At 42.5% G+C, this 72,089-nt stretch overlaps 1 protein-coding gene across 2 annotated transcripts; it reads left to right on the forward strand.

The window, feature by feature from the left end:
• The first annotated feature begins 32,099 nt into the window (after positions 1 to 32,099).
• On the forward strand, positions 32,100 to 38,485 carry LOC147438996 (ABC transporter B family member 10-like). Of its 2 annotated transcripts, XR_015184539.1 has the most exons (12): positions 32,100 to 32,628; positions 32,720 to 32,774; positions 32,908 to 33,083; positions 33,392 to 33,592; positions 33,705 to 33,964; positions 34,593 to 34,906; positions 34,994 to 35,217; positions 35,335 to 35,705; positions 35,851 to 36,266; positions 36,492 to 36,733; positions 36,814 to 38,256; positions 38,338 to 38,485. XR_015184539.1 is itself a non-coding variant. In XM_086484939.1 (11 exons), exons 1-11 carry the CDS (start codon positions 32,341 to 32,343, stop codon positions 38,083 to 38,085), a joined length of 3,819 nt encoding a protein of 1,272 aa, XP_086341065.1. In that variant the 5' UTR covers positions 32,100 to 32,340; the 3' UTR covers positions 38,086 to 38,485. The 2 variants fall into 2 exon arrangements, 1 of the variants encoding a protein (XP_086341065.1); XM_086484939.1 differs by having other exon boundaries at positions 36,814 to 38,485.
• Positions 38,486 to 72,089: the final 33,604 nt, after the last annotated feature.

Below are 72,089 nucleotides of genomic sequence, written 5' to 3' on the forward strand. Positions count from 1 at the left end.
GTGATTTGGATCACTTTAGGTCAAGCAAAAGTCAATCCCTAGGTATGTTTTAGGGTTTTCACCTTGAACTATTTATGGCACTTTTCACCCACTTTTTGGACTTTTTTGACAATGCTTCTTTGACAGGCTAGTAAAGTTTTTGTCCAAAAATTCCTCAGGGGCTCATGGATCGCGATTCATGTTCCACCACTTTTGGACTCGATCTTTGATGTGTTGATAGCTTATGATTTTTGTAGCCTGCTCATCCACAAATTTTTGAATTTGGATCAGTTTTGCCCAACTAAAAGTGAATCCTACAGTCTGCTGTGACAGTTTTGAGAATGTTCTGTTTTTTTGGCTCTTTTGACCACTTTTTTTTTAACTTTTTTGCAAATGGTTCTTTCGGAAAAAGTGTTTGTCTATGTCTCAGCTACCTACTGCTCAAATCTCTGTTCTAATTAGGGTTGCAGAGAAACACACACAGCTTGGAGAAGACAAAGGAAGCTCAAGGCACACAATAGAGAGTGTGTTACTTAGTGTGCAATGGAAAGATAGATAGCCCAAAAGTGATGGGCGTATATACAATGCACGGGGAAAAAACCTCCTAAAGAGGGAAAAAATGCCCTGGCAATCCTAGTGTGTTCACACATATCACTACCACACGTATATGGTAACAAATCTCCCCTGGAGTGATGCGGTGAACGAGAGCTGGCACATGAGTAAAGGGAAGTGCCATGCCCTAAGGACATGATCAGTCCACAAAGGGGAGTAAGCCCAAAGCTTTGTTGAAAGCTTCGAGCTTCTCACGAGACAATGCCTTTGTGAAAAGATCTGCAAGGTTGTCCTCTGTTGGCACATAAGCCAAGCCGATCTCTCCTGCTAGGAGCCTCTCCCTGACATAGTGGTAGTGCACCTCAATGTGCTTTGTGCGAGCATGAAAAAATGGTTCCTCGCAATTGCCAATGCGCTCTGACTGTCAGTGTAGATAGTGTTGGGGCAGTGTCCTGTCCAACACTCAAATCATCCATAAGGCGTCTGAGCCATACACACTGAACCGTAGTTGTGAAGACTGTCTTGTACTCAGTCTCACAACTTGAAGTGGCCACAGTAGGTTGCTTCTTGCTCAACCATGATATACATGAACTGCCAATCATGAAACAAAAACCACTTGTGGACACTTGCGTGTCAAAACAACCATCCCAATCTGAGTCCGAAAAAGCATGTAAGTATGGCGGCAATGATCCCCCCTTGGGATAAAACAAGCCAAGATGTAAAGTGCCACTAAGGTAGCGAAACATCCTCTTGACAGCCTACCAATGCTTAGACCCTGGGCTATGCATAAATCTGCTGACCTGTGAGATTGCAAACTGAATATATGGCCTCATCTTGCATATATAAATGAGGCAGCCAACAGCAGTTTGGTAAAGAGTGACATCAACAGGATCGTCAGCATCATGTAGACTCAACTTCAAACCTGTTTCCATGGGAGTGGCAATAGGTTTACAATCCTCAAGTCCAAACTTACATAGCAATGTCTCTATGTAACTTTTCTGACACAAGGCAATACCACCATCACACTGCTTAAACTATATGCCCAAACAATGATGCAATAGCCCCAAATCTTTCATCTTGAAAGTAGCATTCAAATCAGCCTTAAATTCAGCAATATGTCTCTCATTTGGTCCAGTGATCAGCAAATCATCTACATAAAGTACCACAATGAGAAGTACATCACCCTCACGCTTTACATACAATGCGCTTTCTGTTGGATTGTTACGAAAGCCTTGTTTGACCAAATGAGTGTCAGCTTTCTCATACCAAGCATGAGGAGATTTCTTCAACCCATACAAAGCCTTCTTACATTTGCACACTTTGTATTCTTGTCCTTTCTTGAAAAAATCACGAGGCTGCGTTACATAAACTTCCTCAAATATGTCACCATTCAAGAAAGCAGTAACAAATGTCTGATTGATGTACATCCCAACCAAAATGAGATGCCAATGCAAATAGAAAATGCACAATAGTTATACGACAAGTGGGCGCAAAGGTCTCTTCATAATCTATGCCTTTTGCGTGTGCATACCCCTTTTGCAACAAGTCGAGCCTTATGGTGATCGATCTCACCATCCGGCTTGCGTTTAACTTGTAAACCCACTTTGTATCAATGGCCTTTTTGCCAGGAGGCAAATCACATAATGTCCATGTGTCATTTTCTATAAGTGCATCATATTTTGATTGCACGGAAGCGATCCAATTTTCTGAATTCTGTGTTTCATCAAAATATAGAGGCTCCTCAACATCATATAAGCTAGACACAGCCAAAGCATAACAATCTGATGCATAAGATGCATGGCGAGATCCTGAACGAGTACGACTAGACAAAGGTGCATCCAATTTACTGTCACGCAAAGTGTGCACCAGCCATTTTGGCATACCTCTAGCCTGCTCATTTTCAGCCCTTTCCTCATCAAGTACATCATGTACATCTGCATCAGTAATAGGCTGATCTGTAACATTTTCAGAAACCCCCATAGACTGTTACATTTGCCTCATTGGAACTTACATTCGTATTTCAGCCACTGAAAAGAGGCAACAAAGTGTCATAAAAAATGTCTTGTGAGCTTACATTATTGTCTCTAGTACATGACAGCAAGGGCTGAACAGAATCTTCCACAAACACATCCTGTGAAACCAGAATACGCTTTGTTTGTAGATGATACAACCTGTAACCTTTGCTTTTAGCACTATAACCAACAAAAACATTTGACAGCCTTATCATCCAATTTTCTATGCTGTGTTTGTGGCACCAAAGCATATGCCAAACAGCCAAAAGCACGCATGTGCTCAATAGAAGGCTTTCTATCATGCCATGCTTCATATGGAGTAATAGATTGCAAAGCTTTCGTAGGACACCTATTTAGTACATAAGCGGCACACATGATGGCCTCGAGCCAAAAAGAATGCGGCAAAGCTTGACTTTTGACCTTACATCGTTCCATTTCCGTAAGTGACTTGTTTTTCCTCTCAGCAACACCATTTTGCTGAGGTGTATAAGGCACTGTACATTGGTGTTTTATCCCACGGCCAGTGAGAAATGCATTGAATTCATGAGACATATACTCCCCCCCTCGATCGGAACGGAGGGTGCCCATAGTACATTTCGAAACATTTTAAGCCATATCCAGAAATTGTTTGAAGCACATAAAAACTTCGGACTTCGCTTTGAGCGGAAATACCCATGCATGCCTAGAGTAATCATCAATGAACATCACGAAGTAAAGGTAATTGCCCAAGGGCAGAGTTTGCATGGGCCACAAACATCACTATGCACAAGCTGCAACCTGCATGTGGCCTGAACTGAACCATTCTTTGGAAACTTAGAACGCCGCATCTTACCCAAAATACAGCCTTCACAAACATGTTTGACAGGTGCTTCAAGAGGCGGCAAAGAAGCAACCATATCATATTTCGACAAACGCAGCAAACTGATAAAATTCAGATGACCAAAACGTGCATGCCAAAGTTTTGCATCTGAAATAGCCCTTGAATTTGCAAAATTTTGTCCACACTTGTCATACAAAGTGAGCTTATACAGCCCACGGCACAAAAGCCCAGATGCAACGATTTCATCACCAAAACTGAGATCATGAATTGTACATCTGTCATCCACAAATTTGACTACAAGTCCAAGTCTAGCAAGTGCAGATACAGACAAAACATTCTTCTTGATCCCACGTACATAAAGTGCATCAACAAGTGTGAAAGAATTGCCATTTGCCCTTTCTTCGAGAAGCAATAAAAGCCTCTTTAACTGCACGTTGTCGAGTCCCTTTTTTTTTTTTTTAAAGTGACTCTTGCAACAACAATGTGCATAATGCATCAAACTTGACAACTTCTGGATTTCCTTCGGTCATAAGTCTCCAAGTACTAGCAAAATTATGGTAAGAATCTGGTAAGGCATCAAGAACAGTCTGCACAAGGGAACTGTCTGAAATGAATTCGCCTGCAGAAATAAGTTGCTCATTGATATCCTTGACACTAGCAAGGAAAGTGTCCATATCATCTTCCTCATGCATAATCTTCGACTCCAGCTCTTTACGCAGCAAAGCAATTTTAGCCTCATTGCGACTTGCATAAAGACCAACCAAGCCTGTTTTGCAGATTTTGTTGAACGAATGTGAGGAACAATGGTGTGCTTCACAGACAACGCAATCAATGCATGAACCTGCACATCCTTTACATCCCAAGGAGCTTGTTCTGCCGCAGCAGGCAAAACAACTCTAATAGCAACAATCCTTGCAGCAAGACCTGCAACATCCTCGACATCGCCTACATCCTCAGAATCAGGACGTACATCAATGCCTTGCACAATATTCCAAATGCCCTTTGACATAAGAACATGTTGCATCATGTAAGCCCACATAGGGTAATTGTCCCCATCCAACCTGTCCTCAACAGCAAACATCTTGAAGACATCCGTGTTGTTGTCAGCCATGGTAAATGTTGCACCTGATGTGAAAAATGCCGGAAAATAGGAGAAATGGTGCGGGAACAACGTGCTATATAGAATAAACCGTAGAAGATTGTAAGGCACTTGCTATGCAAAAACGACGTTGACAGAAACTCTGCACAAAATGACAAAATAGCTTGTGCAGCACTGCCTGTAGTGGAAACGGAGGCCGAAATGAGCTCATCACTATAACCTCACTGAATCGGAAAAAGTGAACAGGCGTGTGCTGGAGCAGCTGGCGACTAAGCTCGGGAGGACATAACCTGCTCTGATACCAATTGTTGGAATTAGGGTTGTAGAGAAACACACACAGCTTGGAGAAGACGAAGGAAGCTCAAGGCACACAATAGAGAGTGTGTTACTTAGTGTGCAATGGAAAGATAGATAGCCCTAGAGTGATGGGCATATATACAATGCACGGGGAAAAGAACCTCCTAAAGAGGAAAAAAGTGTCCACCATCAATGACTCGATTATAAACTTTTTCCCATTATTCTTGCTACTTTGTTTACCCCCTACTATTTTTCCAAATGACATACTCATTAAAATGACAATACAGAGTGACCTTAGGTACATAAAGACTTGAACTACTCAATGGAAATGAAAACCTAGCCTTTATTACCATAACCAACTTGTTTCTATAGTTGTAAATCTAAATTTGGTCTTATGATTAACTGTAGTGTCAATAGTCTACTCCACCACTTCTTTTTGTATTTGGACAACTTTCTCAATCAAAAGTGAGTTTTTCTGTCTGCCCTGAAATTTTTGACTATTTACTGTGTTTGGCTATTTTGACTCATTTTTCTCAGTTTTTTGATATGGTACCTTTTGGGAAAGTTGTTCCACTAGTTATCAAGGATATACTCACTACAACACAACACCCAGATTTCAACGCCTGTACCTTTCCATGCGTTTTTCTACGGACATGCTACCCGTTGATACACACGTCGACAAGGGCGTCGAAATATGCGTGGAAAGGTAAATATTACCACGCATATTTCCAGTGGTATTCCCACGCGTCTTTCGACGCGATTTCGACGAAAAAAATCGGGGGGGGGGGGGGGGGGGGGGGGGGGGGGGGGAAGGAAATCCGCGCGCAGGCGATCATTTTTGCTTGCGAGCGCGCTCAGATCTGCATGTATTACCCTCTCTCTCTCTCTACATCGTGTGTGTGTGTGTGTGTGTGTGTGTGTAGGAAAGAGAGAGAGAGAGAGAGAGAGAGAGAGAGAGAGAGAGAGAGAGAGAGAGAGAGAAATGTGTGTGTGTGTGTGTGTGTAGGAAATCAAAGAGAGAGAGAGAGAGAGAGAGAAGTGTGTGTGTGTGTGTAGGAAAGAGAGAGAGAGAGAGAGAGAGAGAGAGAAATGTGTGTGTGTGTGTAGGAAATCAAAGAGAGAGAGAGAAACGTGTGTGTGTGTGTAAGAAATTAAAGAGAGAGAGAGAGAGAGAGAGAGATGTGTGTGTGTAGGAAATGAAAGAGAGAGAGAGAGAGAGAGAGAGAAATGTATGCATAGGAAATTAAAATTAAAGAGAGAGAAAGGGAGAGAGAGAGAGAGAGAGAGACAGAGAAATGTATGCATAGGAAATTAAAATTAAAGAGAGAGACAGAAAGAGAGATGTGCGTAGAAATTAAAGAGAGAGAGAGAGAGAGATATATAAAGAATGATATAGAGAGAGAAGGGGAATTAGAGAGAGAGAGAGAAAAAAAGAGAGAAACAGATAGGAATATCTATATATATATATATATATATATATATATATATATATATATATATATATATATATATATATATATATATATATATAGAGAGAGAGAGAGAGAGAGAGAGAGAGATAGATAGATTTTATTATCGTCCTCGGAGGTCAAATATGACCTATGGGACCAAAGTTACATGTGATGTAGTATGTGTATGGCTGATGAGTGACTCTCGATGCTCCAAAATTGTAGTGATGAGAGTCGCAATGGAGAGCCCACACTTTGGCTGGGAGAGGAAAGTGTGTAGGTCTAAGTTATGGCTGAAAATGTGAGAGAAGCAAGTTCGGATGTGATCAAAAGCTGAGCACTCTAGTAGCGTGTGGTACTCAGACTCTCGAACTTGCAGTGAGCATAATGTGCACAATCGATTTGACTCTTCTCCATTGCCCCAACGCCCTATCTCGCATCGAAGGAAATGGGAGCTAAGCCGAATTGTTGCGATAGTGCGTATCGCGGACAAGGGAATAGGCTCAAGCATGTAAGTGTGAGTACGGTTTCCTCTCTCAGCGAAGAACATGGTTTTGTAGTTGGGGGCAATATAGGTGGTGTAATGTATGAAGCGTGACCCACCGGATTTCTCCCAAGCCGTAATACATTGGCGTTGTAGAAAAGCTTCATTCACTTGAGAGTCAATTGAAGCATCATGTAGCAAGTGTAATGCATCCCATCTCCCAAACCACTTCTTTATGTCTTGCGTCCATCCCGTGCTCAAGATCTTGCTTTTATGCGTCTTTTGAACTTTTTTGCTTGCTTCCCATGCAATTGTAGGAAGTCGATGTGAGGGGTTTTGACGCATCTTTATCATGTACTCCACAACCCTTTCCATGCCCATAACCTCAATTGGAAGAGATCCCACTCAAGAAGTAGGAGCATATATGGTGTTTGTGTCTTAACTTGGAGAAAGTTTGTAAGAAAACGCTTTTGGACATTCTCAAACTCTTTCCAAGTAGACTTTGAGATGCTCCCGCCCCACACTTCAACTCCATAAAGAAGAACCGGTGTCACCAATGCATCAAAAAGATACTTCTTGAGAACCCAACACTTGATGTTTCCCGCATTACACATGTTCTCAAATGCATAATATGCTCTCTTTCCCGCTTCCAAACGACGCATAGCACATTCATGCCACTTGTGATTGGATGGAACCTCAAGGCCAAGGTACTTAAAGCTCTCAACAACTTCAAGTGTCTCGTTGTTGTACACAATGCATGGCTTCTCCTTATGGTTGGTTTTCACAAGCATAACCTTTGTTTTGGATTCATTTACAATCAGCCCACTATGCAAGCAAAAGTTCTCAAGGACAACCATAAGCTTTTGTGCATCTTCTAAAGTGTGTGCTAGAAGCACTACATCATCCACATACAACAAAAGCATGATTACCGCATTGCAAATAGTGACCTCTTCAATGCCTTCTTCTTGCATAAAGTCAAGTACCATTTGTTCCAATTGATCGATGCATAGACCAAAGAGAGTTGGTGACAATGGACATCCTTGTTTAACCCCAATAGTGCTTACAAAAATTTCTGAAATTTCTCTTCCCATGCGCAATTGACAAATCACCTTCTCATAGATTCGAGAAACCGCAAGCATAAACTCACTTGGCACTTGGAGTTCTTCCATCCTTCTGCACAAATAGTTACGTGGAATCATATCAAAGGCTTTCTTAAAGTCCACAAAACAACAATACAATCGCTTGCCTTTCAACCGACTTTCCTCCATGAGAACACGAAGAGTGACAAGATGATCAATGGTGCTATGGCATCGACGAAAACCCGCTTGTCCCTTTGCACGCTTGTCATTCTCTTCAGCCCAATCACTCAATTTCATCTCCATTATGCACCCAAACAACTTTGCCATAAGAGACCCAATCATTATAGTCCGGTAGTTGCTTACATTCTTTACATCCCCTCCTTTATGCAAAGGCTTAACCCAATTAGTACTCCAATCATAAGGCATACCATGTTGAAGTGCAAGATTGAACATATCACACATCCACTCATGGGTAAAATCTCCCGTCCATTTGATCATCTCCGGCTTGATACCTTGAAGATCTCCCGCTTTGCGAGTGGCCAACTTTTCAAGCCCACCGCATACATCCTCAATAGTAAAAAAAGACGGCATACATGGGAGTGAACCATAAAATGACATTTTTTCAGTATTTTCTTGCTCATATAATTGCCTACAATGTGTGTACATATCCACTAGACTCAAGTTACCAAAATTCTCAACCCGCTTGCCTCTCAAGTTTCTCCAAAATCTTCCACATGCATGTGCCTTTTCTTGGACTTGAAATTCTTGTTGCTTTACTTCCCATCTTCTTCTCTTCTTTTGAATCAATGCCTTGTATGTATGCAAATGACTTTGATAGTTGTCTTTGTCCATAGTTGCATCAAGCTTTATCAAGGACTTTCGAGCATCTTGACATTCTTTATCAAACCACCTTTTGCGTTATCTATCTTTGTTGATACCATGGAGATGCTTTATGGCAAAGCATTCTTCCGCACAAGAACAAATAGCTTTCTTGAAAGCTTCCCATTTAGTTTCCAATGGTGCATCACATTGAAGCTTTGTCATCCATAATTTTTGCTCAACCATTTCAATGTACATTGGTGCCCGTTTGAAATCCATACATAGTGATAACTTCTCTTTCCTTTGGCTGAGATTATCATGCTTAGTTGCTTCTCCACATGAAAGGTCAATACATAAGGTGCGATGGTCGGATTCCGGGGTCCATTGACCAAACATAAAACTCTTTATGCGATACATGATGGCTTCAGAGAGTAGCATATAGTCAATCACACTATCCCCATTATGTCTCCTACATGTAAATCCATTGGTTCCACTCCACAAAGATACACCATTGGCAATGAGCATACCCGTGCTATTACACATGTGTAAAAGTAACTTTCCATAGTGATCCGGCTCTTTCTCATCCATTGAAGTACGATCATACAAGTGAACTTCCTCCAAATCCCTTGAAATGTATGGCATATCAAATTGTTGAGTATCATGTTGCAATGTTTTTGTGCGAGCATTCATATCCCCAAATACAATAACATCACCTTCACCTTTGAAATAAGCAATGTCCTCTTCCAAATCAGAAAATGGTTGATCTCTATCCATGCAAGCATAAAAGGGAGAATCATGATGAGGAATGTAGCAACCGGCTACAAAAATGGGTGCTCTTTTTGGTGTCATAATTTTCAGCCATACATAACGTTTGTACTTGTCATCTTTCACAATTGATACAAAATCTTCCAATCCTTTCTTAACCATACATGCTAACCCTCCTTGTCCTCTTCGTTGCTTGAGATTCTTTGACCACATCAATGAATGTACATTGTAATCCTCCAAGCCGTTAATCCTTTGTGTATCATGCTCCCAAGTTTCAATAAGAAGTACAACATCGGCTTTGCTTGTTAGTTCATCAATGCCAACCCCCGCATTCCATGGGTATCCATTACAATTCCAAAAGCATATTTTCAATTGTAACTCGGTCTCATAGGTCACGCATCCCTATTTGCTTGAGAGACTTGCCTCCTCCTTGGACACATTTTCTTCATGAGAGATCTCCTTGTTTTTATTATTCTTTTTCTCATATGCCTTGCGACGCATATTTTGTTGCTTAATAGTGCGATCTTCACATACAAAACATTTTGTATCCCTCAAATAGATCCAACTATTATCAAGGATAATCTTTCGCTTGGTCTCATCTGGCATGGTGCATACAATTGGCCGTTCTCCCGAGCGAGGAGCTCCTTGCTTCGCCACTCTATGTGCTCCATAGACCATAACTCCGGACATGCCAAAGTGGGTTTTGAAGAAATCTTCAATAACAATGGCAAGAGAAGGAGGTGTCTCTAACTTCTCTTCGGGAATTCCACGAATAACAATGTTCTTGGAACGTCGCTCCTGTTCCTTCAACTCCTCCACATCCACATTCTCAACATTCTTTGTTTGAACCATAGCTTGCATGAGTGAGGAATTAGAAACCACATTGCTACCACATACATCAGCCCAAGACTTGTTTGTGCACACATTTTTCATGTCGCATACATCCCGGCTCATAGTGTCAAATTTCTCCTCTTTCAATACATGGTCATGCTCTACTTTGCTCATCCGCTCCTTCAAAGCATTCAAGTCCACAAGAGAGCGTTTACATTCCTTGACTTCCTCTTCAAGTTGCATCAAACGTGTTGTTTGCATCTCAAGTGTCCTCTTGAGATTCTCATTCTCAACCACAAGTACTCTTAGTGTGCCACTTTCCATTGCAAGTGCTCGTAAGTCTTCGCCTTGTTTGTTTACGGTCTCTTGAAATGATACCAAGTACGCCATGATCATGGTTTCCGATGTCGTTGGTTGGGTGGTTGTGTTGCTATCTCCACACTTAGGAGATTTTGAATCATTTTCCACAATGGTTGTGGACCTTGTTGAAGAAGAAGAACCCTTGCGAGTGTCGGAAGACATTGTATGTAAAATAGGAGATGAGAATCAATTTTGTTGAACCTATTCACTTCGAAAATGCTGCTACAAAAATGCCTTCCATAACTCTGAAAATTTCTGTCTTTACATCAATGCGTAGAGGACTTTGTGCTCTTCGATTGAGGCTATAGATCACCCAAATCGGAGTTCGGATGAAGAAGTTATGATCAAAAGAGTGGACTGCTGTCTACTAGGTCAAAAAACGGCACAGAGAGAGAGAGAGAGAGAGAGAGAGAGAGAGAGAGAGAGAGAGAGAGAGAGAGAGAGAGAGAGAGAGAGAGTGATATATAGAGAGAGAAAGGAAAATAGAGAAATAGAGAGAGAGAGAGAGAGAGAGAGAGAGAGATAGGAAAATAGAGAGAGAGAAAGAGATAGAGAGAGAGAGAGAGAAAAAGAGAGATAGCGAGAGAGAGAGATAGTAGTAGATAGAGAAATTCGGCGAGAAAGAGTTAGCTTGGCTGATCAATTGTGTGAAAAGGACAGAAACTCTCTATGTCTCTCTCTCTCCCTCTAGAAGAAACTATGAAACTAAAAGAGGCAAAGGGGTTTTGCCCGCTACATGCATTATCATGTACACCTGGGAGAGCACATATGTGTCTACCCAAATAGGATTTGACCAATAAAGACGAGATTTTGAACCGGTGGTCCTGATCTTTGTACACCTCTGGACCGAGGTGTATGGAGATCGGGCAAGGCTAGAGAATACGAGGTAGTTTACATTGTGAGGAGTATATATATTAAAACAACATTCATAATCATTGTAGATGGCAACGTCATCAACTAACATGGAGGAAAAGATTGCATGCTCGTGAACGCTCTGCAAGTATCAAATCCTACGCAAGCGTAGGATATGTAATGAGCATGTGCACAAGTACGGAGAGTTTGCTAAAGAAATCGTACAGAATCTACGATACGACTCCTACGGAACGGCCATTGATTTTCGCGACATAACACCTACATCTGAGAGAGAGAAAAAAAGGATCATGCATGAAGATCCGACCAATATAGAGCCAAGGATGGAAGTAGAAAAGGGCTTACAAACAGAAGGCGACGGCATGGAGGAGATGTTGGATGTCTTCTTCCAGACAAGCTAGGAGAACGCTAACGAAGCAGCACCAGAAGCCGTGCGCCTATCTCCTGAAGACATGTTAATAAAGTTGGCACGTCAACCAATCTATGAAGGCGCCAAAATATATGTGCTTCGTACTTGTCTGACATTTTTGAATTTGCAGTAAGTGTACGGGTGGTCAGATGCAAGCGTCACTGCTTTGTTTAGGTATGTAACTTACAAAATAGATTTTCCGATTGCAACGGTGACATGCTTGGGGAGCTTTTAATTTAATGTGGCTTAAACAGGTTGTTGCAGGAGCAACTTCTCCCGACTGGCAATGAAATGCCCCCCTCTAGGCCAGACGCAAAGCAATTATTGACCTCAGTTGGCTTGGACTACAACAAGATTCATGCATGTCCAAATGATTGCATTCTATTTCGCAATGAATTCACAGATTGTCTGTCGTGTCCTAAGTGTGGAGCAATGCGCTACAAACAAGATACGGTTGGCGAGACAGTGCCAGCTAAAGTGTTGCGGCATTTCCCTATTATTCCGATGATAAAAAGCATGTTTCATTGTGGTTCCATTGCAAAGTTGATGCGGTGGCATTCTACGAATAGATCCACTGATGCAACATTTAGGGTGCCCGCTGATTCAAAGGCTTGGAGGCACATTGAAGATACCTGGCCACATTTTAAGAGTGAACCACGCAATTTGCGTTTAGACATGGCAATGGATGGAGTCAATCCATTTGGCTTGAGAAGCTCGTCATCATGGAGCACTTGGCCTGTGTGCCTTATCAATTACAACCTCCCGACGTGGCTTGCTATCAAGAAGGGTCATTTGATATTAGGCTTGATTATACTTGGTAAGTTCAAGGCAAAAAACATGGATGTTTATCTAGCTCCACTAGTTGACGAGCTCGAAGAGTTATGGCATGGGATCGACATAGCAGATGCGGTTGAACCAGCAGGACAACAACATGCAACGATCCATGGACTTCTTATGTGGATTATGCATGATTGGCCAGGATACGGTGAAGCTTCTGGTAATGGTTCTTGATTTACAAAATTCTCGCTATTCACAAGCACTTTGCCTGGGCCTGAATCATGCTTTAATATATGCAAGGCTTACAACTTCGAGATACAATGCATGTCCAATTTGCGAGCCGTCTTTGGATGTGCACTATTCTGCCTCACTTCGAAAGACAATTTATCAAGGCCATCACTTGCACAAAGGTCAGCTTGGTCGCGTCGAATGTCGTCCTATACATGTACAAGAGTGGCGTCGCCGATGGGAGCAACATGAGGGGCAACCTGTTCCAGGAATGAAACGTTTGTCCATTCTCCATACGTTGCCGTACTGGGGTGATCTACTAATTAACCATTTGCTGGATCCAATGCATATTCAAGAATGTGGAAGAGCTCCTCTGAAAGACAATCATGGGAATGAAAGACAATCGAGCTTCACGAGATGATTTGCAGTCAGTTGGAAAGATGCTAGAGTTGTGGCCTTTCACCAATGCAGTTGGCCAAACAAATCTTCCGAGAGCGCCATGGGTATTGCTAAAAAGCGAGGAACGACGAGTCAAACGGGTGATTTCAGAGTTCAGGACGCCAACAGGATATATGCGATGTCTCAAGACAACATTCACCCTTGACGATCAACTGTCAGGACTGAAATCGCACGACTGGCATAATTTCTTGCAATTTATTCTGCCAATTGCGATCAAGGGGTGTTTAACGAAGAAAGTGCGGTCCTACATATACAAGATTTCAGAGCTAGTGCGGTGGATCTCTTCCAAGAAGATACGAGAGGAATCCATTGCAGTTGCAAGGGCTAACTCCATTGAGGCAGTTTGCATGATTGAGAAGTATCTACCCACGAGTTGCCTAACTATCCAAATGCACTTGCTCGTCCATGTAGTAGATGAGGTTGCAGTGGGGGTAGGTACAGTCCACAGCCGTTAGATGTTCTTTCTAGAGCGGTTCATGAAAACACTTAAGGGTTTTGTTCGCCAAAAAGCACGTCCAAAGGGGAGCATGGCAGAAGGATGGCTGGTGCAAGAGTCTCTTGTCTTGACGACCGAATTTCTATCCGTTTCTGACCCAGAAATGCCTCGACAATGGAGCGATGAGGAGGATGCAAGATTGGTGGGAGAGGAGCCGCAAGGGCAAGGGGTGCTGAAGAAAATGAACGACGCCATGCGAGAAAAGATACATGAAGTTATGTATACTAAATTCAGAGCCGATGCAAAAATGGCTTGAAAGGTACGAAGAAGAGAAAGAGAGACGCAATAGGGAGCGACACGATTTCAGGCGAAGCCGAACGACTAGAGGCTTACCCTTGCCATACTATCTCGCTCCTCTACCTAAATTCCCTACAATGGCATGGTTGGACAAGACAGTGAGAGCAGCTTGACAGATCGGAGAACCCATATCTCTAGAAGAGGAAGAGCTGGCTATTGGATGTGACTGGAGGTATCATACATACATGGCATTGTGGTCGCATGGAAAGCATTTCAGAACACAACAAATTGACAGCAGAAGAGACACGTTTGACAGTGGGGTAATGGTTAGTTTCATGCAAAAGAGTAGGGCGAGTGCTAGAGACACGAATGAGAGCACTAGCAACCTGGATTAATGTGGTCTGGTGTCAGATATCTTGAAAGTCAGCTTCTGGCGGTTTGAGATGTTTTTGTTGAATGTGAAGTGGTTCAAGGTGATTACTTTTGGTCGCAATGCAACGGTACGCAAAGATGAAAACAAGCTTGTGCAGATAGATTCTACAAAGGTTTGGACAGATGCGAGCGACACGTTTGCTCTCCCCAAACATTGCGAGCAAGTGGTCTTTGTACCAGACCCTCGAGAGCGACAATGGTGGTTTGTGTTTCAGGTTGCTCCAAGAAATAAACAAGTATTTGAAGGGCAAGAGCTCCTGGAGGAAAGTCGGTCAGACAACGCAGATACTACTGTGACATTAGATGAGATGGACGAAGGTATGGCAAAAGAAGCTGACAGATATATGAGGGATGATGCAGATGAGGCAGATATGACACTCGTAGATGAAGATGTAATGGATGAAGACAATCTGCCATAACGAGTTGGGATAGAGATATGTCTGCAGTTAGAGATAGACGATGATACGGTGCAAGATCTTATCGATGATACCTTACTAGTCGAGGCCTATAAGTGTTTGTGTGAAGACATTGATTTAAAATTAAGCTTAAAGTTAATTTAAACAAAGGTGTTCTGACGCTTTCTTTTACTTTCTTTGTGCAGGACTTTAGTATGGCAGACTAGTATCCAGATCCCGCTTCTATGAGTGCAGATGCATTTATGGGCTTCGTCACACGGATGACGCCCAATCAGATGGCATATGCATCTCAGTACTGGGTAGCCAGAGACACGGGTGGTGGATGTTGTGGAGGAGGGTCCACAGATGCTTCGACCCCTCCTCGCTCACAACCCTCGTCCTATCCAGGCACACCTCTTAGCACACCTCAGACACCTTGGGGGGCACACGATCCTAGTGCCTCCAAGCTCTATACTGTATGGGCAGATGATTCTGTTGACATGGATAGAGTTGGGACTGAGATGAGACAGTGGGTTCGCCAGCTCGCGGACCTGCAGTTTTCGACCAGCATTCTGATGCCTTGGCCTGAGCAAGATCGTAACAAAATCAATTATATAGTGGAGATCATCATGAGAGAGTATCAGCCTGCTCCGGGTTCAGAGGATCTTCCGAGGAGGTGGATCAAGGGTGCTGCACGGGACACCATGAAACATCATCGAGATGTAGCTCGTCGAGCTTTCAGGACCGGCTCGCCAAAGCCTTCGGGCATCCCACACGAGACGTGGCAGCAGATCAGGGAGGATGAGCAGACAGCGAACACGAGGTTCAGACAGCCGCGTCAGGCCACGGAGGTACAACAGATGACCAGGGGGACATCTCATCTTGGCAGCAGAGGCTTTGACACCTTTCGCTATGAGTTTGTGAGTTTCCAATCCAATCCTAGCTATGGTTTTTTTTTAAAAAACACGATGAATCATGTATTCTTGATTACTTTGGTTTTTGTATAAACGCAGAATCTTGCAATGCATCGAGCCTCGACATGCTAGGAGGAGACAGATGGATATCGGAGAGGTATTTATGAAGTATTGAATGATCTTGCTGCCGCCGCAGGAGAGCCTATAGACTAGGAGGCCTTAGAGTCTCGCTGATCGATTGAGGTGAGACGTTAATACGTGTGAGTTGATTTAATTAAATAAGTATATGTGAAGTAATATCATTACTAATTTTGTGACTTGTCCTATGTGCAGGTTGTGACGCGTAGTCATCAGTGGATTTCTATATATGTTTTGTGAGACACAGACACGCTTCTGTGTCTCTTTTTTGTATAGACATGGTTATGGTTATTGTTTTCTTTATGGTTATGGTTATTGTTCTTGTATAGACATGGTTACGGTTATTGTTCTTGTATAGACATGGTTATGGTTATTGTTTTGTTTATGGTTATGGTTATCATTATGGTTTTGATCAATATGGTTATGGCCGGTTATGGTTTTAATTTGGTTATGGTTTTGCACAAAGTTCGTTTCATTTCTTTCATTTGCCTCAAATCTCATGTGAGATCCTACATGGATATCATGTAGGAGGCATATACATATGGGTTTTTTTTAAAAAAAATTATGTTAAAACGAAGGGAACTCTGCTGAAATTTCTGCGGGAGCACGGTTGATTTTGGTACTGCTCGCTTTCTTGGGCAGAGGACAGGCAGTCTATGTCCATCTTTTCACTGGGCACAGGCCAGGCTGCCTGTCCTCTGCCCAAGAAAAAAAATTTCTATTATGGTCATCGAAATACGCGTCGATAGCGACGTCGAAATACACATCGAAAACAATGCCTTTCGACACGTATATCGACGCATATTTCAATGTTTTCACAGGGACAAGTATTTCAATGCACTTTTCAACGGATTGCATCGAAATCTGCGTCGAAGACACCTTTTTTTATTGTAGTGACTGGTCAAATATCAATCCCAAATGTCAAAAAGATACATGGATAGCCATCCATCTTTGGAAGCATTTTTTCATGAATTTTGTTTTGACGGTTCTCTATTCCCTGTAGAAGCCAAATCTCACCCCTTTTTTTATTTGGATCCCAAAAAGTTGAAAAACCCCAAAATTTGTGTCTACAAAGCCTGTTTTGCTATTTTTGCCATATCAACCAATTTTTATGTGATTTTTGAGTTTTTCTTCCAAGTAAACATGATCAGAGCAATATCCCATTGATGCACAATCTCACTGGTCACTTTTCTGCAAAAATGGTCTCTAGGGGTCATGGATCGCAATCCATGTTCCTCCACCAAATCTAGTCAAACTTTCTAGATTGCTTCGAGAGAGTCTGCTTATGTCCTTGATCCACAAATTTTTGAGTTTGGATCACTTTTCAGCTCTCTACCATCAAATTTTCAAAAATTTCACAGCTATGGTCATTTTGGCCAAAATATAGTTTTCACTCTTTTTTCCCTCAATCTTTTAGCCCAAATTTGACGGTGGTAGTTTCTACTTACCCTACTTCTAAGTACTAAAAGGAAACATGAAATAAAAATAAACAAAACGATACAAAATAAAGTCAGAACAGAAAATGGAACCATACTCTGAAAGCATAGACAAAATCAAAGACTGAAATGCTTTTGGGTATCTCACTCACAACCCTCGTCACCTCTCGAGCATAGTCCTAGCAAGTCCTCGACTTATAAACTCTACCAAGCAGTGAACACTGTGTCTAGCTGCTTCACTGCTAAAGTGTAAATGGAATGAAGAGACAAATCTTCGGAAAAGAACTCTTTAAATACGCACTAGGTCACTCACCATCTAAGAATCATTATCCTCGGCAATGATGCCAATGTTAGCGGGTTGCCGTGACGGACGTGTGTAGCATAGCTATCTTGCACTAATATAATTTCAATACTCAGGGAAGTGACTCGGATGGGGCAAAGATACTATTAGAGGTTGTTAATCTCAAGAAGTGAACCTAACAAGCTAACACAACAACTCAACAAGCAAATCAATCACTCAATGACCAGGAAAATCTACCTATGTCCTTTCTCACCACTCTAGGGCATCACACCATTTTGGCACTCGAACGGACTCAAAATGCAACGAAACTTTAGGAGGAGGACACCTAGGGGCACTATCCTACCAAGTCTGGTCGCAATTTGACAAGGTACCAATTCACGATCCATCTCAAAAAAGGTCTTGAAAATTGCAACAAATCGGTCCAGAAAGGTCGCCTTCTGGTTTAGGAACACTCTCCTATGGTCAAAACGACTAAAAACAATGATCTAAGCACTCAAATATGCAATTAAGGCTCACATTAGCGCAGTTGCAAACCACAACAAAACTGACAATGCTTACACTTGAAGAAAGAGCAAAGAGAGAGGAACGCAATGCAAGTTTTAGAATTGAAAACGGATAACCCAATCGTTAGAAAAGTTGATTATAAGTTTGAGCAGCTTCGTAGTTTGAGCATACGTACAATAGAGCTCTTTCTTCTTCCCATTTCACATTGAGATTATTAACATTTATACCTAGGACTTCTATGTCATAATAACTAATATATAATTCTCCTAAACGATTTTCTCATGTTAAACTGGTCATTTAATATGGGGAAGTACCAAGGGAGAAAAAGCTAGAATATTGGTTAGGCTGGCATATTGGTCACAATAGGGATCCAAAAAAGGGAAAATAGGGATCCAAAGGGGGGGCCATCTGCAAAAGACAAATGTGCAAAAGAGCAATGAGCAATGTTCAAAGACCCTAAGATTTAGCCCATTAAGACTTCCAAAATGCTAAGGTTCCAAAATTAAATAAAATCTTCAATGGTGAAGCCTTAGGGTAAATTGGATGCTTGCGGGAAGACTCAAAATTATTCTCACATCCCTATCAAGGAGGGGGCGAGCCATATTAGTAGGGGATGAGAGAGAAACTCACACACACACACACACACTTCCAAGCTCCCTTTACACAAAGGGCATAGTGGACACTTGTCCGCTTCCTAGCCCAGTTGCCCCCAAGGTGCATTCAAATCCTATTGGATGGCCATAGAGATGGACCAATGAGAATTAGGCTAGAGTAAATTTAGTTTAATTCATTTAAAAACACTTGATAAAAGAACCAATAGAAATTAAGCTCTCTAGAAGACTATTGGACAGTCTCCCAAGAGGTCCAATGAGCATTCAACAACCCAATGGCTTGCCTAATTCCTATTGGCCAAAAGACTAAGAGGTCCAATGAGAGTATAATTGCATTATTTAAATACCTAGAGCTCTCACAAAAGGGAAAAGGGGGACACATGTCACAAGGCTATCACTTATGCTTCTTAACTGTCATTGGCTAAGCTTTGTAGGGGCCAATAGGATGCCATCATGAGCAAATAGCGAGAGGGGTCAACCAAGAGAGAGAGGGGGCTGATTTTTGCAAGGCATTATCACACACACACCAAGCTTGTGAGAAGGGAGGCCTACATCAACAACTCTTGGCTTTGTGATGCAAACCCAAACAAGAGCCAAGCTCCAATGCATGCTCATCTCCTCTACCATGCTAATTACTAAGCTATGCTAAGCTATTAAGAGTGATTATGTGAGGAGACATATTACTTTTTCGTAAGAATACTCCTTCTTCCTCTCCATCTACTCTCATACCCCGCTAGCTCTCACCATCTTCGAAGGTGTGTGAGGTCTTGGGTCTGAGACCGTGAGGGAATTGATGTTGTGTTTTCATATGTAAGCTTGATACTTGAAGCTTCCATCTTCATTGCACGAGCAAGTTATTGAAGGAACACAAAGTATTGTATTGTAAAATGTCTCCCTTGATGGGGGAAACCTATAATACAAAGCCTTTTGGAGGGGGACCGGCTCCATGTAAATTTGGTCCTCAATTGTTGTCAATAGCTTAATTTCTCTCTCTTTTTAAGGTATTGTTCATGCCTATCTAACTAGGTGTTATGCTTTTGTTGCTCTCTCCATCCAAGCACTCTTGATATGCTCATTAAGAATCTAGTATTAATGAAATGCTTACTATATTTATGTTATTTTCCACTACACATAAGTTACTAGACCATTAAATGTTACATTGGTATGAGAGCAGAAGGTTTCTCTCTTCTTGTTCAAGAAGAGAGGTCCTCAAGCTGACTATAAATGGTTGGTATTATTAATTGCAATTGAGTAAGTAGAATAGGGATTTTTCGGCCTTGCACTGCGTCTTCTTCGGGTAGACAACGGGGCATCACCGTCAAGAGCTATGGTCTTAATAGTGGAGTCCTACGGGGCTTACCTATGGCTTAACCACTATTTTAGAAGCTTGACAGGAGTCGGTACTATTTTGGGGGTGAAAGACTCTCTCTTCTATTCCTTGCAATTACTGATACTCGAGCCACGGGTATAGGAGATTGAGTGATTTTCTAAAGTGGTTAAGAGGAGTAGCAACTAGGCCAAAGTACACTTAATAAATTTTACACCTAAAAGTTGTTAGATTGGCAGACAATAGTAAAGAGAGTGAAATTAATGTTAATAACTTTGATTTTGCTAATGAACATGCTACTAATGATGCTTCAACAAGCCATGGGCAATCCATCCCTCCAAAGTGAAGTGCAAGGGCAGCTACGTGCTCATGGGATTCTCCAAACTCCCCACCAAGAAGAGAGAGCACCTAGGAAGCCTCCTTGTGAAACTTCTAAAAGAGGCCTCTCTCCGATAAGGGAAGAAGAAGAGGATCCGTATGAAGGGCTCAAAAATCTACTACTTGACGACGCATCTCCTTCCCAAAGGAGAACTCAAGTTTCAATGGTAGAGCCCCCACCAAAAGAACGAGAAAGAAGTGAGTCTCCTGCCACCTCGACGGAGATGGCTCCACGAAGACGGCAGGCAAAGTGCTCTCCAACACCCCCTAAACGAAGAAGACCCCCTAAACGGAGAAGACCATCACACACTTCTCTACACAATAATTCAAAGAGGGACGACAGAAAACAAGAGAAGAAAAAGGTGAGAAAGAGGTCACCCTCTTCTCCATCTTCTTCATCCTCTTCCTCTTATGAAGAAAGTGATGGTGTAGACAAGGAGGAACAAGGGAAGAAAAAGGCGAGAAAGGGTCACCTTCTTCTCCATCCTCCTCAAATTCTTCCTTTTCTGAAGAAAGTGATGGTGCAACTTTCAACCACCAAAAAGAAGAGGCCATAGGAAATCCTATGCCACATGGAAGAGGTCGTCCAAGCTCAAAAAGTTCAAAGAGGGAGGAAAGAACATCTCTTTCCTTACCTACGATGGCACCTTTGGTGCTACGGACAAAGTTTTGCCTTCATCCAACAATTTGATGCGGCATTTGGAGATGAGGGCTTCACGGAGTCCTCTAAGCTACGCCATGTAGCTATGCATTTTCAAAAGTCCACCAGGCAATGGTGGTCTAGCCTATGGGCAAACGGTGAAGCTCCACAAACATGGAAAGCTTCAAGAGCTTCCATCATGAAGCAGTTTTTGGCTACCTATGCCAAAGACAAAGTACTCACCGAATGGCGAAGCTTGAAACTCTCTCCCTACGAATCTATTCACAAATATCTAGACAAGTTTTGGGACTTACATCTCAAAGCCGCTGTCTTCAAAAAGATGGATTTTGGACAGGAAAAAAAACAATTTTTGTGCGGGTTTAACTGAAGATATGGCGGAGTATTTCAACTTGCAAAGGACACACACCATATCTGCGATCATACACCATACCATGGTGGCTTCATGAATCAATTTCTAGCAAGGGGCTAAGAGAAATCTTAAGCCCACGGAGAACAAGGACCGTAATAACGATCCCAAGGGGAAGAACAATGTCCAAAAGTCTCCTAAAGGCAACGCCAACAACAAGAAATCTAAGGAGAAGGGAGTTTATAAAGGCAAAAATAAACTCTCTCCTAAAGAGCTAGAGCGTTATCGTAAAGATAACCGTTGTTTCAAGTGCGGGGAGCAAGGGCATGCCTATCGTGCTTGTCCTCACAAGAATACACGAAATGAGCCTCCTAGAGCTACCTTGGTCGAAATCCAAGAAGAGGATGCTCACCACAAAGGATCTCCTCTATGCCATGCTTAGGGAAAGGTAAGAGAACATGATGCTTTTATTCTCTTTGACCCTGGTTCTACTCACAATTTCATATCCACAAAGTTGGCCACCAAGCTAGGCATGCAAGCCTATGAGATGGGAGATATCTACTCGCCGATGGTGCTTTCAAGGGGTAAGAAGCCTCAGTCACTCCTTAATTGGAAAATCGAGGCTCCATGTCCAAAGCTATGTGGACAAAGAGGACTTCTTTATCTCTCCTCTCAAGCACGGGGATGTAATCCTAGGGGCACCATGGTTTGATCGCGTGGCTGCCAATGTTAAATTCCCTGAAAGGCAAATCTACTTGAGATTCAAGGAAAATATATATACATAGATGCTAAGGAGTTGGGTAACACCATGTCCATTGTACGTATGCAAGCTTTCAAAAAGTCAATAAAGAGCTCTATTTCCTTGTACATGATTCTTGTTAAAGATTCTCAAAATGAACCTAATGCCTTATCAAAAGAAAAAATAAACAATCACAAGGAATTAGAGTTATCCAATTTTCTCAAGGGATTTCAAGATGTTTTTGAGAGTTTCCCAAGCTCAATAAGAGGAGATTATGTGGCAAGTGCATGAGTTAGTTGAGAAGGGCATGGTTGCGCCTAGTTCATCTCCATTTTGTTCACCCGTGTTATTAGTGCAAAATAAAGACGGCACATATTCATATGTGTGTCGACTATAGATCACTAAATAGGATCACTATCAAGAATAGGTTTCTCGTTCTAGAGGTAGAAGACCTATTTGATAAGCTACAAGGGTCGAACTACTTCAGTAGGATTGACCTAAAAAGTGGCTACCATCAAATAAGGATAGTTGATCAAGACATTGTAAAGACCGCATTTCGCACTACGTTTGGTCTTTACAAATACATTGTCATGCCTTTTGTCTTGACCAATGCACCAGTCACATTTAACCGCTTGATGAAGAAGCTATTCAGGCCTCACCAAACCTTGACAAGAGTATTCTTTGATGATCTAATCATCTACTCTAAATCACTAGACGAACACAAGCAACACCTCCATGTAATATTTCAAGTCTTACGAGAGAATAAACTTTATACTTATCAAAAGAAAAGTGAGTTTTTCTTACAAGAGATTCAATATTTAGGTCACATTATCTCTCAATATGGCATCCAAATGGATCCATCAAAGCTAGAGGTAATAAAAGGATGGCCTAATCCAAGGAATCTCCATGAACTAAGAAGCTTTATAGGTATGTGTGCATACTATAGACGCTTCATAGAAAAGTTCTCACAAATTGCGGGACCATTACATGACCTAACAAAGAAAAATGTTAGGTATACATGGTCTGCCAAGGAGAACAATGCTTTCAAAAAGCTTATCTCTCAACTTGTGCTTACACTGCCGGATCTCTCAAAGCCATTTGAGGTCCAATGTGACGCTTGTTGGAATTAGGGTTGTAGAGAAACGCACACAGCTTGGAGAAGACGAAGGAAGCTCAAGGCACACAATAGAGAGTATGTTACTTAGTATGCAATGGAAAAGATAGATAGTCCTAGACTGATGGACGTATATACAATGCTTCGAGGAAAAAACCTCCTAAAGAGGGAAAAAATGCCCCAGCGGTCCTAGTGTGTTCACACACATCACTACAACTCGAAGTGGCCACAATAGGTTGCTTCTTGCTCAACCATGATATACATGAACTGCCAAGCATGAAACAAAAACCACTTGTGGACACTCGCGTGTCAAAACAACCAACCCAATCTGAGTCCGAAAAAGCATGTAAGTCTGGCGGCAATGATTCCCCCTTGGGATAAAACAAGCCAAGATGTAAAGTGCCACTAAGGTAGCGGAAAATCCTCTTGATAGCTTGCCAATGCTTAGACCCTGGGCTATGCATAAATCTGCTGACCTGTGAGACTGCAAACTGAATATCTGGCCTCTTGTTGCATACATAAATGAGGCAGCCAACAACAGTTTGGTAAAGAGTGACATCAATAGGATCGTTAGCATCATGTAGACTCAACTTCAAACCCGTTTCCATGGGAGTGGCAATAGGTTTGCAATCCTCAAGTCCAAACTTACATAGCAATGTCTCTATGTAACGTTTCTGACACAAGGCAATACCACCATCACACTGCTTGAACTGTATACCCAAGTAATGATGCAATAGCCCCAAATCTTTCATCTTGAAAGTAGCATTCAAATCAGCCTTAAATTCAGCAATCTGTCTCTCATTTCGTCCAGTGATCAGCAAATCATTGACATAAAGAACCACCATGAGAATTACATCACCCTCACACTTTACATACAATGTGCTTTTTGTTGGACTGTTACGAAATCCTCGTTTGACAAAATGATTGTTAGCTTTCTCATACCAAGCACGAGGAGATTGCTTCAACCCATACAAAGCCTTCTTACATCTGCACACTTTGTCCTCTTGTCCTTTTATGACAAAACCGCGAGGCTGTGTTACATAACTTCCTCAAATATATCACCATTCAAGAAAGTAGTAACAATGTCTGATTGATGTACATCCCAACCAAAATGAGATGCCAATGCACATAGAAAACGCACAGTAGTCATACGACAAGTGGGAGCAAAAGTCTCTTCATAATCTATGCCTTTTTGCTGTGCATAACCCTTTGCAACGAGTCGAGCCTTATTGCGATAGATCTCACCATCCGACTTGTGTTTCAACTTGTAAACCCACTTCGTACCAATGTTCTTTTTGCCAGGAGGCAAATCACATAAAGTCCATGTGTCATTTTCTATAAGTGCATCATATTCTGATTGCATGGCAACCATCCAATTTTTTGAATTCTATGCTTCATCAAAAGACAGAGGCTCCTCAACATCATGTAAGCTAGACACAGCCAAAGCATAACAAATTGATGCATAAGATGCATGGCGAGAGCCTGAACGAGTACGACTAGACAAAGGTGCATCCAATTTACTGTCACGCAAAGTGTGCACCAGCCATTTTGGCATACCTCTAGCCTGCTCATTTTCAGCCCTTTCCTCATCAAGTACATCATGTACATCTGCATTAGTAATAGGCTGATCTGTAACATTTTCAGAAACCCCCATAGGCTATACATTTTCCTCATTGGAACTTACATTAGTATTTCCACCATTGAAAAGAGGCAACAAAGTGTCATAAATGTCCTGTGAGCTTACATTAGTGTCTCTAGTACATGACAGCAAGGGCTGAACAGAATCTTCCACAAACACTACATCCTGAGAAACCAGAATACGTTTTGTTTGCAGATGATACAACCTGTAACCTTTGCTTTCAGGACTATAACCAACAAAAATACATTTGACAGCCTTATCATCCAATTTTCAGCGCTGCACTTGTGGCACCAAAGCATATGCCAAACAGCCAAAAACACACATGTGCACACTAGAAGGCTTTCTATCATGCCATGCTTCATATGGAGTAATAGACTGCAAAGCTTTCGTAAGACACCTGTTAAGTACATAAGTGGCACACATGATGGCCTCAAGCCAAAAAGAATGCGGCAAAGCTTGACTTTTGACCATACATCGTGCCATTTCCGTCACAGTGACCTGTTTTACCTCTCAGCAACACCATTTTGCTGAGGTGTATAAGGCAGTTCACTAAAATCGGAGCAAGTGAGCATGCATGTGCTTGAGCAGCTGGCGACTAAGCCCGGGAGGACGCAACCTGCTTTGATACCAATTGTTGGAATTAGGATTGCAGAGAAACGCACACAGCTTGGAGAAGACGAAGGAAGCTCAAGGCACACAATAGAGAATGTGTTACTTAGTATGCAATGGAAAAGGAAAGATAGATAGCCCTAGAGTGATGGGCGTATATACAATGCTTGGGGGAGAAACCCTCCTAAAGAGGGAAAAAATGCCCCGGCCGTCCTAGTGTGTTCACACACATCACTACCACATGTATATGGTAACAACGCTTGTGGTGATTGACTTGGAGCTGTTTTGCTCCAGGAAGGGCACACTATAGCCTATGAAAGTCGAAGGCTCGACCCTGTTGAGCAAGCTCTAGGTATATATGAAAAGGAACTCCTCACAGTTCTACATGCCTTAGACTCGTGGAAGCACTATTTATTGGGGACTCCTTTCATTCTGCGGGACGGATCACCAAAGCCTTAAGTACTTCATGACGCAAACCAAGCTCTTCGACAAACAAATGAGGTGGACAAATTTCCTTTCGCAATTTCATTTTCATATTGCTCACATAGCTGGCAAGCATAATCAAATAGCCGACGCACTCTCAAGACGACCGAGAGTGAATGCGATTTCCATAGCAACTCACAATGATCTATCTTCTATGATAGATGAGTACGCTATTGATCTTGATTTTAGAAATGTGATTTCAGACTTTGCACTAGGGAAGAAAGAAGAACCATTTACCTTACAAGAGGGTTATCTTCTCTCTGGCAATAGACTATGCATTACTAACTCACGACGTGAGAAAGTAATGTACGAATCTCATGCTCCTCCTTATACGGGGCATAGAGGGATTCAGTCTACCCTAAAAGGGATAGAAACATATTTCTATTGGCCTGCCGTGAAAGCAAACATACAAGAGTATGTTTCTAAATGTATGGTATGCCAAAAGACAAGTTTGATAGAGGGAAGCAACCTAGATTGCTTCAACCTTTGCCAATCCCTAATTCACCATGGGAGAGCATATCCATGGATTTTATCTTTGGATTGCCTAAGTCTATCCATGGCAATACGGGAATATGGACGATAGTAGACACACTCAACAAACAAGCTCATTTTATACCTGTCAAAAAGACTATCAAAGCCTATCAAATGGAAACCCTTTTCATATTTCAAATCTTCAAGTACCATGGCTTGCCAATGTCCATAGTGTCGGATAGAGATCCTAGAATGACCAGTAATTTCTGGAAGGATCTCTTTGAGAATTTAGGAACAAGGCTAAACTTCTCTTTGGCCTATCACCCTCAAACGGATGGCCAAAGTGAAATAGCTAACCTAACAATTCTTGATCTACTAAAAGCCTACGTAACGGAAGTAGATCAAAGTTTCCAATGGGAGAAGTACTTATCATTAGTGGAGTAGGCCTATAATAACAATATACATACCTCCACCGAAAAAGCACGTTTTGAGGTAATTGAGGAAAGATCTAAAAGTCCCGTGCTACTTAAGGTACACGGGAAGATCTTCGTTGCAGATGAGTATAGTCGAGACCTTCAAGAATCTTTCCAAAAGATTAAGGATTCTATCTCACAGCAAAGGCAACAGGTTGCTGCTGATAAGCACAAAAGAGCTCAAGCCTTTAAACAAAATGATTGGGTCTTACTTAAATTTTCTAAGACTCGATTAAAGCACACACAACAAGAATCCCATGGGACACCAAAATTACTATGCCAAATTAGCAAAAAAAGTACTATGGTCCCTTTCAGATTCTTAGACCAATCAATGAGATGGCGTATCAACTCAAGCTGCCCAATCATTGGCTCATACATAATGCTTTGCATGTGAGCCTACTAAAGCTTTACAAAGGAGAGCCACCTCAAGAACCAATATTAAAGACCCACCGAAGATCGAGGACCAAGAAGAGGTGCTGCAGTCCAAGTTCATTCTTCGACATTAAGACAAGGTATTGAGAGGTGGTAAGATTATCCGACGGTATCTTATTAAGTTTAAGAACTATCCTTTTGAAGATGCTAGATGGATGCAAGGCATGCAATTAAAGGATAACCTAAACCTTGTGAATGCTTACAATGCTTCCCTAGAGTAAGGAAATGTAAAAATGTGTAAAATGAACAAAGTTTTTGTTTTATAAGACTCTCTTTTTCTTTATAGTGCACAAATGTTAAGAAGTATGCATGCTTAGGATCAAGTTTGCGAAGACGACCTCTTCCAAACACCAAGTAGAGCTTGTCACTCTACTATGGAAGATTGATAGGACTAATGCGCAGACATGCTTGCGGCAGCTTAGACTCTCAAGCGCCAAATGGATTAGTCATCCATTCTAGAACGATGTCGTAGGGTAAAATAGGGATCTTCTACCCGCTAGAAAAAGGACTAATAATTAGGTTTTATCTTCTCTACCTCATAGTAGAGGATGACTATGATTTCAAGAGAGAGGCAATGTCATAATAACTAATATCTAATTCTCCTAAATGATTTTCTCATGTTAAACTGATCGTTTAATATGGGAAAGTACCACAAGAGAAAAAGCTAGAAAATTGGTTAGGCTGGCAGATCGGTCACAATAGGGATCCAAAGGAGGGAAAATAGGAATCCAAAGGGGGGCCATCTGCAAAAGAGCAATGTGCATCAATGGGCTTCAAAGACCCTAAAGTTTAGCCCATCAAGACTTCCAAAATGCTAAGGTTCCACAATTAAATAAAACCTTCAATGGTCAAGTCTTAGGGTAAATTGGATACTTGTGGGAAGACTCAAAAGTCTTCCCACATCCATATCAAGGAGGGGGCGAGCCATATTAGTAGGGGATGAGAGAGAAACTCACACACACTCTTCCAACCTCCCTTTACAGAAAGGGCATAGTGGACACATGTCAGCTTCCTAGCCCAGTTGCCCCCAAGGTGCATTCAAATCCTATTGGATGGCCATAGAGATGGACCAATGAGAATTAGACTAGAGTAAATTTAGTTTAATTCATTTAAAAACACTTGATAAAAGAACCAATAGAAACTAAGCTCTATGGAAGACTATTGGATAGTCTCCCAAGGGGTCCAATGAGCATTCAACAACCCAATGGCTTGCTTGATTCCTATTGGCCAAAATACTAAGAGGTCCAATGAGAGTTTAATTGCATTATTTAAATACCTAAAGCTATCACAAAAGGGGAAAGGGGGACACATGTCACAAGGCTATCACTTATGCTTCTTGATTGTCACTAGTGTGGCCGACGGCTTCGCCGCCTCTCTCTCTCTCTCTCTCTCTCTCTCTCTCTCTCTCTCTCTCTCTCCTTGCGTCACTGTGTTTCCCGGACCTGCAGGCGACACTGCCGGATTGATCTCCTGTTGACGCGTGTGAGAGGGGGGGGGGAGCCGGAATCCCCTCCCCCTTTATCTATTAGTATAGTTTGGCTAAGCTTTGAAGGGTCAATAGGATGCTAGCATGAGCAAATAGCAAGAGGGGTCAACCAAGAGAGGGAGGGGGCTGATTTTTGCAAGGCATTATCTCACACAATCTCCCATGTGAAGTAAAGAAGACTATCTGCTTCTCAAGCTTTTATGGAAAGCTCATCATCTACTCCAAGCTTGTGAGAAGGGAGGCCTACACCAACAACTCTCGGCTTTGTGATGCAAATCCAACCAAGAGCCAAGCTCATCTCCTCTACCATGCTAATTACTAAGCTATGCTAAGCTATTAAGAGTGATTATGTGAGGAGACATACTTCTTTCTCATAAGAATACTCCTTCTTCCTCTTGATCTACTCTCATACCCCGCTAGCTCTCACCATCTTCGAAGGTGTGTGAGGTCTTGGGTTTGAGACCGTGAGGGAATTGATGTTGTGTTTTCAAGTGTAAGCTTGATACTCGAGGCTTCCATCTTCATTGCACCAGCAAGCTATTGAAGGAACACAAAGTATTGTATTGTAAAATGTCTCCTCTGATGGGGGAAACCTATAATACAAAGCCCTTTGGAGGGGGGACCGGCTCCATGTAAATCCGGTTCTCAACTGTTGTCAATAGCTTAATTTCTCTCTTTTTTTGAAGTATTGTTCATGTCTATCTAACTAGGTGTTATGCTTTTGTTGCTCTCTCCATCCAAGCACTCTTGCTATGCTCATTACGAATGTAGTCTTAATGAAATGCTCACTATGTCAATGTTATTTTTCGCTACACACAAGTTACTAGACCATTAAATGTTACATTCTAAATGGCCAATGATTGGCTCACATGGACTTTTACACTTATAATTACATGATTACTCAGGGAATTGAGCTGCTACTCTCGAATCAAGATTTACACAGAGTATCATTACATTAGCTCGAAAAAATAAAAAAAGCACAAATGTGGTGTTCGACTACGTGGACGCCCGTTCAATCAATCCGCTAACAATCTCATTCCATCTCTCTCTCTCTCTCCTTTCCCTCTTGTGCACATAGAGGCACTCGCATGACTCCTAACGTTTGTGTATAGTCTCTCTCTCTCTCTCACACACACACACACTCACACACATGTCGTAGCTTCCCCTCCCCCTCTCTCTCTCACCCACACACACACATGCCAATCCTCTAGCTTCGTGGCTTTCCAAGGGAAGGACTATGTAGAGGTGGTAAATTTTTTACCTAACCCCAAAATCATTATGACTCTTTGATGTGAGGCAAAAAATAACGATTAATTTGATGTGAGTTCATTGAAATGAGATAATGGTTTCCCTTGTTTGTGTGAAAAAAAAGCATTAATGAGATTTTTTAAAAGGATTTTTTCAAACATTCATCATTGGAAAGTTTCCTCTTCTATTCTTTTGTAAAATGTTATGTTTTCATTAGTATCGTGCACCATTCACATTTCTTTCTCTCATTCAACATCACAAAGTTTTCTGTTTGGATTCTCTGTTTGTAAAATGTCATAGATTTTTTGTCATTAGTATGCTGCACCATTCATTGAGTGCTTTGATTGGTTGTTTAGCTTTCCATGAAATTTAAATTGTTTCTTAAATGTAAAATTTTATGCTCTTTATGTTATCTTGAGACCTCTTGTATATGCAAGAGGGGGGGGGGGAGAGAGAGAGAGAGAAGGGGGAGAGGGAAGGTTACTTCATGCTTTGCATATCAGTTTAATGTTTACACATGCTACACTTTTGATATTTTTGTGACACATCAAATCTACAAGGTTTAATTAATAATTTGTAGAAAATGTAAAAGGAAGGCTATTTTATTTTTTAATTTACTTCTTTATATACATTCTCTCTTTTCCATGCACATTACTGACACACTTCCACAATTTTCCTCCTCTACCCCTTTCTCTATGCACATCTTACTTACTCTCAGCCTCTTTTCATCTCTCCATCTAAACACTTTTTCAATAGGCATAGGCTAGAGATAAATGAGCTATGTTTGTAGTTTTGTTGAATGAGAGTGAGAGAGAGAGAGAAGAAGAAGAGAAGGGGGCAAGGAGAGGCAAAGAGCAATAATATCCTCCACCCATGAGCTGTTGTCAATATGTTACAACAAGACACACTCAACAAAAAACAAAAAGAGGGTTTGTTTGAGATGCCAATTTTTTCTCTAAATATCTGCCTTTATAAGCATTGATATTGCCTTCAAATACATGCCTATGTTCCCTTCGGGCACATTTGGAGGGGATAAAGATGACGTCACTAGTTTTGGACCTTTTTGCCAACGAAAAAGCTTGCTACACTTGCGCCTGCGCTCATCTGCGTCTTGTAGTTGCAAAACAAAGCTTGCCATGGCTAACTCTGTGTCGTTTTCGACAGAGTTGGACTAGCGAAAGCTTCGTTAGAAGAGTGACAAAAGAGCTGAGGTCAATCTAACCCCCACCCTCTGCTATGTGCGAATGCGCCCTTATACATCGACAATTAGTATTGAGAATAACATGGAGCTCCGCTAATTTTCGAAAAGCATAATTTGGTCATAGGGCCCCCCTCTCCTTGCATTTAAAATTAAATGGCTATATATCATTGGTAAAGCATGATTAGCGATTCATAGCTTTCCAATCGAGCAACTTCCTAAACTATGGCGTCAATCGATGCCCTTTTTTTGTTCATGCCTCCACTACAGCTTGGGCGATGGTCCAAGTTTGATCTTTGTGGCTCACATCAAACTATGAAGTGTATAAATTTTTGAGACGAGGAACGATAAAATATTGGTGGGTCCCAAAATGATGTTTACTTCATTTGTCTATCCGGCGTCGACCATAGTGGATGCACATCCCTTTCTTGCTCTCTCATGCCATCTAGTTTGCCCAACCCGAGAGTGATTTTCGATGGGTGCGTGCACACTATGGATGGCATCCATGTCTCTTTCTTGCTCTCTCATGCCATCTAATTTGCCCAACCCGAGAGTGGTTTTCGAGCGATCTAACAAGTCAAGTTCAACACTGTTTTGAGAGGTGGAATAGTGATGGGTGTCAAAGTGTAGCCTATGGGTTGGCGAAGAAGAACACTAGCTACCCCGGTTGGAAATATGCACTGGGAGGCAAGGACGCTCTTGTATATACCTGAACAAATGCGCGAAACTTGCCATTACTACGTACCTACCACCAGCGGCGAAAGTTTGCACCCACCAAACTGCCCCCCCCTTAATGCCCACCCACTACTAACCGCAGAGGCTGCTGCCGTGTTGTAGCTTAACATGGTAGCGTAATCTCGTTACTGCCTCAAAACAGGGCCTTCTTCTTCTCCCTCCCGTTTCCCGTCAAGGTCTCCATAGCTGCTGCGTCATGCAGCTTTTACCTTTTCTGTAAGTGGGCAGCAGTAGCAGCAGCTGCCCGCCATGGCTAGATCAAGAGTCTCAGAGGAGCAGACTTTGCGCTCCGCAGAGGTCGCGTTGGCGATGGAGCGCGAGGAGAACGAGAAAACCCGAAAGCAACCCACCATTTCCTACCTCAAGCTCTTCTCTTTCGCCACCGCTTTCGATTTTCTACTCATAGCTGGTGGTACCATTGGAGCTCTCGCCCATGGAGCCGCACTTCCTCTTGCAGTACTTCTCTTTGGCAACATTGTAGAATCTGTTGGAATCTACTTCCTGAACCCGCCCAGGCTTTACCAGGATGCCTCCAAGGTGCCCATTTGCACTTCTGTTTTCAGGGTTGGATTGCAATGTATGTTACTCTGCCAGGTTACTCTGTTGACAAAGTCCTTCCCCTGTGCAGTATTGCCTAGACTGTGTATACGTCGGCATTGTTACGCTTGCAGCTGCTTGGCTTGGTGAGGAATACTCCTACATTTATCTTTCCTTGTGGGATGTCTTGATAATATTGCATTGGCATGCGAAGCTGTCTTGCACCCTATTCAATACTCTTATGTTGGATCATCTCTTACTTGTCGCGTTGATAAACAGAGGTGTTTTGCTGGACTTACACGGGAGAACGGCAGGCATCAAAGATTCGCGTGCAATATCTACGGGCATTGCTTAGCCAGGACATTGGTTTTTATGACACAGATTCGACAACGGGCGAAATTGTTGTAGGCATATCAAGTGATACCCTTCTTGTCCAAGATGCGATTGGAGAGAAGGTCAGTTGAAGCTGCTCAATTTGCCACATGTGGTGATAATGGATGCATGCCTAAATGGTCTGTCAGCCATGGGGTTGGTAGGAACAAATCGGAATACAGTGGTCAATATAGGGTCCTTTTGCTTACCCTTGCATGCCAACGATTGTTGGGTTTATCCTCTTTGCTTGTTGGGAAAGTTTATGCATTGTTCTCCTGCATTACGGGGACTCTCTTATTTTTGTTGCACGTCTTTCCTTTTCCCTGCCAAACCTGTTGAATTTGATTGTATGATCAAGCGATCTCAGTCCTCTTTTAATATATCTTGACAGGTGGGTAACTTCATCCATAACATGGCTCGCTTTGTTGCTGGTCTGGCAGTTAGCTTCACCATATCATGGGAACTCACTTTACTGACACTAGCAGTTGTGCCGTTGATCGCAATAGCCGGTGGTGTCTATTCTTATGCTATGATAGACGTCACAACAAATAGTCATAAAGCGTACATTAAGGCTGGCGAGATAGCTGAGCAGGTAAGAATATACTACAGATCTCCAATCAACTTTTGCTGGTCACTTGTGAAATGAACAATAGAAATCCATCTTGCTTTCTAACTTTAAACCTATATGGGGAGATTTCCACCAGGTGGTAGCACAAGTGCGATCTGTATATGCGTATGGCGGAGAGGATAAAGCAGTACGGTCGTATGCTCGTGCACTGGAAAAGACGGTATCGCTTGGAGTAAAGGGAGGTCTAGCAAAGGGTCTTGGCATGGGTTCAGTGTACTTGCTACTCTACTTCACCTGGGCCCTTCTCTTATGGTTTGCTGGACGCATGGTACTCAAAGGAACCATCCATGGTGGGCCTGCATTTGTCACAATACTAAATGCGGTCGTTGGGGGCATGTAGGTTTCTCTTGCTTTCTGCTTTTATTTGATTGTGGTTTTGTAATTTGCAGATGACAACTTGTTTTTCTTATGATTTCAAGTACATGTCATTTGCATGTATCTTGCTCTGAATATCTTGCTGTCTGCATCACTAGTATGAGGTGTTATAATATAATATGTTAGGATGTAAACCTATTCGTCAAGATTGGCAGATCCTGTGCACAATCTAATGACTGGAAATCGAGATTCCCAGGACTTCAAAAGAATGGAGGGTCAACCTGTTTCGTATTGGAAGAATTCAGGGGCAAACTGGCTAGCTGGTTGGAGTAGTTGCCCAAGGACATTAAACAGTTTTATGATGAAAATCACTGAGACATTGATTGTGGCCTTTCCAGATGGGAGGATTCTAGCTTGTAGGGACCTCTAATACTGGAGCTGTACCTGGGAACAGCCAGCCATAGTTTGTTTCCGTGACATGTTTGCCTTTGCTACAGTGACACTTTGGACAGCTTATGGACAGGGAAATACTTAGCAAGTGGGAATGGGGATTACAAAGGGCAGTAGAGATTCGAGAGCTGGATGAACTGAGATTTCCAATGTGATTTTGGATGGTTTTTAAGTGTATTTCTTTCCTGTTTCTGTGCAGAGCCATTGGTCAGGCATTCCCAAATCTGACAGCCTTTGGGAAGGGCAAAGCTGCTGGATATACCATTTTTGAAATGATAAGAAGATCCCCAGTAGCAATACGCAGAGGATCTGGGGTTACCCTTCCGGACGTACAAGGCCACATTGAGCTTAAAAATATTAAATTTTCTTACCCATCCAGGCCAGATGCTATCATCTTTCAGGACTTCTGTATGGACATACCTGCTGGAAAGCTGGTGGCCATAGTAGGAGGTAGTGGCTCGGGAAAGAGCACCATTATCTCTCTGATTGAGCGGTTCTATGATCCTCAAGAAGGTCTGTTTTGAAATGATTTGACTGCTTAATGTGGTCCCTATAGTAATTCTCTCTGTCATCTGATGTTTGGATCCTTCCCTTGTTTAGGGCAAGTTCTTCTTGATGGCCATGATGTCCGCCATCTCCAGCTGAAGTGGCTACGCTCGCAAATAGGGCTTGTAAGCCAAGAACCTGCACTATTTGCAACAACAATCAGCGAAAACATTTTGTTTGGAATGGAGGCGGCAAGTTTTGATGATGTTGTCCGGGCTGCGAAGATATCTGGAGCCCATGACTTCATAAACCAATTGCCTTCCAAGTATGACACACAGGTGGGTGTCTTTAGATTGTACACATGTTATAATATGGACCTGCTTAAGGAATGTTTTCTGCAAGGGAGATACTGGACTTGCTAGTGTTGGGTCTCACTGTCAGCTTCTTTGGAACAGGTTGGTGAGAGAGGGGTACAACTTTCTGGAGGCCAGAAGCAACGAGTGGCTCTTGCAAGAGCTGTCCTTAAAGATCCGGCTATCTTGCTATTGGATGAAGCCACAAGTGCCTTGGATTCCGAATCAGAGAAGCTTGTGCAGGATGCTCTTTCTCATGTAATGGTGGGCCGTACAAGTGTAATGATTGCCCACCGTCTCTCTACCATCCAGAGTGCAGATATCATAACAGTCATGCAGAATGGAAAGATCATTGAAAGCGGTAACCATGATCAGCTTTTAGAGAGGGATGGAGCTTATGCTTGTCTTCTAAACTTCAATGAGGAAAGTGGCAGGGATATGAGCTCAAACAATGAGTTCGCCTGCTCGGGCAGGTATACTATGGGCCTATGTTGGTGCTTCATGTGCCTGGCCAAAGTTTAAAGGGTTTACTTTCTCACCGGCCCATGCTTGCAGTGGTCAGCCTGATGTTTTTCCTTTTGCTGTGTATGCTGAAGTGCCTTTTTCTCCACTATGCAGGCACTCTCGAGCATCTTCTCTCAACTCCAAAGCTTTCAGTTTTCGGCTTAGTGTTCAGTCCGATATTGAGTCTGTGGGCTTTCCAGAGACGACAACCGAGAGGAAAGTCTATAAAAAGCCATCATTCAAGCGATTATTGCAGCTGAATGCTCCGGATTGGCCCTACAGTCTTATGGGCATGCTGGGAGCTATAACTGCCGGGGGTTCTATGCCACTGTTTGTGCTGGGCATTACAGAGGGCTTGATAGCTTTCTACTCCATTACCCCAGGATACCTTTCTCAGGAGATTAGGAAACTTAGTATGTTGTTTCTAGGTGCAGGCACAGCTACTCTATTTTTCTTTGTAATGGAGCACTACTTTTTTGGCCTCATGGGTGAAAATGTCACTTTCAGAGTTCGACATCTCATGTTTTCAGGTCAGCATTGCTCTCTCTCTCTCTCTCTCTCTCTCTCTCTCTCTCTCTCTCTCTCTCTGCGCTGGATACATTGGATCCATTCCTATGATGATAGATTGGATCAATTCCTACGATGAGATCACATTTTGTACAAATTTCTCGACGTCCTTAAAATAAATTATGGCATCTGCAGAGACACATCTAGTTGTGCTCATGATTGCAAAACTTTACTCTTGTTTTTTACAGCTATTCTTCGATATGAGGTTGGATGGTTTGAGGATGAGAAGAATAGCAGCAGTCTGGTTGCATCTCGCCTAGCTTCGGATGCATTGATGGTGAAGGCTGCAGTGGGTGACCTCCTTTGCACACTGACGCACAATGTATCGCTCATAACCACGGCCTTCGTTGTTGCATTCTTACTGCAGTGGAGGATAGCACTTGTTATGATCTCTACCTTCCCCTTCATAGTTTCATCTGCTGTTGCTCAGGTATGTAGTGAAGCGATGCTTTCATTTGACTGTTGAGCGTTTCTTGAGGGCATCCCAAGATTGATAGTGTGTGCTTGCAGCGTCAATTTTTAAGAGGATTTGGTGGAGATGTATGCAAGGCATATCTAAGAGCAAACACAGTAGCAGGGGAGGCAGTTGGTAACATTCGCACGGTGGCAGCCTTCTGTGCTGAGGAGAAGGTGTTGCAGCTCTTCTGCAAGGAGCTACAACGACCTGGAAGGGACTCTTTCTACAGAGGCCAGATAGCTGGAATTGCCTTTGGTGTATCTCAGTGCTGTATGTTTTGCTCCTATGCCCTCACATTATGGTATGGGTCCTACTTGATTAAGTCTGGGTATACATCGTTTGGTCCAATGGTGAAAAGCTTTACGGTACTGCTTGTAACAGCCCTCGGTATCGCAGAGACTCTATTGTTAGCCCCTGACATTATAGAGGGCCTGCAATCCGTGGGAGCTGTATTTGAAGTGCTTGATAGGAAAACAGAGATAGACCCAGATGATACTAGGGCTGAAGATGTTCATGATATCAGGGGCTCAATCCAGCTGAAACATGTGAAGTTCAAATACCCATCCAGACCTGATGTCACCATATTCGAAAACCTCAACCTTAAAGTGGGTGCTGGTAGAAGCCTTGCCCTTGTGGGTGCAAGCGGCTCAGGAAAGAGCTCCATCATAGCCATGATTGCGAGGTTTTATGAGCCTCTGTCAGGAGGCGTCCTGATAGATGGCAAGGACATCAGGCGGCTGCGGTTGCGTTCCCTCCGCAAGCATATTGCACTGGTACAACAGGAGCCTTCCTTGTTCGCCACTTCAGTGTATGAGAATATTCTGTATGGTAAGGATGGTGCTACTGAAGCTGAAGTCATTGAAGCGTCAAAAGCTGCCAATGCGGACAGCTTCATTAGTGGGCTGCCCAATGGCTATGCAACAGAGGTAGGGGAGAGGGGCGTGCAGCTATCTGGTGGGCAGAAGCAAAGAGTGGCCATAGCCAGAGCTGTGCTAAAGAACCCTGCCATTCTTCTGCTAGATGAAGCAACTAGTGCTCTTGATGCAGAGTCGGAGAGGACAGTGCAAGATGCTCTGGACAATCTGATGAAAGGCAGAACAACTGTGGTCGTTGCCCACAGGCTTTCAACTATTCAGCATGTGGACTGCATAGCGGTCTTGGAGGCGGGGAAAATTGTTGAAGAGGGGAGGCATGCCGATCTCTTGAGAAAAGGAGGAACATATGCGCGCCTAATTCGGCTCCAACATCAGCTTTACAATCATCCCTCCCCTGACATGCAGCAGGAATTTTTACAAGATTTCCTGGAGAGACAAGCACCTAGGTGACAACAGCTTTTGTAGTGGCGAAAGCAAAACTTTTACACTTCATGGGCATGTACAATATGTTAAATGTGAATATCCTGCAGCATTGTCCAAAGAAGGCGCTGCGACGCAAGCTATAGCCTTTCCAAAGGCTGTCCTGCAACAAAGGTGGTGCTCATGTGAGCCACTTGGAAGGCAAGTGGCTGATTTTGCTTGATTTCTTTAATTTTCATGGCAATGATTGAGCAAATCTGATTGTGAATATCACATTTTCAGAGCCCCTGGTTCAAAAGTGCTTTCTCAGATCACAAAACAAGAAAATGCATGGGGAAGGTGTAGCATATAGTTATTTGAACAGTGTACACAAGGTGGAATTACTGTAATCCACTCAAAGTGATAATATTACTTCCAATTTTTTTTTCCACATGGTAATCTCTCTCTGTCCTCTGGTAGAGGACAATCCATTCTGTTTTGAGTGTTCAAATTGTGTTTTTGTGAGGGTGTTGGATCTTTGAATTGCATCTCTATATAGAGTGACGCAGATATGCCAATGGGCAGTCTGTCTAGATTGTGTATTTGGTTGTATTTTTCTGCTCTCCAGTGTAAGGCAGTATTTAACCTTCCAATTTTATCCCGTTTTGAAGCAGAATTTATTATCTGACTAAAAGCACTAACGTATGATTTTCATAGTATGTACTGTGAAGACAGTAGTCGTGCGAAGGGCCATGCATATATCCCCAAACAAATACTGTTATTGACTTGGAAAGCAAGTTCTGTGGGAGAGGGTAAGCCGACATGGGTAGGCCCTTAAATTCTGGAGGTTTATCTCCAGAAAACAGAAGCCTTGGGCACAGAAATTCTCAGGGACAAGAGAAACCTCTGCTGTCAAAAGTAAAACTTGTTTAAAAATCTTGTCCCTATTGCAGGGTTTTTGAAAATGTCTGATTCACTTGTTCTATAGAGTCCCTCATTAACGGCGTTCCAGGAGTTTTTAGGGCTTGAAATACTCTCCCTGCTACAGCTGTGATGTTAAAATCATAATACAAATTACATTATTCTAGTGTGGGGAAACTGTTCCATCAGCCTTCACTTTGACTTGGATGGGGCAGGGAATAGTCTGTTGTTCGTGACCATTTTCGCCCCTTGAGGGTGGAAGGGAGGGGGACCAATAGAGGCACCCTAGTGGCCATGCGGCAGCACAATTTAGCACGCCAGAAAACTATTCCATGGGCTGACTTGTCAGCGGTACAGGACATTCTGTGGTGACTTGTGAGCAGCACAAGAGGTGATAGGAGTGAAGAATATGCATGCTGAGTTGGCACCATTGCAGGGAGCTGGTGGTCGATGGTTGTCCACAAAGCCGATATACTGGTTCTGGCGACCGCTCGGATGCTGCTACTGCGGTTCTCATGAATACTCAGTCGTCAGCAATCTAATGAGTGTTGTGCAGTTTATGGAGGGTAATGAAGCATGCATGGAAGGTGCAGATCTGCTGACCGCGATCCCTGACCTTGACGGACCTTGATCTGATGGCTTCAGTTGGATGAGCCGCATGGAAGCTGCTTTCTACAATTTTGGGGAATGCCTATTAGATTTAAGCTTCATGACCTGGCCATCCCTGGAGAGGGGAATGCCTGAGCGTGGGCATCAGAGGGAAGGCCTTGTAAGGCATGGATAACCAGGCAGGGTCAATCTTACTAGGGCCCAACTCTATACACCAAGTAAAATGAGTGCTTTCATGTGTGGGAGGAGTGAGTGTGATCATCCATGCAATGTGCCCTTCAAGGGGTGGGAGGCGGAACCCCTAGAGGGCCTTTTCCATTCGTAGGCACTCAGGATTGGCAACCTCCCAGACCTGCTTGTACCATTCCACCACCAGTAGGCATCTGCCACCTTTGATGACAGGTGAGTGCCCTTGGGCTGCGGTGAATTCTACTGTCCGTGAGAACGGCAGAGTGCATTTAGTGCCCGCTCATTCTCATGTAAACCTGTGTCTCAGACTTCAGTTGCAAGCTCTATGCAGGGCGTGGGCCTCTGCATCAGTTCATTGATGTGAAAACTCTACAGCGAGGGCACCCCTCCCCCCGGCCCTCGTATTCCATGTATTTAATACAAGTTCAGACAATCATTGACCATGCTCACCATGCTATTCACTTCAAATGAAATCTCTAGACTCTCAGGCTTGCAGTCATCCACACTATCTCACACGGTCATGGGCAAGAGGGGATTGACGGTTGAACTGATTCGGGCCGTCTGATGCACATTTGTAAATTCAGGGCATTTGGTAAATTCGAGGGGAGAAGTAAATTTGGGGCGGGCTGTGTCCCATGTCTTGAATCAAAGACCTCCCCACCGTGAACCATATGCACTAACCACTACTCTCGCTTGCTTTCATTGAAATATAGGGGGTTTATGTCATATACTAAATGCGGGGGAAGTTGTAAATTCAGGTCACCCCGTGTCGCCAAATCCTACGATCCAAGATTGATGCGACCTCCTTTTTGGTCCTCCACCATTGATCCCCTCTTGCCCATGAGATAGTGTTGAGGGTTTGCAGTAGCGAGTGCCCCCTAGGGGAAAACCTTTTTTTGACATGCTAAATTGCTAATTAAACATGACGACCAACTTCCAAGACCCCTCGCAGACTTCGGCACTTGGCCCCCCTGTTTGTGGCCACCCAAGTAGTGTCACATTAAGGGGGGAAGGGGGGGGGAGCTTTGATACGAGAGCAAGGCCAACTTTCACTTTTGGTTGGATGAATACATGTTCGCCACCTGGACTTGGCCAATAGTTGCCCACCCCAATGTAACAGGGTTTAAGGCACTCCTTTTTTCTTGTTGAAAAAATAATGGAATTATAATAAAGATGAAGAAAATACAAAGATCCCTAGGGTATGACAGGCTATCCTGTCCAATAAACCAAAAAAGCAGGATGGGTTTTCTACGGATTTCCCCAATCCTCAAACTCATGGATTTTTTACAATCTTGAAGGCTCAAAAGAACACCATTGTGCACTTTCTCCATTTTTGCGAACAGATAGACTTTTGAATCTCATTGGTCTTTAGTTGAGTAGCATCCCTTTAATGAGATTTGATCTTCCTCATGATGTACAAGAAGTTGGCTTCTTAACTGGATAGGATTAGTAATCTCCAATGTGCACTTTCTCCATTTTTGCCAACAAATAGACTTTTGAATCTCGTTGGTCTTTAGTTGAGTAGCATCCCTTTAATGAGATTTGATCTTCCTCATGATGTAAAAGAAGTTGGCTTCTTAACTGGATTAGTAATATGAGGTCTTGCAAAGACTGCCTTGTTTCTTTCATTCCACGATGCCATATGTATGCACTTTGAGATAGGTCAAAGAGGGATGTCCATGTGTCTACATTCCCCTAAAATCCAAGAGATCTGGGACAACCGATCTCTCTGCATAATTGGATAAGTTGCTCAATGAGGATGGGCATCAACAATTGGTTGGCAACCAGCCTGATTTACCACAATAGGACATTTACCATTTGAGACTTTGTACCCTGTTTTTGCACGGTTAATCACAAATCCACTGGCTAAGCAAAAAGTCGCAAAAAACATTCAACAGATTGTGCATCATTTCTGACCAATGCATTAGTATCATTTGCAAGCCGCTGTAAACAAAACTGGCCATCGAGCTTGTAATATTTGTAGCTTTCAATCTTCATTTCTGCATGAAACTTTTGACCATACAACCTAAAGAATTAGTAGAGGAAATGGCATAAAGAAGGGGTGACAAAGGATTGCCTTGCCTTATAGACTTGTGTAGAGGAATAGAGTCACTCAACCCACCACTAATAGAGATCCTGGCTGAAGCATTTCCATTAAGGATGTTAACAAATCTATGAATTGTCTAGTCCCATGTCAAACATACAATGCAAGGTAAAACTCCCATAATATGCATTATCAATATCAAATTTGGAAAAAATGTAATCTTTATCAATCTCTGAGACATAGTCCATTCCCTCCTAGAGGGCAATTATGGCATCTAAGATGTACCTTCCTTTCATAAACCCCTTTTGCTCTTTTAGTATAAACTGATCCATTAGAGAACCGAGCCTACTGGCCAAGGAGAGGGAGAAGATTTAGAAGTAGAAGTCACACAAGTGATAGGCCTCCAGCTAGATAGGTCTTCCCTTAAAGCCTTTCTTATGAATCAACTCAACAACACCAACCATTAGGAAAAATATGAACCCTCTAGGGAAACATGCACCTAAAAACCTTAAAATTCAAAAAATTTCAAATTTTTTTGAAACATTATTTTTTACTATTCAAGGCCCTTCCTAAACTAATCCTCAATCAAAAAGGGATTTTCTCTCTCGAGAACTCCTTTTCCAACCCCTTCTTGGTTGCAACCATCACACTCACCCTCTACTCAAACACTCTCTCTCTACACCATCTCCATTGCTGCAACAAAGAAGCTCCTCTCTCCTCCCCTACCATCTCCATTACTGCAGCAAGGAAGCTCCTCTCTCCTCCTCTACCACCTCTCGTTGCCACACCAAGCAAGGGTTATCCACTTTCTTCTATTTCGATTGCCACAACACTCCTCCCCCCTTCTGTCAGTACCACCTCCCATTGGCACACCAAGAAAATTCATTCACTTTCTCCCACCTACATTGTAACAACAAGCAAGGTCCTGCTCCTCCTCCTAATTTTCTTTGTTCACCCATGGCCGGTTCTACTCTGCAAAGGGGATCAAAGGAAGAGGTCATAATACTTACATGCCACAACACAAGAGGTATAGATGATGAGTTGGTGTCACAAGAGTTCACCAAAGGTGCTTGGGTATACATGCAACCATCTGCTATTGGCCCTCACTGTGTGCAAAATTGTGCAAACTTGGATCATCATTGGAAAGGAAAGCTCCTTGGCTTCAAGAATCGCAAAGACAAGAGGACCGTAGCCATTGTGCAACTTGTTTTCTCAATGGCAAGCATGCAATTGCAACAACCAGCTCGATTTTCAACACATTGTAAGTACATGTTTTGAGAATACAAAGCTAGTTGTGAAATCACAGTGGAATGTTTTTATGGATTTATACTTAAGATTTGCCATGCATTTATAGTCATATTTTCATCCACATTGGTGGAGGAGTAGCCACTATATAATCTCTCTGGCACATTCAATGCTATACATGCGGATATTGGAGCAACAATTTTTACACATTTTTGCCCAACCAAACTAGTTCAAAGAAGGATTTTCTTCTATTCTCACTCCTATATTGTGCGTACTTCTACACAAGAGTTTTCGAAGCTTAAACCCATCAAAGTATCTTTCTTATTAAGTATGGAGTGGCCACAACCAAATTTGTGGTCGGTAGCATCTTCCAAGCAAAAAATGATAATAGATGTCCAAAACTCCTTGAAATATTCTAAAGCTTATAGGTATGTGGGCTTGAGTTGGTGTTTGCCTATTCATTGTTTCGTGCACATTTTTAAAGAGTTTGGATTTGTGGAGACTACCACAATGTTTGTATGTAAAGATGTGCATTATGAGAAATTAGAGAGGCTTTTAGAAGAGGACAAGGGTTTTGTGGAGGGCATACACAATGGGGATAGGTACCGTTGTAAGGTTGGAGCTTCAGGTATTGGGATGCGCTATTTAAAATCCTGCATCTCCTTGTACATACGATTTCACTATGATCGTTGGATGTGCAAGCTTGGAGTGTGGACTCCCTTACAGAGAGCAGGTGGCGCTATTGCAAGCTTTGACATTGCACTGAAGATGCCCAACGATGCTTTGGAGGCTGTCCAAGTGAACAAGCATTGGAATCTGATTAATGTGCGAGAACATTTGGTTGTTATGGATTTTGAGGACCTTCAATAAGTGCAATTTCGTTTGTAAGGTCACAAGGTGAGAATCCTTCCACCACATCTTTACTCCATCATAGTTTGATGATCATTGGCTAATTATTGAAATGAATGTCCGCAGATTGGGAAGGGAATGGAAGACAAATTGAAGGTTGAGGAGGATTGGGGCATGGATGGAACTACACTATCGCTCTTATAGCTTTGTAACTCTTGCAATTTTGGAAATAATACCCTATGTAATCAATACGATTTGCTTCGGCAAATTTAAGACTTTGAATATTAATTTTTCACATTGAAATGAAAGTTCATATTTGGTGAAAGTGCATTTTTTAAAATATTTATTGAAAAAAGTGCCTTCTTTAAAGAAGGGACCATTATACAAGGGAGGCTGCATAACTCATTCAAACTTTTCACTTTTGTAACCCTTGAGCTCCTCCACTCTTTGTCTGCATCCCGGGCTAGATATGGACGCCTTCCCAGCCTCTGCATGTGCACCCACATCCACCCCTTTGTCACGCTTCACCCTCTTCCTCGAGGACACCAACTACAAAGGGAAGTTGGACCTCCATATTTTCTTTACTCGTCTCCTCGAACTTGACGCCACAATTGCCCTTTACATGGATGTATTTGTCGATATTTTAGCGTTCATGGAGGAGCACATCATAAAATATTCCGTATTTATCTCCTCACATTCAAGGATCTGAGTGCCTTGCAATCTTTTGTGCTACATACACAAAGGTGATCGCCCATTCTCCAAGCGGTTGAGACGGTTCCAAGAAATTACCACCGACCCAGACCATTTCTTGGACGAGCAAGCCCCATGGGTGTCAGCGCTCAAGAAGCGCAAGTTGGGGGTGGATTACCTTTCTCGGCTGGCAACATTCATCTTCTTTGTGAGCAAGGAACCTTAATTTGGAGGAGCTCCACCTACCACACCTTCAGATTGGGTCCTTTATCAATGATGCCAAGGAGCAGGAGGGTGTCCCCATGAACCTTGCAGTGGAAGGATAGACACTTCGGCTCAAGTACCCCAGGGGGCTCACGGAGGTGGTTGAGAAATCCATTGTTGTAGCTAGCCCTAGTGACACTCTAGTGGATGCACCATTGACGGATGAGGCTATCCTAGAGGTAAAATCAGCCGCTTCTTTTAAGTGGTAGTGGATGGGGAGAAGTTTGTCTTTATGCATGACTTGGAGAAAGCATTTGGTCGGTGCATGGATGAATGCTTGAGCGTTCTATGCACTAGCGTCCAATTTCCCTTATACAGTGTACTAGATGCCCTTGAAAGCAAGCTCTTGCCACTTGGGGACTCTGTGACACACACTATTGCAGTTGTGTGTGTGGAGGTCTTGGCAGCGGAGCAGTTGCACATGGACGAGGAAGAATTTCAGGCCAGGCAAGCCAAGGTTGAGGCCGCTAGGATGTCTACTCCATTGCATAACCCCCGTTCTGATGATCCAAAGCTCTTAGGTGCGATAAAAGGGAGCGTCGACTTGGGTGGAAAGGGCAATACGGAGGAGGAGGATAAGGAGCAGGAGGTAAACTCTACCCTAATTTCCATGTTGTTTTTTCTACCCTTCATTGTCTTTTTTCTTAACCTTGACTGGTTTATGACAGGACGTCCTGGAGATTGATGAGTTTGCAGCAAGGACGGGTGGCAGGCGGACGGCCCTTGGACCTCAACCTTCCCTTGCACATTACATAGGACAACGCCCCCTTGGTGATGTTGCCATTGTACAAAATGAATTTACTCCCCAAGGCCATTTCATGACATGGTCGTTGAAAGTTCTGAGTAAGGTTTTGTGTTTGTGCACCATTGCTCTTAGTGCCTAGATCCCTTGTATGCACAACATTTGGCATTGGCTTCTGTGGCAAAGTGCTTGCCCAAATAGGGATACACGCTTTCGTTGGCTCAACTGACCCTCAGGCGATAGTGCACTCCCTCTTGGCTGGGGAGTTGCCTTACGCGCAAGAGAGGCTCCAGGAAACGACAAAGAAAATTATGAGCTCCTCAGATGTATGATGTAAAATCAACTTTTCAGAAGTAATAAAATATATTTTGAATTGCCTCTCTATCTTGTACGTTCTTTTCAATGTGATATCTCAATCATGTAAATTACTGAAAATTGGTGATGTGTTTTAATAAGCGGTGTCCTTTTTGCTTAAAGTAACAACTCAACATAAGTGCCCTTCAACTTAACTTAATACATTAAGAAACCAAAAAGGCAAATCATTCTGGGACAGCCCAAAAATCATTTGAGTGAAAAGAAGTGGAATTTACAATGTCATGTTGCATAAACATTTGCTTTCACTAAATCTTAACATTTTTTGGTATCCTAGAGGGCAAACAAGGCCAGATAATGCAAAAAAGGGGGTGGCCAAAAGGGCGCGCAGATGGCCCAGCTAGAAGTCCTGGATGGCTCATTTGCGCGCCTTTGTGGCCACCCCCTTTTTTGCATTTTTTGGCCTTTGTTGCACTCCAAGACCCTAAAAATGGTGAGATAAATCTTAAATTTAACTTTTCATGCACATAATCACTCCCTTCAATTTAACTTGATACTTAAACAAACCAAAAGGTCAAATCATGTTGGGGACAATGTAAAAATCATATGAGTGGAAAGAAGTGGAATTTATACTGTCATGTTGCATAAACATCTGATTTTACTTAATATTAGCATTTTTTGGTATCCTAGGGGGCAAACAAAGCCAAAAAATGTCAAAAAGGGGGTGGCCACAAGGGCGTGCAGATGAGCCATCCAGGACTTCTGACTGGGCCATTTGCGCACCCTTGTGGCCACCCCCTTTTTTTCATTTTCTGGCCTTGTATGCCCCCCAGGATGCCAAAAAAGTTAATATTTGATTTAAATTTAACTGTTCATTACCAAAATTAATTAACTTAAAACACATGATTAATCAAAAAAGGCAAATGAATTTGGAGACAGTAGACACAACTCTCAATCATTTTGTCATTTGCAAAGTCATCTGATTACAAAGAGAAGGATGTGTAACTTTGGCTAATGCTCAAAGTCCCGTCGCAACCGACGTACAAGCTGAATATCCTTTGGTTGTATTGTCACTCTCTTTGCATGTATGGAGTATAGGTTGGTATCTTCCAACACCGAAATGATGTGGGCCTCTGCAGCTTCTTGAATAGCCTCTAGCACCATTGCTTGTATCCTATATTAATTTCCATAGCTTTGAAGCACCTCCTTCACCGTGCGAGCAAAGAGGGTGCGTCGAATTAGAAGCTCGGTAGTCTTTTGGTAGTGCCGGATTTCTGCAAATACCCTTGCTATTTTATGACGCTGCTGAGGTTGTCTTGGGGACACTTGCACATTTGCTGGTTGGCGACGTTTGGGCTTCCTGAAAAACTTAGATTTGTGCATGTTTACATGCTTTGGCACTGTATCTGCCACCTCTTCTGAGTCATCCTCTTCTCTTGCCTCTGGATCTTGTGCTGTGGGGAGAGCTCTTTGACCATGAGACAGTGTCTTCCCCCCCACTGGCACTTGGTGTGTGCGCAATATCTGAGCTTGCTGCCATGGTGACTCTGTCTTTGATTCAATGTTTGTATGGACCATCCAAGCTCTAGATGGTCCTGCTTGCGATTGGTGGCACGGCGAATCCTCCCTGTCAAGACTTTGATGTGCACTGGCTCTCCTCTTTCCGCTAGCGTTGGGTGCGTTGCTTCACTCTATGTCGAGGTGTTTGTTGTTGTGCACGTGAAGAATCTTCTACCCTCAATGACTCTTGGGCATGACTACCATGCCCACTGCTTGAAGAGTACCTAGAACGGCCAGGTGTTTGCGGTCGTTTTCTTGTGCCTTTAACCCATGCCGGCTTCTCACATCCTTGGAGGTTGTTTCTGTTGGTAGACGGATGCTCTTTGAAGGTTTGTTTGGTGCCCGCCATTAGGTATGGTAAGAGCTCACCTGTGCTTAAGAAATGAGTGGTTTATGAGAACATCCAATATTTATAAGGGCTCATTTTAAAGGGGCCCTCTTCACACTAATTTTTACAAAAAAATATTATTTTTCAAATGGATGCACCAAACTTTATTAAAAAATATGTAAAGAAGAGTTGGACCTTGCGTTCACGTGTAATCACTCGCACATAATCCACTTTGACCCTTGTCGCACTTTGCATTGGTGCCATGCAGCATGCTTGGTGGGGCCTTGCAACATTCACCACTTGTTGCTGTGCTCCTGACGACTCAATTTGCGCACTTCCCTAGCAATCTTGGATTGTTGCACACACTCCACTCTGAGCTGTGCGCTCCTTGTCGCACTGTCGAAGCAAGGGCCTTGCCTAACACTGTGTGCGAGCCATAGACAGCTCCAAGCACACAACTAGCTTAACTAGTAAGCTCAAAAGAGGGCAATGGTGTGTCACTCACCGCTCTATGCTCCTGCCGTGGAGGATTCCTCGCCGCGAAGAAGAAGGAGACGCCGCTACGTCGCGCTCAACCGCTTCACCGCCGTCGTGCCACCGCAATGCTCGATCGCGCTCTCTCTCTCTCTCTCTCTCTCTCTCTCTCTCACATACACACACACACACAAGGAGGTGAAGAAGAAGAAGATGGAGATGGATATGGAGCAAGAGCACTCTTCTATTGCACAAATGAGAGAATGAATGAATTTTAGGTTTAGTTGGCTTTTATATGAGCTCACCCCATTCACACTTGGGCGCCCATGCTTAGCCAACTAATCCCTTGAATGTCCCAGTTAGAGTGCGCCTCTCATCGGCGATCACTCTTACCCTTTTCCTATTGGTCCGACAAGCCCGGTACTTGACTCTACCAAATACATAATACATGTCCGTCGTAGGTGATGGGGTGTCCGTGAGCCGTGAGGGTTAACATGCCCCCCTTCCTGATGTAGATTCCGTCCTCGGAAGCTATTGAGTTGAAGCTCGTTCGTTGAGGTGGAAGAGAATTTGAGATGAATGTCCTTAGCGTTCTTCAGTCACTGCAAAATCAAACAACATTGGCACAATAATTGCATTCTCATAAGTGATTAAAAAACATATGCAGTTTTAGGTAGACAAATTGATTGCTAAAAGAATTTCAAACAATTTGTCAGCAATGAACATTAAATTGCAATGTAATCAAATGCATAAACAGATGTAAAGGTAAAAAATTAAACAAGTCTGGGCTCGCTAATTTGACGGTCGAAAGGCACTAAAGATCGAATATTAATACCATGGGTAAGCTTCTTAATTTTCTATGGTCATATTAAGTTGTTTAATCGCGAGAGCCAAGTATTCATGTTTGAGGGCCGAGTAGAGGCTATATCTAGAAGAGCTTGTAGTTAAGCTACGATAAAAGGAATTTCTCATGAAATGATCGCCTGACTGATTACCTTTTCTTTGACCCCCCAAAGTGTTTTCACAGTGATTCAATTTGATGTGTGTGCTTATTTTGTATGCCTTGGGTTTTTTGCTTTTCAAGGAAAAGCGCCCATACTGGGAACCTCTAGGGCTCTAGTACCATAGGCAATACATGTGAGTGAAGTACCAAATCAAGCTGAGATTTCTCTTCCAGCTTAAGATTTTACAGTGTGGCACTTTGATTTTTTGTTTGTTCATTTTTAGCATTTTAATTTTGTAACTTTGGGGGGTCATATAACACTGATACAGCTCCCCAGGCTCATCACACTAGTAAACTCCCTTTATAATACTTAAGCGAAAGGTCAATAGGGTCAAGCCCACTAGAAAGCCCTAGTACATTTCACACAATGCTGCCTAAATCGGATTAAGAACCTAAGTAACCATTGATTATTAGGAAGGCATTCCCCATGGTATTAAGAGAAGATCTCTAACACCTAACTTGGTCAAACTAGCTTAGTCGGACTGCTTGATTTTTAAACCTAGACAAGTGATTATGACAAACAATTACATTGAATTAAATGTTTGATACTAAGCAAATGTGGTGAATATTAGGCTACGAATCACAATTAAAGCAGACAATCATAGATGCAAAAAAGATAAGGGGCAATGCTAATGGACAAGAAACACCTGTTTGTGTCGATGGTCGCGCTTGATTTGAAGAGTGAGTCGAGATAAAGATTTCATGAAGGTCCAAATCCTATCAATAGCAACACGCTCCTGTACACACTAGGAAACAAAAGGAATACCTCCAGGAGGCACATTAGTGGAAAAGGTACCAACACTTATTGAGCACAACAAAAAACATAAGGAACCCTAACCTAATTATTTGCACTCCTCCTAGAGAGTCAAGGGAATAGGATATTGTAGAGGTTGGGGGGAAACCCTAAGGCTAAACCCCTATCCTCGTCGTCGAGATAAACAAAGTCATCATCCATGAGACCATATGTGCCATCCGTGTAGTCCTGTAAATTTTCTTCTTCATCATAGGTGCCCATGTTTACTAAGAAGGTCACTAGACGCCTATAGTCATCTTGGTCAAAAGGGTAGGCTTGTGCAATTGGAGAAACGCTCTCTACTAAGTATGGATCAGACGTGGTCAAGAGACGTATCAACCATTCTAACTCCTCAAAATTCCTCTCACATGCTAGCGTACCTATCAAATCCCATTCACATGCAAGCACTGGAAAGACCATGTGAAATATTTGTGAAAAGTAACGAGGATACCTCTCACCCAAGGCAGGAGTGGATGATTCTAGCGTACTAGCCATATCTGTACACACAAATAGATGATGGTTAGAGTGCAAATATTACAAGGGTCGTGTTCTTGTGCATAATTTGTTTTTATGATTTTGTGTTATGGCTCTTGCTCTTTTACTTTTTTATCTTGTTTTTGTGAGTATAAGGCTTTATATATACATTCCCTAAGATTGGAGATTAAGAGGTCAGGGAGAAAGGTTGAGAGGGAAGCAAGTGAATAATGGATGTCCACAAACACTCCCCCCTTCCTTGGGTAGATCATATCGTTTGAAATGATGTCGTCACCCTTTGAAACCAGTTGTTCCAGTTGGTAATAGGTGAGGATTTTTGCCAGTAGTTTTCTATTACCCTAGGTGCCTCGTCAAGTTGCAAGGGTGGTAAGGTACTCTCCCAGGATTGAACTTGAAGTGGTTCATTAGGTGATTCTTGAACACTGGGAGGTGTGGATTCTTTTGTAGCTTCATGGAGGTCCACTACTATAGATGGAGGCTGTGTAGAAGCTTTTACCTCTATGGATGAATTACATGAGGAGCTAGAAGCTTCACGGAACTCCCCCCTTCTTGAGCTAGGTGGAATAAATTGGTTTTGCCTTGGAGCCCAAACTAGCTCTGGACTAGGTGTGTAGCATTCTGTGATCTTTCCCTTCCCACGGTCTGCCATTGGCTTTAGCGTTACACTGTTTGACTCATATGGGTTTGTTGTCGATAGGGAAGGACACATTTTACGTTTAGGTACCCAAATTTGCTCATTTCCATCATAGTAGCCTTGGGCTTCTAATAGTCGTTTTGGAATCCATCGTGATTTGGTCTTGAATCTCCTAGAGCGCGCTCTTGGTTCTCCAGGGAAAACTTTTCTTGAAATGGATGGGAGGGTTGAGGTAGTTGGAAGTAAGGCCTTGGGGACCCATTGATATGTACTCTTAGGTCGTGCAGGTTGAGTACTTGCAATATTACTGCTTGCTGCAACTACAAGTGTTGAAGTGCTATGTTCATGGGTAGCCGACAAAGACGAGTTAACCACCTTGGCTTGTGAATGTTGGCTATCCTTCAACTTTGTTAGAGTTTGCAACGTAGGTGACTTTGCTTGAATGATAGGGGTAAGAGTCAGTGGTCGCGTCGTGACACTACCAGTATCCCAATCAATAGTGCATTTGGTTGCCAACATCCACGTGCATCCCAGGTTTACGTTGCCTTCCATAGCTCCCGCGGGCATGACTAGAAACCTCTGCACTATGCTTCCATTTTCATAGACAATAGGGGTCTGAAGGACTCCAAGAATAGCAGTTTTCTTTTTATTAATTCCCTTGACTTGCATCGTACTCGGGGATAGGGTCGGTTTCCCTAATTGACACCAAACTCCATAGGATAACAAATTGTGTTTAGCTCCCATATCTAATAAGGCATTGTATAGTACTTTCCCATAGGGGCTATTTAGCTCAATTGGGTATCGTAGGGGTGGCTGAGATTAGAATGAGTCATCATCTGTGTCCTCGAAAAATGCTTGCGTATTCCCAGATTAGCCTCTCGTTGGCGTCTAAGACGTTGTTGTCGTTCTCGAGCCTCAACTCTTGCTTGGATTTTTTTAAGCTCTGCTTGTTTCTTGGCAGCCTTCTTTTGATGGATGGCTTGCAACTCTTCCCAGCTTAGAGGATCATAATATCTTTTGAATTTACTCCCATTAAGGAATCCAATGGTTTCAACTCCATCTAGAGTCTCCACACGAATGGTACCTTGCGGGGTAATTTCACACACTCGATATGGTCCCTTTCCAGCGTATTTCAATTTCTTCTTTTCATTACGTAACCCGTACATAAGAACTTTATCACGAACCTTGATGTCTTTATCCTTTAAATGGCTATCAAACCACTTCTTTCTCCTATCCTTCTCCACTAGAGCATTTTGCACAGCTAATTGCCTCTCTTCATCTAGCCTTTCCAGGATATATAATCGCTCCACTAAGGGGTTACCATCCCAACCTTCTTGAGAAGCTACTCGAAGACTAGGAATGACAAACTCCCATGGCATAACTGCTTCTTGTCCATACACCATCTTAAACGGTGTGCAAATAATAGCAACTTTATACGCAGTACGATAAGCCCATAAAGCTGATGTAAGCTTTAGGTCCCAATTAGTGCGATTAGCCTCAACTGTCTTTGTCAAAATGGAGACGAGAGTTTTGTTGGTACTCTCAGCTTGGCCATTTGCTTGGGGATAATAGGGTGTAGACTTGTGGTGAGATATCATGAAGTTTGATGTGAGTTCTTTTATTACTTCATTTATAAAATGAGTTCCATTGTCACTCACAAGTTCAAAGGGGCATCCAAAACGTGTGATAATGTTCTCAAAGAGGAACTTAGCTGTTGTTTTTGCATCCGCCTTTCGTGTTGCTTTTGCTTCAGCCCATTTGGTTACATAGTCGGTAGCCACAATGATATATCGTGATTGCATGTTACGCGCAACCGGACTAATCGGTCCTACAAAGTCTAAGCCCCACTTTTCAAATGGTTGGGTTACCTTGATGGGATGTAGAGGCATCCTATCCCTTCTTTGTGGCTTGTTGAAGCGTTGGCATTCATCACATCCCTTTGCAAAAAGTGATGCATCCTTAAACAGAGTGGGCCACCAATAGCCCGACTGTAAGATCTTTTGGGCAGTCAACTTTCCTGAAAAGTGACCACCAGCTACGCCCATGTGTGGCTCTTGTAGAATATATAAATACTCATCCTCGCGGGCACAACGTCTAAGAACATCATCTTTTCCTCTCTTATAGAGAGTTGCAGCCAGTAAGCAATAGGGTTCGCATTCCTTGATTAATTTTCGAGCTATATCTTTTCGCAGCTCTTTGGGTGGAAAACCATTAACTAAGAAGTTAACAATCTTTTCACTCCATTCAGGCATTGTCTCAACAATGAACAAAGGAGTATCAGGCAATTCATCATCAACCCTCGTAGGAGCTTCGCCATTAGGGATACGAGATAAATGATCCGCCATGACATGTTTTCTCCCAGGCCTCACAACAACGGTGAAGTCAAACTCAAGAAGAATTAACAACCATCGTGTAATTCGACCTGTGGAACACGGCTTGTTTACCAAATATAGCAATGCTTGATGATCAACATAAAACACAAACTTGGTAGCAAGAAGGTAATAGCAAAATTTCTTTACTGCGTAAATCATAGCTAGACCTTCGCGCTCTGTAGTAGTGTAGTTCATCTCGGCATCATTTAATTGGCGACTTGCAAAGCTAATAGGGTAGTCCAATTTATGTTCTTCTGGTTGAGTTAGAACACACCCAATAGCAAAATTTGATGCATCAATATGCACATGAAAAGGTACATTCCAATCAGGTGTTTGCAGGATTGGAGCACTTGTTAGGGCCTTCTTTAATAACTCATAAGATCGATGACATTCTTCCGTCCAGTGAAACTCGATAAGAAGCTTGTACAATGGACGCGCTATCTCGGCAAAGTTTAAAATAAACCTTCGATAATAACCAACATGGCCCATAAATCTTTGAACTCCTGTATAGTTCGTAGGTGGTGGCAAATCGGCAATGGCTTTAATCTTACTCTCATCTGTGGATATCCCGTTCTTGGACACTATATGCCCTAGAATGACTCCATGCTTAACCCGAAATTGGCATTTGAAAGTGTTCAATGAGATGCGATAAAATCTGCACCTTTCAAATATTTTTCGTAGATATAACAAATGCTTCTCCCAAGAAGAATAAACACAAAGGTCGTCTAAGAAAGCTTCACAAAACTCCCTTAGAAATTCTTTAAACGCAGTGTTTATTAATCGTTGGAATGTAGCAGGGGCATTTGTTAAGCCAAAAGCCATAACACGAAATGCAAACACTCCAAACTCTGTGATAAAAGCAGTTTTAGCTTGGTCCTCTAATGCAATTGTGATTTGATTGTAATCAGAGTACCCATCTAAAAAGCTATAAGCTTTCTTGCCCGCAACTCTTTCAAGCACATGTTCTGAATATGGCAAGGGATAATGATCTCTCCTAGTAGCTGCATTAACTTTCTTGAGGTCCACGCACACTCTTAGTTTACCATTCTTTTTTGGCACAATGACTATTGGAGAAACCCATTCTGAGTGCTCAATAGGGTATATGAATCCACATTGGATAAGTTTTTCAATCTCCTCTTGTACAATTTTGGCGTACTTAGGATTCATTGGATAGGGTCGTTGCTGGACGGGTTTAGCAGTGTTGATCATGGGAATCGTATGTTGCACCACAGAAGGTGGGACGCCCTTCATGTCATGATATGTCCAAGCAAAGATATCCTTGTATTCCTTGAGGAGCTCCTTAAGTACATCCTCTTCAGTTTCGGTAAGGTCTTGAGCAATAAAGACTGGTTTAGACTCCTCACCTGGTTCTGCTAATTCTATCTCTTTAACTACCGCTGGACCATCATAGACTCCACTGCTTTCATTGGTAGGTATTCGTTGGGCCTTGGCATACACAACCTTTCGCTCCCCCGTGGTATAAGATTTAAAATGTTCAGGAGCCGTATGTAAGTCAGCAGGCTCTTGTCCTGACGGAGACCTTTCTTTTAGTTCTGCCTCCTTTTGTTGTTGTGCTAACTCTCGGTTTTGACGTCTTCTTATAGTTCGACTCAATTTCGGCTCTGTAACCTCCAATTGAGCGAGGTCAATGGGTCGCGGGCTGCACCACATGACACTCTGGAGATGTTCACCCCAATTGTCTACTAGCTTTCGATGAGCATCACATGCCCCTAGATAGCTAAGCCATTCTGCAGTAGATCTTTCCTTGTTTATCCTAGCTCTCACATTTGCTCGATATCATCGTCTCTTATATGACCTTTGTTTCTTGTTAAGGTTTTGATTTTGGTAAATGTTTGAACTCGACTCGCCTGATAGGTCTTCGCTTGTATCTTCTTCACTCTCATATAAATTACCATAAATGGTCGTACTAGACTTTGAGTGTTCAGTTTCTATACTTGGCTCACTCGATGTTTCCTCAGGTTCTGAATCCATTTCTTTCTGAGATTCCGTTTCCGATGTGTATTGGCCTGAAGCCTTTGAGGAATCATCGGTTTCACTCTTAGGTAGGTGTGCCTCTTTCTTATCATCGGATGTTACATGCGCTACACCTAACATGTTTACCGGTGCAATGTGTGGTATCTCTTCCCCATCTGGTGTTACCCAGGTTGTTCCTCTAGCTCCCCATGTATCTATAGTTGCCGCTAGGTGTATCCAATCGACATTGTCTGACTCAGCCATTCCGGGTAGGATATCCATATAAGGAGAGTTCTCCCCAATATCCGTGTCTTCGTTACACGTGTAACAATACTGTAATGGAGCTGAGTGAATTGTTGTGTCTGATCGATTATCAATGATGAATTTATTTCCTAGAGGATGCGTTCGACCACTTAAAAAGATCAACTCGAATGACAGAGCCTTGGAACTGTAAGTAGACGTGGTTTTTGGACCAGTCATGCACCATTTTTGCTTCCCTCATGAATGGACGCCCTAAGATCATCTCAAATGACATAGGATGCTTGGAAAAATCCATAACAATGAAAGTCTGCCTTACCTTGTGCCCCAAGACCTTGATTCTGAGATCCTTTAGCATTCCAATAGGCGTAACAATAGATCCATTAGCCATTTTTACCACTACGCTTGTGGCTTCAAGGTGAGGTCGCCCCATAGACTCCCAACAACTCTTTGTCACCATGCTGACTCCCGCACCACCGTCAAGGACCCCCTTTACAGTTAATACTTTAGTAGTGATTGGTAGAGTAGCATTAGATTCATCACCTTCAAAGTATTGCCCCAACTTGTTAACGGGTACTTCAATTACAGATTCATGTCCCGCTAGGTCAGATGGTGGTGCTAAATGTTCCTCATCATTCATTACCGAGTCAGGTTTGTTCATATGTGCAAATTGTGGTAATCCGGCCTGTAATTCTCCATTGAGGAAGGCTTGAAGAGCTAAGATTAGCTCGGGGTCTTTATATAGTTTGGACATGATGGTGGTTCTAACTTCTGAAGACATGAAATCCATCAATTTGGCAACATTTAATGGCATCTTGTGGGACGTAGGACCCTGACAAGAGAATGGTGAAGATGGAATCTCCACTTCCTCAAGGGGGTCGGGCATTCCCTCACCAAAAATTCTCTCTAGTAGGAAAGGTGTGTGTCCACTTTCAGATGTCCTACCCTCACTCTCTTCCCGAATGATACTGGGTATAGCTAACGGCCTGTAGTTCTTGTGAGGTTGAACTTGTGTGGGAAACACTGTGTCCGACATCTGGATATGTTTGGGTTCAGGTTCTAATGTTCGTTGAGTTTCTTCCACCAAACCCCTCAGTTGTTGGACTCGTTCAATTTCCACTGTTGGGTTTGGATAGGTTCCAATCTTTCTCTTGCAATCCTCATTTTTTGTCTCTCGTGGCTTATCTTGGGGGTTCGCAACTGGGTGGTTTAACTTTGAATACTCTTTTGGTGTTCGTCGTAATTCCCTCTCGTGATCCTCCTCACTGGCTTTTTCCTTTGTAGTAATAGTTTTGGTCTCCGTGGTCTCTATCGAATCTGAGTCATCCTCAGGGTCATTCATATACACGGGATCCTCTCCTGTCCCTATGTTAGTCTTTGAACTAGGTTTTGAGCTAGAAGCAATAAGGGATTTCTTTCTTCGTGTTTTCTTCTTTCTCGCTCGGCCAATGGATGCAGCATCTCTCTCTTCGAGGATGTAATTTTGCTTTTGGAGCATCGACCGTGTGAGTGCATTCACTGGTGCTATGTTTATAGTTGGTGGTGTCCCATCAACAATCTCTATTAAGTTCAATGGTGTGATTTTCGGCGCGTTTGGATTGTTAGGACACTATGCGATCAAATGATCTATGCCACAACGATTACAAATGAGTATTGGCATTGCCAATGCACTCCCTTGACTTGTTTGCATTAGTGCAACATTCTTTTGCATTCTAATGGGGCACTCAACTACTCGATGTGGTCCACCACATTCGTAGCACTGAAGAGGTGGTCTCCTGGCAAAACTATTAATGTTTTGGCCTCTTGCTGCTAGCGCAGTAGATTGATATACCGGTTTGATTTGTCCCCAATGGTCTTCCATATAGTACATGGGACACTCCTCAAGCATGTCGACTCCATAGGTGATACTAGAGTCTATGTCCTCTTTGAAATCTACATAAGTACTACATGACTCGCAACCTATTTGGTTCATGGGTGTAACTCTTGGATGAGGGGGTTGCGGTCCTAGCACTGGAGGTGGCAACGGTGTGGTTTGGACCACATTTTGGGTTCTAGGGACCATGTGCTGTAATGGAAACTGTTGCTCCATGGGTGGGGTAGGAATCAATGCAGGAACTCGAGGTGAGTCTGCCCAAGCTATAGGCGGTCTATTTTCCATGATGCGTTTAAGCATTAGGCAATCCTTCGCTTGATGGCCATACCTACCACACGCGTTACAAGTCCCGTTAAACTTTACTCTGAAAGTAGGGCATTCACTCGTAGTATGTGGGCCCAAGCAAATTGAGCACCATTGTTGCTCCCTTCTTGGATACATATGAGTGTTTTGTGGAGCACGATTACCCCTAAGGCTTTCTTGGATGGCCTTGGTGAGATCTGCCAAAGTCATCTTAGATATCGTTTGCTCTTTCATGATTGGCTTTATCTTCATTGGCTCATGCCCTGATGCTTGCGAGCTACTAGACTTCGGCTCGGCAGACACTCTTTCTCCTGCAATCATTAAATTATCCTCCAATTGGATTGCATTCATGGTGACTGCTTCCCAAGTAGTGATACCTCTAATGACTAGGCCATTATAGATACTTTCATGTCGTAGTCCCCTAATGAATCTATCGAGCAATTGGTTGTTGTTGAATCGCTCGTTTGGATTGCATCGAGAATTCAAATTCTTTAGGTGACTAATGAAGTCTCTCACGGATTCACCTTCTTATCGTTGGGCTTTCTGGAGCTGAGAGGCTACACCCCAAAGTACTCCCTCTCACATGTATTCTTTTAAGAAGAGTCTCCTAAGAGTAGAGTAGATCGTTTTCTCTTCTACTCTTAAGGTTCTATACCAATCTCCAGCCTTTTCGCTTAGGGTCAAACTCAAAGCCTTACACTTATGTAGCTCATTGTGCTCTTCCAAGGAATTGCACACATGTTCAAAGACTTCCATATGCTTTCTAGCATCTCCGTCTCCAATGAATTTCTGTGTGAGCTTAGCTACTCGAACTGCCTTGCTCCTAGGCTCTCTATCAGGTGCACTACACATGCTTTCCACAATAAAGCGACCGATAGTTTGAGCAAATGCTGCCAAATCTCCTATTTGAGCAGGTATAATGGGTGTATGTGCTCCTGGAACCACATGTGAGATGGGAGTTGGCCTTGGCCTTGGCATACACGCGGCTCTTGGGTCCCATATTTTGTATGGTGGTGTACCAGACGGTGGTCCAAAGTTTACAGGCGTGGCCCTAGGCATAGGGGGTGCCTGATATGGCATGTTATTATTAAATGGCATGGCTCCACTTGTATAAGAGCTTGGATAATTCCATTGTGGATTGTAAGCTCTTGGAATAATCGGAGGTGTAGGAGCTACATGAGGCTGATGTACGACAGGTGCACATGATTGATACATACATGTAGGTATAGTTGGGGGCACTGTGCTACTAGGCATTGGCGCAGTGTTAACAAATGAACTCCATGGTGTACTTCTTGTCATGCTCACCACTGGGATATGCATGGTAGCTGTAGTGTCATTAAGAGAAAGATGAGCTAGATCTTGGAAGGTAAAGCTGCCACTTGTGGGCTCAGATTGTACCGAGGCTCCTGGCGAAACAACATATGGACGATCAATGGGGCTCATTGAGGGAGTCTCCATTTGTGATAGGGTTGGTTGGTTGGCCTTTCCCGTATCTAAGAATCTCATTAGGCCTGTTGAAGGCATGTTGATCCCTGTGTTCTGTCTTTCTAACTCGAGAATCCTATGGAGGACATCAAAGACTTTCTGTTGTTGCTCATCTATGCTAGTAGCACCCGATGTGGATTGTAGAACATCTAACCAACCCACATGATAGGTGTGTCCTGTGTACCGATCAGTTAAAGCTTCTGCTTGTAGGTCATACTCCCAATTTTCGTTTAGGAATATCCCATCTAGGCCTGGCGTGCTTGAGGTTTCCCTTGAAGTGGAAGCATTATTGCTCCCCATAGCTTGCCCCTCCATGACTGCTACCTTGGGAGCACTCCGTTGCTCGGCTGGCATGATTGTTGTCATAGGAGCCTTTGCTTTCAGGGCTCGACTTTGTTCCAGCCTTCGTAGGTTCTCAATTTCCCTCTCCCTTGTTGCTTGCATATAGCGTTCGATCTCTTGCACTTCGGCAAGACTCCTACCATCGGGTAGTAGAACCTCAGAGGGAGATAGTCCTAAAGGATCAGGAGGTGCAGTGGATGGAACATTCACATGCACACTCTCAAGAAGCATAGGGTCTATTGTAGGCATGAATGACGAATTTACTTCCCCACTCCCTTCATTTATTTCATTAACTGCATGTTCGGAGTGAGTAGCTCTACTGAGGGTCTCTTTTAAGCGGCTAAACACGCTGGACCCGGGCCATGGGCCCATGGCATGCATGTCTTGACTTGAACTATCAGGGTTTGGTGTAGGATACCCGTCCATGACTTCGTAGTCAGAGGAAGAATCACTAGACGCGATATGAGGATCTTGGGTCACGCTACCTTGAGTCCCGGCCGAAGGTCCAGAACCTAGGGTGGAGGAATAATGGGTGCCCGCGTAAATGGAGGCACTACCAATATGCTCGTGCTCTAACACTTGTCCAGAGCGTAGGTTCATATGACTTGGATCCCCTAGAAGTGTCAGTGAGTGCCCGTGAAGGCTGCTCACCTAGTATTTTTGGGTGTTTTGCAACCCAAGTCTTTTCTTAATTTTTTTTTATTTTTTGATTTTTTGGTCCTTTTTTTCTGACCCAGCTATAGAATAGAACGTATGATAGCTCAAAACGAGCGTCTCGGTCAGAGGGACGTGCCGTGCTTTACAGCCCTCCGTTTGGTCACTTTATGCCCTCGAAATCCCTAAAACCGTCAATTTCTAGTAGGAAACTAGAAATTTGGGCCTAGTTTCTAGTAGGAAATTAGAAACTAGGCCCAAATTAGAAAGTCTAAGGGTGCAAGTGGGAAGAGAAGGGAGGAGAGTGGAGGACTTGCCCCACATGCTCTCGTTCCCTCTTGAGGGGGTAGGGTATATATATAAGAGTGAGTTTAGTATATATCATAAGACTGAGGATTGGGGCTTGGGCTTGGGCTTGGGAATGATCCCGATCAGAATTTTAGTGTAGTCCCCCAGTCACTCACGCTTAAATATTTTTGGTTTTTTTTAATTTTTTTTGATTTTTTTGATTTTTTTAAAAAGAATTTTTTTAGGCGACGACCGCGCGCGGTTTAGGTGATCCTTTCTTGGCCACACACACTGTCAACACCTACCTAACCTCTCAGTCAACAGCTCACAGCTCACAGACAGCTCACTACCTTATCTACTTACTAACAGTGCTGCTAACCACTAACTAATCTACTAACTAATCTGTTAACTGCTTACTGACAGTGAGCTAACTATCCACCTACTTCCTCTCTCACTACCTTACTGTGCAAAGACTGTGTGCAGGCAAACCTTGACAGAAAACTGTGTACAGACTGTGTGCAAACAGAAATTGCTAACTGCCTTCCTACTTATTCATTCACTGCAAACAAGCTAACGACTACTAATTGTGCAAAGACTGTGTGCAAACAGAAAACACAACATTATGCAAAAATCACAGAACTTGCAGACAATACAGAAATTAACAACTTGCAGAAAAACAACTCATTCATCTTCCTCTTCCTCTTCTTTCCTACTACAAACAACTCATAGGAGAAGCACAAAGTGCCTCTTGGGCTTAGTGTAGGGCGATTCCCCGGCAGCGGCGCCAAAAATGTGCGCTCCTTGCTGCACTGTCGAAGCAAGGGCCTTGCGTAACACTGTGTGCGAGCCATAGATGGCTCCAAGCACACAACTAGCTTAACTAGTAAGCTCAAAAGAGGGCAATGGTGTGTCACTCACCGCTCTATGCTCCTTCCGTGGAGGATTCCTCGCCGCGAAGAAGAAGGAGACGCCGCTACGTCGCGCTCAACTGCTTCACCGCCGTCGTGCCGCCGCAATGCCCGATCGCTCTCTCTCTCTCTCTCTCACACACACACACACACACACACACACACACACACACACACACACAAGGAGGTGAAGAAGAAGAAGATGGAGATGGAGATGGAGCAAGAGCACTCTTCTATTGCACAAATGAGAGAATGAATGAATTTTAGGTTTAGTTGGATTTTATATGAGCTCACCCCATTCACACTTGGGCGCTCATGCTTAGCCAACTAATCCCTTGAATGTTCCAGTTAGAGTGCGCCTCTCATCGGCGATCACTCTTACCCTTTTCCTATTGGTCCGACAAGCCCGGTACCTGACTCTACCAAATACATAATACACGTCCGTCGTAGGTGATGGGGTGTCTGTGAGCCGTGAGGGTTAACATGAGCTTACGAGAAAATGTTGTGCAAAAAACCAGTTGAACATCTCTTCCAAATAATTGGATTGCACCATTCCACCACCATGTCAAGCATTTTTGAAGTACACCCCCCTTGCTCGATAATGGGACTTCTCTATGCCTTGAGTGCTAAAAATCTCAAGCGAACCATATTTGTACATAAAAAATGCACCATGCGCAAACAAGATATGATTTTCACATGAGAAATCGATGCACATTATTTAATGAAAACAATCCCTTGTAACCAGAAATTGTGCTACCTTCTTTCATGTTGAGCTTCATAAGCTTTTACATGAGAAAAACTTTGTTGGATGCACTTTTTCTCTCCCATGCTGAACATACGCTATTGCAAAGTTCCTTGGTTATTGTCTTCCTTATGATAGTGAAGAACACTGACTCGGCTAGATCTAGATGTATCGTAGCCATGGATTTCACATCCAAAAGCTCCCATTGAGCTTACATATAGTCATCATCCTCTGCACGCTCTTTCAAAGGTTCTGATAGGCCTTTGTTTGTCAAAACATCTTTCATGCGCTCTTTCCACATGGTGAAGTTGTTGCCATCGAACTTGCCAATGAAATACTCCTCCTTTTTTGAAGAAGAAGCCATCGCTAACAAGACGATTTGAGAAGTGTCAAAAGCTCAAGGGAAGGTGGACCACTAGCTGGAGGGACACTCTCTAGTGGAGAGATTTTATTATTTTTATCATCATTCTTCTACTAGTTCCTTTCCTTGGACAATCTTTTAAATAAGTTCAAAGTCTTTTGAGTGTTTTTAATAGCAAGATTCCATGCTCTGAATGCATCATTATTGCATGAAAAAGCCTCATAAAAAAATGCATTGCACTTTCTTCTTGACGAATTGAAGCTTAAACAATGAACTATCTAAGTGAGGCCACCATGACTTCAAGTTTTGTTCACCTTTAATAAGCTCAAAAATCAAAGCTTTGTGATCAGCCATGAGTAGTGAAGAATCAATTTTGCAACTCACCTACCAATGGTTCTGAATAACATCTCTAGACATGTAAAATCTATCTAACCTTGCAGATCTAGTCTAGTTGCTCTGCTTTTTGTCAGACCATGTAAAACTAGTGTTTTTTGACATATCAACCAAAGTATGTTTATCAAACATCTCCTCCCAACACTTCTTTTCCTCTTCCTTGTATGGTGTGCCCAAGGGAATTCCATTGTCTTTGATTTTAGTGACCATGTTATCCCCACCACTGTCCCTCCTTTACCAAAGACATGGGTGGAAGAATACCAATAAAATTGGCTTATGATTCTTTTTAGGTTAAAAATCAAGAATTCACGTCCAACTCTAGCCTCCTATAGACATATAAAATCAAATCCAAGCTGCAGATCAAAAATCTAGTTCTCAATACAAGCCACTCTATAAAGATCAGCCAACCCTTTATAGTTGAAGGAAACACCAATGACTTTAGACTCATTTCTAAATTTTAAGAAGGTTTGGCTAATGACACAAAAGCTTTATTAGGGTCAAAGGACTTTTTCTTCTTCCTCGTAGGTTTTCCGAGGTGTTTTTGGGGGAGGGTCTCCTTTTCAACCTAGGTCATACAAATATCAAGCGAGTTAAGATGTGAGTGGGTCATTTTGTTTAAGGTTGACTTATCCTACCCCTCCATTGTTAAGTATGGAGCCTGATTCACCCAAGTTGTAATTTTTAATTTAAAAAATGCACATTTGTAAGGCCTCCATTATGAGGAGAAGCCATCGTGCGTGATGAAAAATCACTTGTTAAAAAGCCAAAAATGCATGCCCATGTCAAAATATTCCTTTTTGTCAGAATATTATGGTCGGAAGGCGGCCAAAAAGTTATAAAAAAACGATCAATTGGCCGGCCGATAATTGGAAGTCTTTGGTTGGTGGCTGAATGAAGTGCACGTGCGCGTGCGAGAGCGTGTGTGTGTGTGTGTAGCAATGGAGAAGAGAGGAGACATAGGTTTGGGTGGACTCCAAACACATTGTGTTAGGGTTATGAGTCCTTATTCTTTTATGTAGAATGAATGGTCAGTGTTAGTTCCCGGTTACGCCCAACACTCAGGTGTGGCACATTGGGCTTTACCACCCCAACAACCTCCCACTTAAAGGACAATGTGCCTTTAAGCTAGGGTGACAATGTATATATACATACAATACAGGTAGACAATGACCATGATCATCTACCCAATGCCCATGAGTGCCCGACAATGTGCAAACCGCTCTGAAGATAAGCCCTTTGTGAGAAAATCACCAGGATTCTTAGTGGTGTGAATCTTGGCAAGCTGCAATCGCTTGTCCTCAAGCACCTCACGAATGAAGTGATACTTCACATCCACATGCTTTGTTTTTGCATGAAACACTGGATTCTTTGCCACTTGGATAGCACTTTGGCTATCAAAATGTAACATAGGCATCTCAACATTGATTCCCAAGTCTCCCACAAGTTGATCAAGCCATATAGGTTCCTTGCAAGCTTCTGAAGCTGCAACATACTCAGCCTCTGTAGTAGACAAGGTCACACAATCTTGCAAACGAGATCGCCATGAAACTACACCTCCAGTGAATTCAAAAACATAGCTTGAAGTGGACCTTCTCTTGTCCAAGTCTCCTGCATAATCTACATCCGTGTAACCCATTACACATGCTTTCTTTCTTCCAAAGCAAATGCGCATGTCTTTTGTACCATTCAAATATTGCATAACCTGCATTAGACAACATGCTATGTAACTTCTCTTGTATGGTACGGTTCATCCTCTCAGCAACACCATTTTGTGGAGGGTTATATGGAGCAGTCAACTCTCTTTTGATGCCTTTGGAATCACAAAAATTATGAAAGGCTTTAGTGACATACTCACCACCAGTGTCTGACCTTAAGCACTTGACTTTCTTGCCAGATTGATTCTCCACTAATGCCACAAAATTATGAAATTTTGAAAGAACTTCATCCTTCTTCCTGAGAGGATATACCCACACTTTCCTTGAGAAGTCATCAATGAATGTAACAAAGTATGATGAACCTCCCATGGATACATTGGGCATAGGTCCACACACATCACTATGCACTAACTCTAATGGCTCACTTTTCCAAGTGCTTCCCCTTTTGTGTGGTGACTGTGTTTGTTTACCATAAAGACAATGCTCACAAATTGAAAAGTCTAAGAAATTGAAGCCAGGAACATAACCAAAATGAGACAAGATTTTCATTTCCTTTTGAGAATATGTCCCAACCGGTGATGCCACAAAGAAACACTTGGCTGCTTGGTTACACAAATTACATGGTTTTTAACATTGGATACATGTAGCATGTATAAAGTCCCAGACTTTGAACCATGTGCTACCACTATAAAGAACCTTTGATAGTCTTCCACAAACTATCACCAAATGTGCAGTAATATCCCGCGTCATCCAATTGTCCTGTACTAATCAAATTTTTGGTAAGCTTTGACACATGTCTCACATTCTTGAGCATGAATGAAGAACCATTCTGAAATTTCAGCTGCACATCGCTGACACCAACTATGTCGCAAGCAAAATCATTGCCAAGGCGAACACGACCTTTACGGGGGCTGCATCATATGTACTAAACCACTCTCTGTGAGGATTCACATGAAACGATGTACCTGAGTCAATAACCCAATCCTGTAAGCATAGTCATCATTGGAAACCAAAAATGCTGAATCCATGGCAAATGTGAAATAAATGTCTCCATCAGAATCTTGAATAAAAACATTGTTGATCTCTTCAATCTTTATACTGCCTTCCTTAGTCTTACCTTCTTCTTGCTTCTTGTCTTTACCTTTCTCTTGTTTCCACTTTCGACAGTCTTTCTTCATATGACCCTTTTTGTGACAATGATAGCACTCAATGTCTTTTCGGCCACATGATTTTCTACGAGATTTTCCTCTTTGATTCTGCTAGCCCTTTTCTTGTGATCAACCACGAACAACGAGAGCATTGCTAGTACCACGAGAAGTATCAAGATTCTTCGTGCTAACCTCTTCAGTAAGAAAACTGCCCTCAACATCAGCACATGTTAAACCATCAGGAGGTGCTGAGTTACTTATGGCTGTGCAAAAAGTATCTCACCTTTTTGGCAACGTAACTAGCAAGAACATTGCTTTGACTGAATTGTCAAAATTGACTCCCTGCGTAAAAAGCTAACTGAAAATTGTGTTGAACTCATTGAGATGGTTGGACATAGGTGTGCCCTCATCCATCTTCAAATCAACTAACTTTGTTAGCCAATAAACCTGTGATGCTGCACTTTGCTTCTCATACAGGTCACATAACTTCTTCCATAGCTCATAGCTAGTCTTTTCCATGTTCACATTGAAGTACACATTCTTTGACAAAGTCAGCATGATGGTGGACCTGGCAAGCTCATCCAACTCCTGCCAATCATACTCATCCATATCCTCAGGCTTTATTCCTTTCATCTATATCGGCCAGATCTGCTTCTTCTGTACTAAGACATTGTAAATTTGTTCCTTCCAAAATGGGAAGCTAGTGCCATCTAACTTCTCAATGTTGAACAAAGAGTTCTCCGATGATGAAGCCATCACTCGACAAGGAACAAAAGTGATAGATCCGCTTCACTAAAGAAGATGATAGAAAACCTGAAATTTTTTGGCAAAGCCTCCCCTACAAAACTGACTTCTGAACCCAAAACAACTGTGTACAATGACTGCAACGCTGATCAAAGTGGCTAACCCGGCAAGATAGAATCTCAAAGAATTGTAAATGTTAGTGTCTCCAACTCTAGAAGAGTGTCTCTGACCAACTGAACACTGTCAAACGCATACGTGACAACAATGCCAACAATGCCAGGTTAGCAGATGCACACCACTAACCGCATAAACATACATCCTATGTCGATGCCGAAACTATGGGGATGTCGGGGGCTCGCTCCAAAACCTGTATCACCGAAAGGATCTCCACATTTGAGAATCCCCCAGCCAATAAAACCTTACCACGACCCTCAACAATAGGCTTTGCATATTTTCATCACAATACATAAACCGCATAAGATCTTACATTAACCACAGAAACCCTTTATGAAACAGCTGCGGCGGTTTGTCTGATTTAACAGACCCTCAAGATCTTACATCAAATATGTATGTGACAGAGATTGTAGAAAGAGTATGCAACAAAAACGTATACGGAAAAGAACCAACAAAGGTAGACCAGCCTGCTGTCTGAACTGAATATCTCTCAAACCGTGCAAAATTTGCAGAAGCTGCCTTTTGCAACATTGTAGACCACCTGAAAATGGTTGGGAATCTGCAGGAATGGACATGAAATAAGCTATTTTTATAGGTCAAAACAGATTTGTAAAAATCTACAGCTTGTACTTCATGACCTACAGACAGTCTGAGTGACATATCTCAAAATTGGTGAAGATTTTGAGAAAACTTTCTTTTGCCAAAACAGATATGCAAACAACGTGCTGCAGTTTTTGCTAATTCTCCTCTTACCTCCCCGCTGAGCTCCGATAGTGCTCCCAATCCCTGATCTCTGATACCAGCTGAAGTGCACGTGTGAGAGCGTGTGTGTGCAGCAATGAAGGAGAGGGAAGAAGAGAGGAGACACAGGTTTGGGTGGACTCCAAACACAATAGTGTTAGGGCTATGAGTCCTTATTGTTTTATGTAGAATGAATGGCCAGTGTTAGTTCCCAGTTAGTTTCTGACCGCCCAACACTCAAGCGCGGCACATTGGGCTTTACCACCCCAACACCAAATTCAATGGCTGGTAGTAGAGTTTCTGGCGGACTTGGCTTCGGCTACACATGGATGAGTTACCAATTTCTAGGTGGACTTGTCTTCTCAAGGGCGGCCATACATGGGCGCATGGGAGAGTTTCACTTGGACTTGTCTACAAAAGGGCAGCTACACACGGTTGTCTCTCATAAGAGAGAGCAACCGTTTTGACCTATAAAAGGAGGCCTCTTCTACATACAAAATGCATTATGAAGTTGGTGAAGCAAGGTGTGTGTGAGGTGTTGAGAGTGAAGCAAGGTAGGAGTTCCATTAAGGATATAATCCCTTTGTAACCTACTTCTAGTTTGAAGTGTACAGCCATTGAATGACTGCTTTCTTGTGGATGTAATCCACAATGGGTGAACCACATATATCATGTGTTCTCTCTCTGTCTCTTTCTCTCTCTCTCTCTCTCTATTATCTCTCTTGTGTGAAAAATTTATCTCTCTCCATTCAATAAAACACTCTAGCCTCTACTTAGCTACGTCCCTATCTCCTAACAACCGGTATCAAAGCAAGGTTTTCTCATAGTAGCTAAAATATCTTTAGGAAAGAATCCTTGAATCGAGTGGGAGTAATGGCGGAGGAAGGCAAGGTCAAGATTGAGAAGTTCAATGGCAAAAACTACCAACACTGGAAGATGCAAATTGAAGACTACCTCTACCAAAAAGATCTTTATTTGCGGTCTTGCAAAGAAGCCCACGACAATGGCAAATGAGGCATAGATTTTCCTTGACTGAAAGGCATTGGGAACAATCCGGCTATGCTTGGTGTCAGTGGTGGCCTTCAACATTTTGAAGATGAAGACCATGGAGGACTTGATGAAGCCGCTTGACGGCCTCTATGAGAAACCAAGGGCATCCATTAAGGTATTTCTCATGAAGCGGCGGTTGTTCAATTTAAAAATGGTAGAGAGTGGTTTGGTTGCTAAACACCTAAATGACTTTAACACCAACATAAGTCAACTTCGTTTGGTGAAGCTCAATTTTGACAATGCAGTGTGAGCTCTCTCTACACTATCGTCGTTACCGGATAGTTGGGACAGTCTTGTGATGGCTGTAAGTAACTCTGTCTCTGACATAAAGAATCTTAAGTTTGATGTTATGGGTGTTCTCCTAAGTGAGAAAATGCGAAGGAGAAGCATAAGTGAATCATCACGTGTTGCACTGTCAGCGAAAACAAGGGAACATTGAAAAAGAGGTTCAAAAATCAAAAGGGTCATGATCGCTCAAGGCAGAGCAAGTCATGTACAAAGTCAATTCTTGAGTGTTGGAACTGTGGTAGGAAGGGCCATGTCAAGAAGGATTGCTTGTCCAAGAAGAAGAAGGAGTCGGAGTCCCAAGACAACAAGACAACATCGAAGGCCAATGTGGCAGGTAAAGTAGAGTAAGACTCTCTAATTCTTTCACTAGATAATGTGTCCGATTCTTGGATAGTAGACTCCAAGGGTTCATTTCATGCAACACCCCACAAGCAGCATTTCAAGATTACACCAAAGGTAATTTTGGACACATATACTTGGGAGATGATGAAGCTTGCAAAATTGTCGGCAAAGGTACAATTGTGCAAATGAAAATGAATGGAAGCTTGAAGATAATAGGCATGTTCTCTATCTTTGCAAAAATGATCTCTACATGTCAATTAGATGATGAAAGTCACAACATTGCATTTGGAAACAAATGTTGGAAGATCTTGAAAGGATCTTTGGTGGTTGCCAAAGGAGAAAAGATTGGAACACTTTACTTGTGTACTATTAGCGTGCAATCTTCAACTTGTGCAACAGCTCTACAAAGTCGACGGTGCGGTGTGGCACTATTGCCTTGGGCATATGAGTGCCAAAGAAATGCAAATCCTTAAATCAAAGAAGCTTCTACCACGTTAAGAAGTGGACTTGGAATTCTGTGAAGATTGTGTTTACGGTAAACAAAAGAGGATTAAATTCCTAAAAGTAAGAAATAAAAGAAAAAATAAAAAACTTGAATTGGTTCATTCTGATGTATGGGGTCATGTGAGCACACCATCCCTTGGTGATTCATTATACTATGTAACTTTCATAGATGATGCAACAAAGAAAACATGGGTTTATGCAATGAAGAATAAATTCGACGTGTTTTCCATATCTCAAAGGTGGAAAGCCTGTATGGAAAACGAAGCAAGTACCCAACTTATATGCCTCAGATCTGACAATGGAGGCGAATATTGTAGCCAAGCTTTTGAAAGGTTCTATGCTAGCAAAGGAAAAGGACAACCCCAAGGACACCTCAACAAAACGGAATTTTGAACAGGATGAACAAGACAATCATGGAGTGAGCACAAAGCATGCGGCTTAATGCAGGCCTACCGCTTGAGCTTTGGGCGGAAGCAGTAAGTACGTCTGTGTACTTGATCAATTGGTCACCTTTAAAATGACACTTGATGGAGGAGTTCCAGAAGAGGCATGGACAAGTAAACTAGTAAATACACATTTTGCAAAGTATTTGGATGCGAAGCTTTTATGAACATAGATAGAAGCCAAAGGTCAAAGCTAGATGCAAAGTCCAAGAAGTGTTTCTTGATTGGCTATGGAGAAGTGGAATTTGAGTATGACCTATAGAATCCTGAAGACGGTAAAATCTTTAGGATTAAGGATGTAATTTTTAATGAAAAAAAATGTATAAAGTTACTTGAAAAGAAAACAAACAAAAGGTATAGGTGATGAGTACATAGAGCTTGAGAACAGTGAAGACTCAAGGACTGCAATTGGTGACAACTTGCAACAACATCAACCAGAGCACTACAACCCATACTCCGAAGATCCACAGAGCAAGTAGACCTCCAGAAAGGTTACTTCCTTCCTTCAATCGTCTCTTGGTCCCAAATACTAGAGAACTAGAGTTATATGAAGAAGCAATGCAACATGAATCCAAAGAAGAATGATAGAAGAGCATGCAAGCAGAGATGGGCTCATTACATCGCAACCAAACACGGGAGTTGGTTGAGTTGCCTAAAGGTAAGTGGGCACTACAACACAAGTGGGTGTACAAGCTGAAGGAAGAAGAAGACAGGAAGAAAAGGTACAAGTCAAGGTTTGTGGTAAAGGGGTTTTGTCAAAAGAAAGGTATTGACTTCAATGAAATATTTTCTCATGTTGTAAAAATGAATTTAATTAGGTTTTCTTAAGCCTTGTGGCTTCTCATGACTTAAATATTGAGCAAATGGATGTAAATATTTCATTCCCTCATGGTGAATTGAAGGAGAAGATTTACATGATTCAACCGAAGGGGTATGAAGAAAAGGGGGTTTCCAATCAACGAGCAAAGAAAATCGAGCAAAGCTAATTTCAAGAAAATATGAGAAGCACCCTTGACAAATTGATGCAAGCGCAAGCTATATTGAAGAAAATAATCATGGCTTGTTGGATTGCACCACCCAGCACCTCAACTCAAAAGGCAATTACCCAACACCCATTAAAGCGTACCACACCTTTAAATAAGTCACTACTACAAGTCACATATTTAGTCCAAGAGTTCCCATCAAATTGTTGTTCCTTACCATACATGCTTGAGTTATCATAGTGTGGTGGCATCTCAAAAGCAATATATCCGTCATATTGTAATGGAAGCTCACGAACATGCTTTATTTCTTGAGCTTGAATTATAAGCACGATGGTAATGTTGGTATGCAATGGTAGGCATCTAATGATATCAACTAGACTTGTCTAGTGATGGATGTTGTCTTGGAGATCCTCTTTGATAAATACTGGTGAGATCTTGGAACAAACATTGCTCTATATTGGTGAAGTAGATAGAAAAACCTTGTAGAACTAAGAAACCTCATGATAAATAGCATAAACATGCTCTCCCATATTATTTTCTATGTGCCAAAGCTTTACATGCTCTCCTGACAAAGTGAGAGGACCTCACATATTTAGGTGTGTCCAAAAATGTGTCTCTAGTCTTTGGCCCATAGGAATAGTGCTACCATAGATAGCTAAGGTCTCCCACCCTCTCATTTGAAATTACTTTACTCATCAACCGAAGCCTCGCTACTCTTGAAATTCTTGCCTTGCATTAAGTGGGAAAAAAATGTGCATACTGACCAACAAAAAGCGTTGCATGTTAGAACCTTATAGAAGTGCAAAGTCTTTAGGGGTTGACATGAAGGACCTTCTTATGAGGCTAATAGGCATGTTCTTTTTTGCCGCGACATGTAG

The sequence above is a fragment of the Adiantum capillus-veneris genome, chromosome 16, assembly GCF_014529385.1.
Source record: "Adiantum capillus-veneris isolate H3 chromosome 16, ASM1452938v2, whole genome shotgun sequence".
NCBI classification, from domain to species: domain Eukaryota; kingdom Viridiplantae; phylum Streptophyta; class Polypodiopsida; order Polypodiales; family Pteridaceae; genus Adiantum; species Adiantum capillus-veneris.

Coding starts and splice junctions, on each gene's coding strand:
- LOC147438996 (XM_086484939.1), top strand. CDS start 32,341: ATGGCTAGATCAAGAGTCTCAGAGGAGCAGACTTTGCGCTCCGCAGAG. Junction 33,084..33,391: donor AAGATGCGATTGGAGAGAAG/GTCAGTTGAAGC, acceptor ATATCTTGACAG/GTGGGTAACTTCATCCATAA. Junction 34,907..34,993: donor GTTCTATGATCCTCAAGAAG/GTCTGTTTTGAA, acceptor TCCCTTGTTTAG/GGCAAGTTCTTCTTGATGGC.